Source organism: Tetrao urogallus (genome assembly GCF_951394365.1).
Source record: "Tetrao urogallus genome assembly, chromosome: Z".
Classification (NCBI taxonomy): Eukaryota; Metazoa; Chordata; class Aves; order Galliformes; family Phasianidae; genus Tetrao; species Tetrao urogallus.
Window position 1 is genome coordinate 1,931,501 of NC_136816.1, and position 61,192 is coordinate 1,992,692.

A 61,192-nucleotide genomic window follows, 5' to 3' on the forward strand; every position below is an offset into this window, starting at 1 on the left:
TCAATTTTCAGAAAAAAAAAAATCTTGAAATTAAATTTGTGATAACTCATGCTCGAGATGAAGACTTCAAAAAGTAGAGAATACATATAAGAGATGTACACGTCCAGAGCAAGCTGAATCCCAGGAGGTGTGCAACTCACATTGCTTTTAATAAAAAGGAACTCTTTTGTTCCATACAGCATATACAGAGACAGTACTGCCCAGTCCTCAAGACAATCATGAAGAAGCTTCCCTTCATTTGCAGTAACTGGGAGCTCATCAGCAGAAGAGCTGGCTCTATTCTACAGATAGCACATGCGGTGTTTTTTTTGTTTGTTTTGTTTTTCCCCTGGACCCAAAATGAACATTAGTGAAAAGCTATGCAATTGGACAGCCTCAGTAGCTCTTTCTTCACCCTATTCAACTGCATCACTTTTTCTAAGTGTAAAGTCAAGCAGAAATCCCCAAATTCTTTCTTCTGTGTGTTGGGTTCCACAAAGTCAGTCCATCCATTTTGAAGATCACACCTAAGCAACTCTATTCTTGTGATTCATCCCCATGCCTGGGTTTTGCAATAATGTAGTACAAGCTTGCCATCACTTCCAAAACACTGCAAGAAAAAGAAAACAAAAGCTATAAGATGATTCATGGACCAGCATATGCATAAAGCAAGAAGAAACCATCTAGGTAAATGTGTTGTGGAGTAAAGCCATTCATAACAAAGCTCTCTATCATAACTGGAGGCATGATGTACTCTACGGGAAGGACTGCTTTTCCAAGGATTGTATGAAGTAATGTCTCTTTAATTCTAATACAGACATAAGAATGTCAACTCTGTTACACTAAAGTCGAGATATTACCAGCATCACTAGGAGCAATAACATATTTCAAGTGGCAGAAGTATATTAATAACTCTCTTCAGCATGTTTGGAAAAGATATTTTAAAACAAAAATCACCTCGTAGAGGGTCCCAACTTCCTGGTCTGGAGATGGAGCAAAGGATTGGTTTACATATATAAACTGCAAGAAAAGAAAACAATTGAAGAAACGTTCCTCCTAATTTCTAACCTAAATCTCCCCTTTTTGATTAGATTAGTTCCCCCTTCCATCACTCCCGAGCTGTGTAACAAGTGTAATTTTAATTTTGTATTTCAAATAAAAGCTTAAATGGAAAAGCATAAAGATACTGGAAGTACTGCTAATTGTGAAGTCAGCACAGTCCTGTTCCTGAGTCTGCTGCAACCTTTCTCAGGACACTTGGATTCCAAAAGGAGGAAGGAACGGCAATGTACAGCAGTGCAATGCTGCCCAGCTGCAGACATCCCTGCACAAGCCATCTGGAAAAAGTAATCAGTAGCATTAAACTGCTTGCAAAAGAAACTCTGAAGGGAGCAGCCATCAATATTCACAAAATCAACCCAAAAACTCCAGTTTTTCCCAAGTGTTCCTCCTGTACCCCGTGCTTCTAAGCTACACGAGCACACAAACCTCTCCCTGGAACACACACAGCTGCAATCTGACAGCACAAGGCTAGAAGTGGAGATGGTGCAGATGGCACCTGGTCCATCCAAGCAGGCACCGCTCCCGGGCGCTGCTCCTGCCCAGAGCACGCAGTGGGGAGCACAGTGAGGGACATTACCGCCGCCTCACACCAGGCCTGGTGCTACAGGCTCAGCCCTGCAGGGCAAAGGCTCCGTACCAGCTGCTCAGATGCCATCAGCTTCAGGAATTTCTTGATGAAGTCACACAGGCCCTGGATGGTCCGGGTGCGCTCCACAGCCCACTTCTTGGTCTTCATAATGGGGGTGTCACCCACGGCCTTCAGCAGGACGTCAACTGGCAACGGAACAGCGTTAATGGCGGCTGAGCCAGGCAGTCAGGGGCCACCGCCTCTCGCTCTCGCCGCTGATTGGCTCTCGCTCCCGCCCGTCACCAAGCCGTCCCGCCCCTCACCCGCCCTCCTCTCCCGGCCCGCCGCCCCATTACTTTTCTTCTTGGAGTCACTGGCGGGCTCCTCGTTGCTCGGCGAACCGGCAGGGGAGGCGGCCGGCTCTCCGACGCCCAACGCTGCTCCGCTCTCCGGGGTTCTTTCCGGGGCCTCTTCCCCGGCCCCGCTTCGCCCCTCGCTCTGCGGCGAGGCCAGCGCCCGCTCCTCCGCTTCCGCCATACCTCCTCCCTCCCATAGGCGGAAGCGACGTGAGGCACGGAGCGGCCCCGCCGCCACGCGGCGTTTTGTCCCTCGCGGGACGCCGCCTTCCCGGTCACGTGCCGCCGGGGCCGTTCCGTCGCTCAGGGCTGCGGCTCGCCAGAGCGCCGCTGGCCCCACCATGATCAAAGCCATCCTCATCTTCAACAACCACGGCAAGCCGCGGCTCTCCAAGTTCTACCAGCGCTATGTATGGGCGGGGCGGCACCGGGGGCAGGGGCAGGGGGAGGGAGTCGCGTCTTGAGGCGTTCGCTGTGCGGGGAGGGCCCGTTCCCGGTTCCCCGTTCGCGGGCTGCGAGCGCACAGCCGCGCTGATCGCTCGAGGGTCGCTGCCCGTTGCGGGCGTTCCTTGAGTAACGGCGGCTTTCGGGCCGTTCTGTCCCGTTTTGTTGTCCTTCGCTCTGCAGGTAGCCCTGTGGTGGTCCTGAGGGTGGAACAACGCCTCGCTTGGAGGCAAACTGCGCTCCCACATCTGTAGGGATCCGCAGCCCCAGAGCCTGCGCCTCCTTCTGGCTTTTTACATGGGAGAAGTCGCGGTGAGGCAGCTCTGAGAACGCAGCGTAAGGGCTGGGTCTGAGAGAGAGGAAGCTGCGGACACAGGGAAGCTGAGGAATATGCATAGCAATGTTTGACTGAATTCAGGGACGGGAGCTTTTAAAATGATGCTTTAATCCTGTACAGCTGTTCTTAGTGAACAGGCTAATCCGTGCTTGGATTGACCTTGGGCGTTAAAATCGAAGAAAACAATGCATGCTCCCCAGGGTTGTGTACACAAATAGTTCTTTTTCAGCAGCGCCCCTATTTGTATCTGTGGCCAGTTAGTTGCAATTTTGGCCATTACAAAACCTTTATTTACTCTTATTGGAAAGAATGGTTCTTGCTTTGCACATCTCAGGGTTAAAATGATGGCTATGGCTCTTCAGTTTATACTGCTAGGCTTGTAATTCAAGGCCTGTAACTGATACAGCTCATTACAATGGGTGACTGAATTTAATCTGTCTCCTCAGAGAGTCAGTACTCAGAAATTCTGTTGCATGTCTGTAAACCATTTTCATCTCTCTCAACTATCTTGGGTTACCAAGCTGCCATCTCTGATTTAACATTCCTAATTTTGAAGTTCAAATGTTGATAAGCATTAACCTTGTGTGCATATCTGTGTATTTCTGAGTAACCTTGCAGAACTTCAGGGACTTACTGAAGAAGTCTCACTCCTTACCCCAAACAATCAGTGTAGATGTAATAGTTAAAGTGTATTAATGAAATACCCTGGCAAATTATACAACTCCATCACTGTGAGAAGCAAGTAAATTCCATTCTTGTTTTCCATTGAAATCTAAATATGTTTTTGTCTTTTAATACTGCTGTGAATTTGCAGATTCCTAAGTTGGAGAAGGAGGAGCAGGAGGAAAAGAATATATGACAAGAGAATAACAGATTTCTTGTGTGAATTTCACTTTCCCTCAGCTTCTTTCATAATTGGAATTAGACCAAGTTCTCAATACATAAAGTAGTGTAATACAACTGTGTAAACAGATAACTTTGTAGTTTTGAAAATGAAAATCAGAAGTGAAACGTAAGAAATGATGTCATTACTCCTCTCCAGAATTAGTTGCCTGTTGTTTGCAACTTTGTCTTGATTATCCTTTTGCATGTAGTTGTACATTTCATAATGTATACTTCTGGCCATTTCAAAGTTCAAAATAGGTTTCTGAACAACTTTGAGAATAAGGGTAGTAAACAGAAGTTAATTTCGATGGCTGTCTTTCTTTCTTAAGGAAAGAAGACCCATCCTCTCTTTCCATAGAGGTAAGATAGAAAGCATAGAGAAGGAAACTGAGTACTACAGTGGAAGATGCAGGCACACTTCTGGGAAATGAATCTGCTCAAACAGATGTGCAGCAAAAGCTAATGTGGAGGACTGATGGACAGTTGCAGTGGGGATTCAAGAAGGGTCCAGTGAACTCAAACTTAGAAGTGATGATCAGTAAAAAAAAAAAGAGAGGTGGCAGCCTAAGATTTTGTTCACAAACCCATTCGCAGTATATTTCTGAAAGACTTATATTAATGGGGTTGGTTTTTTTTTGCACCACCCCGGTTCTTTTTTGCCAAATAATGTGTGAAGGTTTTTCAGAAGATGTTTGTATCTGTTCAGCTTACAGTGGAGATAGGAAGATTCCTGAATACTTTAGAGTACATCCTTTTTATTGAATAAACTAATTTGAAATGTTGGTATCTGGAGAATTTTCTTAAAAACAGGCACATTTTTTCACAATAATTTCTTTCACAATAATATATTCTCCTGCAACTTGTATAAAAGTCCTTTTTTTTACCGTAGATGTTGAAATGACAAAAAAAACAGTGTACAGCTTGTTACTTGGCACATTTGAGGTATCAGGAGTGGATAGGTACAGGATACTATGCTTTATGTTCTGCTTATGTGCTGTGGGTTCTGTGATTGTTTGTTAATCCATTTTGCTTGATAGCAAAATGCATTTTCTTTTATAGAGTGAAGATACACAGCAACAAATTATCAGAGAAACCTTCCACTTAGTATCCAAACGTGATGAAAATGTCTGTAATTTTCTAGAAGGAGGCTTGTAAGTATCAGGTTTAAAATAAATGTTCTACACTTGCAAATATTTCTGTTGATAGTAGCATACTTGTTCTTACAATTATAATGTAAATGCCATGTGGCTTGAGATATTTGGCACACTAGTAATAGGATTAGATTGATATCAGATATATTTTTTACTAGTTGGAGTGTACATATGTATTTATTTGTGTGTGTATATATATATATATGTATATGTATGTATCAAAATTGCTTAGGAAATAGAGCATATTTTTTTCTAGAGGAACAGACACAGTGCTTTATCTAGTCTTACAAGTGGTTCAAACACAAGATGTGGAAGAAAAACGCAGATGATATCTAACCAGTTTCCCTGTAATTCACCTAAAGATTTCTGATTTTGTTTGAAGACCTTGGCCAAATCTACTGAGAAAGTGAAAATATTTCAAAGCTGATGCTTAGGCTTGTGCTCCTAGAATCTGAGTGCACAGCTCTAGTTGTAGAATTCCCCAGCTTGCCTGTTAGGGCTCAGGCTTGCTGTATAAACGAGGAAGAAAATGTTTTTGAAATGTGTTACTGAAGCTTTAATCGGGAATTTTTATTACTGTACTGTGGAGAAGGGTTGAGGAAAGCCATACTTGTATCTGCTGTCTTTAGAAGATATGTACAGAACATTCTTTCTTGGATCATGTTGTTGTTTTTTTTTGTTTTCTTTGTTTTTTTTTTTCTTAAAAAAAACACGTGGTCTTACTTTAACTGAGCAGGAGGAATTCTTATGTGGAAAAGTGTTTTGAAATGCTAGTCATCAGGACTGAATAGTTAAATTGCCACCTGCTAGGAAAAGGGGTCATAGTTGAGAGACAAGCTCATGATTTTCAGTATAAACATAGAGACTGTATTAGTCTAAGTGTTCTAATGATGGAAAATTTCTAATTGCTGAAAGCTAGCATGTTAATGCTACTTTATGCAGAGTCACAGTTAAATACTTGGTTGTACTCTGCCAGCTGTGGTTTCTTTGTCCTAGCCTGGATGACCCCTGATGATTTTAATAAAATGCTTTTTTTCATCTGCTCAACTTTTCATGCATTTGATTCTTGGAGATGATTCTAAGCTAGAAATGTGCTGACTTGAAAGCTGTGAGATAAAGAAGCTGCTTGGAGCTTTTTAAAAAAGCTGGGCAACACAAAAATCATAGGCAAAGGATTATTTTTTTTTAATGACAGGGATCACTTTGTAGTTTGTGTTCCGGACAAAGGCCTCATTTTGCTTGCTGAAAATGAAAGAGCTTAGGTAGTTTTGACCTGGTATAAAATTAAGGGAGTATTTTGAGATGCATAGCCGTGTAGGTCCAGGCTACAAAGTACTTCAATTTTATTTTAGCATACTTTCTGTTGCATAGAGTGGATGTTGATGAACTGAAGAATGTCTGTTAATGATGAATGTATCTTCTTCAGGAAGACTATAGCAGAAAAGTGGAAGGAAGTAAGATGTTTAGACATCTTTTCTTTGTGTCTAGTAACTTGATGGTTAGTGAGCCGCAGAAGGAATAATGTTTTTGTGGACTTCAACGTTGCTTCACAAACTATTGACTGTAGTTCTGTCTTATTTTTCATGATATCAGACATCATATACTACATTGATGATTATGTGGTCCATAAACACAGTTTAGGGTTTTTCTGTCGTCCAAATGCCAACTTGCAGTATAGATTTCTTCTAATGCTGCTGCTCTCTTGAGAAAGGTAGGGAATGATTCTTCAGCATGTGTTCTGTTAAGCTATAAAGCACATTTATGTCTGTACAGTGCCTGCTAGGGTGTAATGGAAGTTTGTTTTCGGATGAACCTGCCCAGTCAGTTTGAATTGATTATAATATGGTGGTGTGTGTATCAATGTAATTAATATCCATATGGGTAACAATAATGATGTTTATGTGGAAAATGTAGCTTGGGTTGTCTTGTTGCTTTGTTTTCTTCCATTGTCATTATATTACAGAATGGGTGTTTGATTTTTGAAAAGCTGCAGCCAGTTATTAACAGTAGGCACCCTTTTAACAGAAATGACCGGGGTTTTGCTCAGCATGTCCTTAGAGGCTGAGTTTTGTGTTTTCTTTCCCATTTAGATTAATAGGTGGATCTGATAACAAACTGATTTACCGACACTATGCCACCTTGTATTTTGTGTTTTGCGTGGATTCTTCAGAAAGCGAGCTTGGCATTTTAGACCTGATACAAGTAAGTTTGTTTACTTTTTTTTTTTTTTAAAGTAATTGGATTTCTAAGTCCTTTGGAACTTCAGTGTTTAACCTTGTCTTTCTGTTATAGTATTTGTAATGAAGGAGACTTTCATACTCTGAATATACTCAGTGCAGAGTATTATTTTTGAACATCTGTAATTCTCTGGACTTTCTTTAAATAAGTGATTTCCCAGGTTCATGATACAGTAAAGGGAATAGTTCATTTGGAAGCTACTGAGCAGTCTTCAGTTACTTTTTTGCTGCAGCTTTGCAAGGCCTTGTTTTGTCTGCAAGTCGAGATGATACAGTTCAAACATTTGCCAGGACAATTTTAGAGGATGAGAACTTTGATACATAATGCTGCTCATACATTTATGTGCATGTCTGTGTATTCACTACAGACACGTAACAAATTTAAAACAGCCAGAACCTGTTACAGTGCAACTTTTCAAAAGAACCATCGTGGTTTAGGAGTTTTCATTCAGATATGCCTTAAAAGTTGTTGTAGTGATTTTTCAACATAGAATTTGTTAATAAGTAATTTCACTAATTATCCTTACTGTTATCTGTGGTGTGAACCACAGAATTGTGTCTCACCCTGAAGTAGCATATGTCATCACATAAAATTGGGTGTTGGGTATGTGATTTGTTTTAATGTAGTCTTTTAAAACTTGACTTGGTACTGATAAATTTATTCATGTACTTGAACAATGTATACTTGTGTTTACATCTGCACCGTATAGATGTGTATAGGATATTATAACCTTTAAAAGCTCACGTGTCTAGAAAATTGTTTTATTACTTGATTAAAATCTGTGATATCTTGAGATGTGGGCGTGTATGTGTCATTTATTTTACTGTGAGCCTTGGAGGCCCGTTGGTTCCCTGCAAACCTCTGTTGGAGCTGAATATTTTTTTGTAGTCATCTGCAAGTGTTCAGAACACCTCTTTGGTGTGAAGTTCTCTTCTGGACTGTAAATCCATATAACCTTTCCAAGAGGGCTTGTAGTGAGCAAGAAAAGAAGCTGGTTTTCTAGATTCTTATATAATCTTTACTCACAGAAACATTCTGAATTACGTGAGTTACTGAGTGTCCAAAGTGGCCTTATGCACTTATAGCTGCTTGTCTGCTGATTGCTTTGTGTGACTTCTAAAATATTTATGAACTGAGGAAAGAAGCATGTTAATGTTTTATGTGACTTAGGAAGGTTTTTTCTGATAGAGAGCTTATTTATGAGTGTCTTTTGTTGAATCAGACAGTAAGGACAGGAAAGGCTATGTAAGTCAGTCAGTCTGACATGCTGTGTTTTGCATGTGTTTATGCAGATTTGTTGGTGTTTATGCAGATTCAACTAGCATTTCATTTGTTATAGTATAATAAAAGTGATGGATCAGTAGCTTTCAATAATTTCCGGTTTAATACTGTAACCTAATTTTACTTTAAGGTGCTGAAGCAAGTTTCTGCAGCTTTGTACTACATATATATATAGTACCCTCAAACTCTCTGAATTAAATAGTGCCTAACCTTTAAACTGCGTTACTTCTTATGCCACAAGTTCTTGGATGGGATTCCATAACTTGATATATACATTTCACATTTTTTCCATAAAGATCCAGTGCTGAATTACAAACCAGTGTAACTACTTGAATAAAGCAAAAATAATATAAATAGTACTTCTGTTTATAGCAGTACTTGATTTTTTTTTTAATGCTATGATTTTCTTTTTAAATACAGTCTCACCACAGTATCTGCAGCTGTTCAGTGCTCCTGTTCCTCTAGATCATTATAATTCAGCCATCTGATTGTAGTAGAAAGTATACACAGATTAATTTAACATTTTTAATTTCCATTCTGGCTCACAATCTGTTTAATCCTCTTAGCAATAGCAATCAGAGTTAAACGGATCTTTATCTGGAAAAGCACCTTCAAAAAATGTATGTGTGGTGCAGACTGGCAGCAGTATATACACATACACCTGCATCTACTCAAATAAATTAGCACTGTTTTTGTGTTCAGAAGCGCTGAAGCATTTTCATGTGCCTTTGTTTACTACAGTTCAGAGACAGTACAGATAACAGTAAGCCAGCTTAAACAACCTCAGCTACACTGGCCTTTCTTTAGACGTGCTCCAGTCCTGTAATCATCCTTGTGGCCCTTCTCTGGACCTGCCCCAACAGCTGTATGTCTTTCATTTTCTTGGAGCCCCAGGCTGGGATGCATTACTCCTGATTGGGCGTCACAAGGGCAGAGCAGAAGAGAACAGTTACCACCCTTACTCTGCCGACCACCCCTGTTTTGATGCAGCCCAGATCCAGGCGCAAGCACACGCAGCTGACTCATGTTCAGCTTTTCATCCAGCAGAATCTTCAAGTTCTTTGCAGGGCTGCTTTCAATGAATTCTTCTCCCAGTCTGTAAATATATTGCCCTGACCCAACTGCAGCACTTTGCACTTGGTGTTCTTAAGTCTCATTTTAGGTTCATGTGGGGCCAGTTTTCAAACTTTGGTTGGCACCCCTTATTCTCTTGTGTGAACTACACCACTCAGCTTGATATCATCAGCAAACTTGAGAAAGGTGCACTCGATTCCACTGTCTGTGTCATTGATAAAAGTGTTAAGGAGCACTGGTTGGCAGACTTTGCCTGCTCACCATTACTTTTCAGATACGATAGTGGCTTGGCAGCAGTATCAGCCATTGCCTTCAGGACCCTGTAATTCATTTCATAAGGTGCCCTGAGACTTGTTCTTTGTTTACATTTGGAAGTTTTTTGCTCCCCCAGCCCTTGTGTAAAGGCTGAGGGACATTAGAGACACGGGAAGCCTGAATGCCAGTGAAGACTAAGGCAGAGAACTTGCCGAGAACCTTGGCCTTCTACATGTCTGTTGAAGCCAGTTCTCGCTTCTCGTTTACAAGGGGGTATATTATCCCTGGCCTTTCTATTTTGGCCATTGTATCTAGAATCCCGTCTTACTATTTTTTACATCCCTTGCTAAGGCCAGTTCCATCTGTGCCTTGGTTTTCCTGAGCCCATCTCTACAGACAGAATCCCTGTGTTTTTCCCAGGCCACACATCTCTGCTTCCATTGCCTGTATGTTCCCTTCTTTTCCCTCAGTTTGGCCAGCAGGACCTTGTTGAACCATAACAGTTTCCTGCCTCCTCTGCTTGATTTCTTATGCTAAGGGTGCAGTGCTCTTGTGGTCTCACAAAAGTCCTCAGAGTTTTACCAGCTCTGATCTGCTACTTTGTCCCTAAACCCAGCTTCCCAGCGGATCCCATCCAATTTCCATAAAGAGCCCGAAGTTCAGGGTACTAACTGCTTTTTTCCCAGACTGTGTTTCTCAAGATTGTGAACTCGACCAGGATATGGTTGCTGCAGCCCAGACTGCCTACCTGTTTAATGAGCATCTCTGCATCAGTGAGCACCAAGTACTTCACCTCCTTTTGGTGTAATACCCATGTCAGGAAGTTATCCTCAAAAGATAACTTTGAGTCCTTTTAAACGACTCCAGGAGTCACTTGGAATGTTTAAAGTTTTATGGTGCTTTCTGAGCAGACATCTGAGTGGTTGAAATCCTCCATCAAGGTGAGAGCCTCTGAGCCCAGTAAGTCATGTAGCTGAAGCGAGAAGGCCTTATTCATTGGCTCCTCTTGATCAGGCAGCCTGTAGTAGACCCCAGTCTAGACCCCCAGTAGCCCACCAGACATCCTGTCTCAGTCTTATCTAATGTAACCCACAAGCTCTCAACCTGATCACAGTTTTTTAGAGGTAACTCTTTACAGTCTGTTTATCCCTTAATAGAGGCCAACTCCACAACCCTTCCTGCATGTCTCATCTCAAAAGCATTTAGGCCCCGATTGTGGTGTCCAGTTCTGTGATTCGTCCTGCCATTTTTGCTATGATAGCAGCTAGGTTGTAGTTTTTTAATTGTGTCTTGGTTTCTGTCTCCTGCTGTTTTCCATTGATGTGCATATTGCTGTAGAGGCACTTCATCTGGGCTATTGGCTGCGTTATTTTCAACTCTCAAATTTTTCTGGGACAAAACTGAGGTTTTCCTGTGACAGTGTTCCCTTGCCCTTCTCTGTCACTCCCATTCCCCCATCCAATATAGTTAGAGCTCTATTAATTAGTCTAGACAGATTGCTGCCCAGAACATTGTTGTCTCTCCTAGTCATTTGCATCCCATTCCACGCCAGCATGCCTGATCTTATGGAGAAGCATCGAAGATGATAGCACAGAGCGTGATACCATCTGTGCATCCAGTCATTCATATGATCCATTTTCCTCCTACCTTGGTCTCGGTTTCCAGCTGGGAAGATGGAGAACACTACCTGTACTCCCTTCAATATTCTCCAAATGAGACTTTTACAGATTGTAGCCTGTTACATTCCCAAGGCACCCAGTCTCAGTAAATAGCTAAATCTGTGTGGTCTTGTGTCTCCTGATGGGAGATGCTTTTATGTTAGTAAAGGGAGAGACATATAACTGAGAAGCTTATTATGGTAACAAAATCCAACAAAAACCCAAAAAGCATAACATCAACCAGCCAAAACAAAAATGCAACTAATACTCAGTTAACACTGGTAGTCTGTTTGAGGGTTGAGTAAAAAGGAGAGAGTAGGAGCTAAGAATGAAAAGGGCATGTTGCTTGAGGGTTTTACAAGAATAGCATACTGATAATACAGAAAGTATACTGGTAGATATTCTTGAAAACTAGCTTTTTTTTTCACTAACCAGCATTCTCTGTAGCAGCTATGGATAGCTGTAATTTACATTTATTAAAGGAAAGATAGGACATCAGTGTATGTTTGGGAAAATAGAGTGTCTCCAGGTGCTTGAAGTGACACGTGAATGATGACTTACTACAGATCATCCTCAAAGAAGAAAAGGATGTACAGAGAACTGGCTTTATTGTAGGACTGTTATATTCTAAGCCAATTGGAGTTTCAGGAAGCTTTTGAGCAGGGTAATGCACTTTGTGAGGAAATTACTGTCAAATCCACAGAATTAACTGTATGTTATAGTAAGTATTTAGAAATAAGTGGGATCTTCTTGGTATGGGTTATGCTTATTGATTTTTTTGCATTTTTGCACCTACTGTTTTTTGTTGATGTTTTATATTATCTGGCATCAAATGTATGTAATTAATTGGATATTATACTTTTTCTGCCAGCTTACTTATATTCCAAGTATTAATCTGTGTGTTATTTCTTATTTGCCTGATTGAGAAATGAGGTTGATGTAGTAAAAGCGATCTTTGTTTTGATACATTAATAGGCACAGGGACCTCATTGATTCTGTGGTTCTCCATATAAAAATTCTATTTGTTATTTCAAAAATGAAACTCAAGGGGGAGCTAGCCAGTCATTGTGAATCTACTGGTACACATTCAGTGACCTGCTCTGCGTTTGACATTCATGTATTTTCCAATAATGTCACAAAGTGCATTTGAACTGTTTTTTTTTTCTTTCCCTGGAACAATTGGTGTGTTTTCTCTTCTGATTATTTTGATCTACAGGCCTGCAGTATATGAGATAATTGGCGAATTATTTCTGGCAATGCTTGGTATTGTGTGCAATTCATTTAATTCTCAACTAAAATTGTAATGAAAGTGAACTGGCTCTTATGTTATGTACATCAGTTATTTAAAGGTATCTGAAAAGAGATTGAGAGATGTTAGTGTAAAAAAAACTTAACTTCCCTTGTAGATCAAAGCTAGTAAGTACTAATAATTCATAGTAGATTCATACCTTATCGGTGCTGGCATTATGCCGAATGAACTTTCCAGGGTTTCTTTAACAAGTCCTTAGCTGGTGGAAACAATCTGTGGGTCATATCCAGTGGAAGCTGATTTTCCTTTTGTCAAAAATTATTTAGTGTGTTAATGCATTGCAGGCAGAGATTTGTGAGTTCCTTCACTGCACTGTCACTGTGCAGTGGGTGAATGTGTAAAAGCAATCATTTTAGCTCTGGATCAAGAGTTTCTCATGGGGGAAGCCCAATTAAGCAAAATAAAACCTCAGTATTGCTGACATGTGGGCATACATATTGCTGTTAAATACACATATCTGTGGGGCCTTTAGAGAGTTTTTTCATGTGCAATATTGCTTTTAAGGCAGTAGATGAATGTCAAAGTCAGAATATGTAAATTCATGCTGAAACTTTGTGAAGTTTATGGGGAATGTTCTTTTCAAAAACAGTCTAAAACTTTTGGCTCTTAAAATTAAGTCCTTTTGGTAAAGATTATGTTACTCTGTTTTCAGTCTTTTTCCTGCCACTGATATCAAGCACTGTTCTTGTATCCACATTCTCCTAATGTGCAGGGAAAGTAAGAGAACATCTCTGATCATTTGTTTTGCTGCACTTAGTTATAGAACTGTATAGTTTGTTCTGCTTAATGTATATATTTTTTTATTTGCTTGCCTCCCTTGTTTATAATTCATATAAGAGTTATCATGACAACCAATTAACACTACTTGAAGAAAAAAAATATGCTTTTTTTACCTTCTGTAAAATTGAACATAAACCTATTCACTTTGTTCGTTAACTGTTGTCAGTAATGCTTACTGTCTTGAGTCTGCCTGTAAAAATACTGTGTTCCTAGTTTAAGTTATTCACTGATTATTTGGTACTAAAGAATAATTTTTGTTTAAAATGTATGAAACATCAGTTAGATTTTGTCTCTAATGATGCTAGTAATTAACAATGGCAGAGTGTGCTACTCAAAGTGTAAGCAAGATATGAAACGAAAGGATTGGAAATGAAAAGTAACTTTTATTGTTTTGTAAGGCATACAGCTAGAAATGACCCATGTCAAAGAGCACATTTTCCTGAGTCTATAGACATAAATTTGTATCTGTAAATGCAGACCTTTTATCCACCTTTTGGCAGCAGAATATATCAGCAGAAATTCTCATTTCTTTAGGGCTAAATAATTAGAAACATGGGTCCTCTCCAAGGTGAGATCAATATATCATGTTGAAAAGACAGAGAATCAAAACCAGGAGTTTAATGGCTGCTGTATTCTTTTTGGGTCTGAGCTTAGAATTGCAAAGAAAAAATTGCATGCAGTGACAACTTAAGAAATAATACTAAAGGCATCGTGTGACAAAAAAAACCCCTTGAAATATATAAAACCACATTTACAATTTCGTGGAATTGGGAGTTTATTTACTGCTCACTAATAAATGATGTGTAAATTCCCAGAGGTGGTCTTTCCCATTTTGAAGACCCTAAACTTTCAAGCTCAAGCATGTGCTTCAAATGGAGTTCTTGCCACGTCTCATTTAAATGAACGAGAGTTATCCTTGGCCTAGAGGAATCTGCTTAAATCTCTGTAAGACCTGGCTCTGTCTCTGTCATACACACCGCAGTCACACAGTGAATGACCTGCAGGAGTTCTGGGAGTGCACGTGCAGTCAGTTTTTCATTGTGTGGCCAGGCTGGAGGCTGGAACGATCTTAGTCTTACCTAGCATGCCTACCAGGGATTCTGTTAAGGAGATATCAGAGCAGAGCATCATATGGTCAATATGTAGCAAAGATTGTCAGTGTCTGTACTTGAGCAGCAGCTTGGATTTTTCTGCCCTGCACATGTACATTCTCACTTCAGAGATGAGTTACTTGCCTGGGTAAAACTGCTGAACCTTTCTGAATTCCAGTGGTGGTATTCCTGAAAGGATCTTCAGGTATGATGTCACAACAGCCACCTCTCACCTTGTTCCCTCCTGAATTTAGCAAGTCTGAACAACACTAAAGCTGCTGTATTTTCCCTGAACTGTTCCCAGAAGTCATAATGCTTGACAAACTTACATAATGCTGACACCTTGCATTAGGTATGTGCCTCTGAGTAGGAAGGTTAACTGTAGTCTGCTTGGCTGGGATATGGCCACACTGTGGTCATTGGTAAACATAGTAACAGTTGCATTCCCAGGAAATCTCAAGGAAAATTTGGGATGGTAGCTGAGAAAATTGTAGCATAGAGTGTTACTGTTGTACTTGGCAGGTGGCTGACTACCGCACATCCCCACCTTATCAGAGGGGTGGGGGAGAGAATTGGGGGAAAAAATGAGAAGTAGAACTCGTGGGTTCAGATTGAACTATTTACAAAGACAATTACAAAGAGAAAAGGAAGAGAATAATAGTTATGGCTACATATATATTAATGTATATAATAAGTGGTGCCCAAGCAATTGCTTACCAATCCCTGACCAATGTCAAGCTTGCCTACTGAACAGCAGAAGAGAAAAAAATCATCCCTCCCTCTTCAGAATGCCTTCCAGTTGATTTCATGTAGTATGAAATATCCGTTCAGCCAGTGTAAGCCAGCTGTCCTAATTCTGTTCCTTCTCAGCTCCTTGAGCTATTTGCTGAGAAGATCCTTGGCTTAACAGGCAACTGTAAACATTGGTACCTCATCAGTGTTGCTTTTCTCCTCGAACCAAAGTGTAGTATTGTACCGGATACTCTAAAGAAAGTGTTTCCATGCCAGCTGAAACTAAGACACCAAGATGCAATTATTGTCTAATTTGTGTCTTCTAGCAGAGTTACAACATACACTGACTTTGCATACAATTTTTCCACTGGTGCACAAATAACGTTCTGTTAACAGGGATAACCACCTAATTTCTGTGGATGTTTTTAATGTTTTTAAGTCTATGCAATGTTTATTTGGCATATTTGCTTTCGTAGAACCTTAGAGATAACAACTGCTGAGTTTCTGTTAGAGCTTGACCTCTGACCTTTTTTTTTTTCTTCTTCAGGTATTTGTGGAAACACTAGACAAATGTTTCGAAAATGTCTGTGAGCTGGATTTAATTTTCCATGTAGACAAGGTACAGTGATGAGTTCTTGTGATATTTCTTGCCAAGTAACATGTTTGATTCAACTGATACTCAGTATTAAAATATGCAGTGATTCTGCTTTTATAGTGAAGTCTAGACAGATTCTACAAAGAGGTTATTTTTAAAACTTGAAAGCTGTATGGAGCCTACTTTTCTAAGTTAAAATGTATTTAGGAGCTTTGTGTGGCATTGTTACACACATGATGTTGCAGCTGTGAATATTGTTTTTACTTCTCAAAGTTGGACTTAGAGGATTTGTTCTGGTTTGTTTTTGTTTAGATGTTATATTATTCAGAACTGAACGTGTCTTAGGAGTTTTTCTGTTATGTCTGGTAGTTGCCTTTCAAATGCTGTGTTTTTTTAACTTAAAATCTGTGGATCTTTTTCTGCTAAATCTCGAACAGACATTATGTCCTTTGCTAAGCATTTAAAAACAAACATTTTTTGAGTACTCCCAGCTATCAGGAATGTACCTTATTTGTTAAGCTAGTTTTGAGAAAACTTACAGTAGTTTTTATTTAAAAGGACTTTGTCATCTCTTGATACAAGTAATACTTAAAATTTGAGAATTGAATAAATATTTATTACTTCAGTTACCTTTTGTGCCTACCATTGCTTTCCCTGACTGTGAACACCTTTTTGCTTCAGTGGGAAGACATGAAAGGAAAATAAGACAAATATCACTAAAATTGGTCTAAAAATATTAACAACTATCTGAAATTACTCTCTGAAACTGACTAAATTTGTTTCCAAATAATGGAATTATTTGTTGAAGAAGTAGTTACACCTTGACCAGACACTGAAATGCAAATCGTCTTGAGTAGGTGTTTGAACTAGCTTGTGACAAGTCATTAGGATTTTCAGCCTGGCTGGAATGCTTTGGTTGCTTCCAAAATGATATATTGAAGTTCAAAGGAACTTTTAAAATGAATGCTTTGTGTATTAGCTTTCGAGCTTAAAGGACCCAAGTCATACAATACAGTCATGGCAAGGAGTTTGATCTTTAGTTTTAGCTGCAAAATACAAGGGCTGCTCTGAAAGTGATGTCTCCTGTGTTATTTTGTTGGCCTATGACATCAGAGATGGATGTTGGTGGTACGGCAGCAGAAGGTGAACCTTCACATCAGTATTCTATTGCATGTTGTTGCTGTGTGACAGATGACAGTAGAGGGGCAATCTGACAGAGTAGTGACTGACATGGAAGTGTCACCATGTATGAAGTGAAGGTGTGGAACTGAATTACTTCATGTGGAAAAAATGGCACCCAACTGACACTGACTGGTGTTTGCTGAACATTTATGAAGACCGAGCAGTGGATGTGAGCACAGTGAGGCAGTGGGCATTGTGTTTTAACTGTGACAACTGTTGGAGGAAAGACAAGCCACACTGCAGACAGCCATGCACATGAAATGAAGAGCATCTCAATTAGCTCATCCATGTAAATCAGCTGATTATGACCAGAGAACTGTGCACTGAACTTCAGCTCGGTTGGCTTCAGTGCATGCGAAACAATGTTGGCAGTGTTAGAATATCACAGAACCAGTGGCACATAGGTTTCACAAGTGCTCACACAGGCCAGTTTGGATGGGCCTTTGAGCAGCCTGGTCTAGTGGGAGACCTGCCTATAACAGGAAGGTTGGAACTAGGTGATCCTAAAGGTCCCTTCCAACCCAAACCATTCTGTGGTTCTGTGATTCTGAATGTGATGAGCAGGAAGGAGACAAACAATTGTCTTTCTCTCACATTAGCAGATAGAATTTGCATGAAGTAAGTTTAAAATTAAGAAAACTACATATTTTTCATGATTTATAATTAAATTATGGAGCTCCATTGTCACATTTTTGTCAGGGTTACCTTAGTATTACATAGTACCATGGTACTATGAATAGGTTCAAAGGTGGTTGGAGTTATTACTCAAAGATAAATATGACAAGAACTGTGCAGTACAATAGCACTACAACAAACAGCAATCTGTTTTCAGAAATTCCTAAATTGGAGATATTTAGAAGCAGAATGTATCAGGATAAATAGTTTTAAGATTTTTTTAAAGGTGTCAACTGATGGATGCTTAGAGCTGGGTAACAAGCTGTATAGATTTTGTTTCGGATTAATAATGTTTTTTAAGCATCCTTGAGCAAAAGTAAAATTTTTTTGTTTCTTTCTTTTTTTTTTTTTTTTAAACTGATATCTTGGAATAGTAAATATTACAATCAACATATTCTGTAATGCTGAACACCAGATATGCAACACTGAATCATCTGTTCAGCCATAATTCATGGTACTTTGATAGAGTACTTTCTGAGCACATCATGATAATAAACCAAAAGCATGAAAGCTAAATGAAATAAGTTGTTTCTTTATGACTGTGAAGAATGAGGAAGGTATTGCCTTGATCACAGAAATATAAGTCTTTATCTGCGTACTGGTCTGCTGTGGAAAAAAAATTATATCCCTGCTCTTTTGTCTGCCTGTGATGATAATAGTTTATTCAGACAAACATTACCAACTTGATTATGAGCTTCTTCGTGTATGTGAGAAAGAGAGAACCTATAGTCTTCATTATTCTTCTAATGGCAATATCTATGAAAGGCTGGGTGTTAACGCCAGTCATACAAGTATACTGCTGTTCCTGTGCTAAGCGAGGGTACTCAGTGATGTCTAGTGTCTCTTTCAGACTAAGTAAGTGGTGATGGAAAATGTGAACATTAATTGTTTTCTAAAACTTCTGGAAATTTATTTGGATGCTTGTATATCTGCCAGTGTTATGGAAAGTATTTACTGTGTTGAGAAATAATGTTGGTATGTGATCTGTCCTTTAAGACTGATGCTGATGTGAAACTACTTTATTCAGAGATTCAAATAATTTATCTTTTTTAATTGGTTACCACTATATCTTGTGTTATTCTGTGTTAAAAAATGCATAGCTGATTTTTGAAAAGTTTTCTGGAATACTGTGCTATATTACCTTTTACAAACTCTTGAGATTGTGTTGTGGTGAATGTGTGAGTATCAGGAAATGATGAAAAAATTTTATTTCTTTTTTTTAATTAATTTCTATTATTTTTGAATAAAAATGTCATTTCAATTTCTACTGTGATACACACAGAGCTGAAATGTGCACTTACTGTGGGCTCCTTGAACAGCTGCTACCTTAAGCTGATGTTACCTGGGCCTCTTAGTGACTTCTCTTGAGCATTACCTCTGCATCTTCTAGCAGGCTGTTGAAAATAAAATCTGAGTTTTTAAAGTGTTTTTAAAGTGCTTTTCGTATTGTAGAATTCATTGCCTCATAACTAATACTGAAGGTTACTTGTGGTACAATTAATTTTGCTAACATCTGCCTAACATTTAAATTGTCTGTAATTCCCTGCATCTAACTTCTTCCAGAAATTTGAATTTGTTCCTGGCTCTCCAGCATTTGTTTGTACTAATGAAACTGTTTCCACATCATGTAGTAGCATGCCTGTGCCATAAAATCATAGGATCATTCCAATATGGATGTCAAGAGCAGGCTGCTGTCTGGACCTGCTGCCAGCAGGGTCAGCCCTGGGGTAAGACCAGACCACTAAGGCAGGAGGGAGCCTGCACAGCCCTGGGCAGCCTGTGTCCCCAGACTCCTCCACTCCTGGGGAAAGGTTTCCCCATGTCAGCCCCTTGCCCTCCTGTTGTGTCCCACTGAGAAGGGCTCAGTCCAGCTGCTCACAAACCCTGCGAGAGCACTGGTGTGCTGCTGGGTGCTCCCAGCTCTGGTCCCCCAGCATCTTTGCACACTTTGACTATTCTATCTTGGTAGCCCTGTGCTGAATTGGCTCCAGTTTAGTAATGCCTTTCTTACATTAGTTAGTTCCTGAACTGTACACAGTGTATTAAATATAGTCTAGTACATTTGTTTATTTACTGTGTCAGTGCTGTAGAGGGAAAAAATGATCTTTTTTATTAGTGGTGTTGACAAGGCTGTAATAGCTTACCCTTGTATTTTATAAGTAGCCACCAAAACTGACATGAGGGAATTACACTTATTCTTAAGTGCACCTTTTAATCTACTTATGTTGAACTAGATAACACTGCTTATTCTATTCAGTCATTTTGGAGTAGATTGGAAACGCAGTTCAGTCTGTTGTATCAGAGTTCCAGTATGTTGCATCAGTATGTTAGAAAGAAATTACCTGATAGACTTCTTTGGGGGGAGGGTGAAAGTATCACTCGTTTTTAAATATTATTTTAAGATGGAAATGAACAATCTGAAAAGACCAAGAGCTGCTCTTTTATATGCTCCTGTTCTCTTCTGCTAGGGTTCCATGGCTTGTTCTGTGAAGTTCTCTGCTGGCTAGAGGACAGTAAGAAGGAACTTTAATTGCCTTAAAACTCTGTTCTACAACATCTTTAGTTAGACTGCTTTCAAGTGGGTTGTCTGTATGTCCGCCACCAAGAGCACAGATGTGGTGCTGTCGGAATGGGGTCTGTGATAATGGTTGTTGTTAACTTGTTGGTGTTCTGTGTCAGAAGAAATGGGAATTGATTGAAAGACCAGTTTCTTTTAAAATTAATTATTTCGAATACATTGTAACTTCCATTAGTAATTTATAAAATCATTCTTTGCAAGTTGCTAGCCAAATGCAAACTCACAAGGCTGTGTGCATGCATTGCAGACACTAACTCTTGTTTGTTAAGGGCTGCAAGCCTTTTTCTTCTGTAATGAGTGAAAGTAAGTTTTTAGTAAAAGGAAGTAAATGTTGGTAACACCTTTCAGTGCATTTGGATTGTCAGCATGGAGTGTATTAATGTTAGATTACCATGTTTATACTGTGATGTTAGAAAGCTTTCAATTAACTTCATAACAAGACAGAAGAATTATTTTGCATCACTTTCATATTATGTCCAACCTTTTGGCTTGCTTGGGCCATGTGACATACATATGTAATGTGTATGTCCAAAAGTAATGCCTCATATTTATTTCACTGGAAACTACAACAGATACAAAGAGCACAATAACAGTTTGATAGAGCAGGTTCTCAGCTACAGAACGGTTTTTTAGCAAAGTCACCACCATTAGCTATGCATTTTTGCCACTGACAAAAGAGAGCCTGTATGCCTCTCCTGCTTGTGAAAATCTATACCAGTGGAGGTGACCCATTGTCACTGTCACCACTGCTGAAATGCACCACGCAGTTGTTCACCCATTGCTGAATGCTGATGGGTGCCATTTTTTTCTGCATGGAGAGATTCATTTCCACACCTTTGCTTCATACACACTTCCATGTCAGACAGCATTTTGTCAGACTGCCCTTCTGCTGCCATCTCTTACATAGCAACAACATGGAATGGAATATCGGTGGGAATGTTCAGTCTCTGCTAACATACCATCAGCATCCACTTCTGACATCATGGGCCAACATAATGAAACAAGAGGTGTCACTTCCAGAAAACCCTCATTAAATATTCAATCTAGTTGATGCATATGAAGTAACAAAATTTGTTTTCTTTAATTTTTTTAAATTGAAACATAAAGAGAGCAGCAAAAAAACCAGACAAATAGTAGGATATTTGACCATGTTTTTGTGAAACGAATGTGTCACGTTGGTTTGATGGCAGTGGTTGCAATTCTTAGTCAGTTCTCAAGATGTTCAGTAGAGTTTTGGTAATATTTTGCTCTTTCTATACTTTGTGCTTCAGAATAGTTGTTTGCAAATGTATATAGTATCAAAAGCAATGATTTGAATAAGGTGTGATAGGGAAGTGAGGGATATTTCTCTCTGGTAAGAGAGGTCTTATACAAGTTTGGTAGGGAGACATGATCACATTTTAGATTGCAACTCTATATCTGAAAATTCACAAGTAATATCTGTACACTGATGTTGGGCTGGTGTGGAGGAGCTGGGCTTCCAGGTGGGGCTGAGCTGTGCCCTGATGTCACAGGGCTGGGGACCAGCTGCATTGGAGCTGTGCTGGGCTGTATGGGGCCCACAGGCTGCAGGTTGGATGTGCCTGATTGAAGGATTTACTTCTGTCCTTGATCCACAGGGAAATTGCAAGAATATTTTGAGTAATAGCAGAATTATGCTTTGAAGTATCATAGTGTACAATTTTTTTATTTCATAAAAGTAATTATGTGTACCCTATGTGTCTTCAGAATTATAGTGGGCTTGCAAAATTTTACATTATGTATTTGGTGAAGAGTTTTGGTAAAAAGTATGTAGAAGCATGCATTTTAAGAAAAAGAAAAAGTTGTCAGGTCTGCAAATACAGACACTGACTCAGAGGTTTGTGAACCAAAGCTCGCATTCTAAAACCAGAGTTACAGGGAAAAAGAATTTTAAACTCACCGATTTCATTAACATCATTGTTTGGCTCACTCAATCTTTCAGTTTCAATCCTGACTATCTGTCCCGGTCCTAGATGCTGAAGTCTTCATGTCTGTGGTCAATGGAACAGGGATTGTTTAGTCTGGAGAAGAGGAGGCTCAAGGGAGACCTTATGACTCTCTGCAACTCCTTGACAGGAGGTTGTGGTGAGGTGGGGGTCAGCTTCTTCTCCTGTGTAACTACTGATAGGATGAGAGGGAATGACCTGAAGTTGTGCCGGGGAGGTTTGGGTTGGATGTTAGGGAAAATCTCTGAACAGGGACATGGCTTAGTGGGAAATACCAGTGGTTGGCGGACAGTTGGACTGGATGATCTTGGAGGTCTTTTCCAGCCTTGGTGATTCTATGATTCTGCGATTTTCTATGTTCAGATGTATTACCTCTGCTTCCAAGCCTACCCTTGGTAAATGTGAGTGAATGTCATTGTGCCTCTCATCTTCACAGATTTACAGAACTGCTTCTGAGAAATCTGTTAATATTCTAGAGCTTGCTTCTTTGCTTTACTACTGACAATAAGTACAACTCTTGTTCTAATATCCTTGGGTAGAAAGCATACTAAAAGAAAGATGAAGGACAAAGTTCATTTGGCTAGCATTGATAGGCAAAGTGGTATAGCTGTTGAGATTTGTGATGAAAGAACTATGTGCAAAAAGCATATTGAGGTTGTGAACAGCATGTTATAAGCTTCGTGCCCAGATTGTTTCAAAGAATGTGCTAAGATTAATTGACTGATGGAATGTACGTGCTCTTGGATTGATGAATTTAGACATCATCTGTCCAGCTGTGTATAGGACGTTTTAGAATTTTCTTATGGTCTTCTTTTTAGGTCCATAATATATTGGCTGAAATGGTTATGGGTGGAATGGTCCTGGAGACCAACATGAATGAAATTGTCACTCAGATTGATGCTCAGAATAAACTGGAAAAATCTGAGGTAAGAATAAAGCAGTGCTGTGTAGTGTCTAAACTAAAAACATGATTGTAGTAAATGCATGCTATATAAAACTGCTTATCCTTCAAGCTGCTTGCTTATAAATAGTGATAATTCACAATCTGTCATTAAGTTAGTATACTGTACCTTTTCTGCATATGCAGTAATTGCTTAGAGGAGTTGCTGCTTAGATTTTGCTCTGTGTATCTAGTAGCAGAACATGTTGTTGCTATTGAGATACACCTGTAGTTCTGTGAGTTTCTCTTGCAGAAAGCATTTTATTTCCAGAGTATTTACTGTGTTGGAAATCACTAATCATTACAACAAATGAATTTATATGAAGATCTGAAGTGTGTAGATAACATATTCCTCTCTACTAGTATGCTTCTATCTGCTGAAATAAATGGCAGTATATTTAATGCACAAAAATACTGCAACGTAAAATAATAAATTGGACTTGATAGAAATTACAACCCAATTGTAGGCACTTTAAATTAAATATGAATTCTGTCCTGTTGGTAATATGAACATTTGTTGTTAGTTGAGTGGACTCCAGAGAGAAGGTGAAATTTGCTGTGTGTACATACTAGTCTGAGCAAGGGACAGTTGTGTAACTTGAGGGAATCCCTTTCCTCTTGTCAAGTAGAAAAGATGCACACTTGTGGAGCAGATGACAAGATGTACTTGTAATTCCATGTTAAACTTTGCAGCTTGTGAATCTGGATATTAAAATGCTTGCCTTTTATACTGTTGAATTTGTGTTTAGGAGAGAAATCTAGAATGAGAAGGGATTTCAGAATTATTTTAGTTATGTGACTAAATGCTACTTTTTTAAAACGTTATCAGGCTTGTCATGTTAGCTAAAATATCAACAGTATATCTTAGCTAAGGCTATGAATGATTCTTACTGATCAGAGTAGTTCTACAAAAGAACATATAATCTGATTTTCAGAGTTCATTTTTCAAATTTGAAAGCAAACTGCTGCTTAAATTGGAGACTCTTTCTAAATCTGAGGTCAGCTGAATGGATTGAAGAATCACAGGTGGCATAAATATGAACTAAATGACATTTGAGAGGAAGACACAGAGAACTTTCTAGTTTTGATTTACGAACCAGAAGAGAAGTTAATTTGTCAGACTTTTTCTTTTTTTTTTTTTTGTGTGGTACAATGTATACTGTTCTCCTAGTTCTAGAATCTCACATTGCATCATCTTGAGTCTTTTGATACACTAAGTTGTCTGTTTTACTTCCAAGCTATTTCCAAGAACAGAACAACGCTTTGTAAAAAGCTGTGCATGATACGACATTGTGCCTGGCAACGTATGTGGAGAAAGACTGCATTACAGATTTTGAAGATGTCCAATACATTCATTTTAACATCTGCAAACTTAGAATGACTTGTTGATTACATGGAAATCTAGTAAATTATTGCTATGTTTGAGTAATCTTGAATACATTTATCTTTATTTTTTTGATGCAAGACTAACATGGTATCCCAAAAGCTGAACTTAGTCAAGCAGCTGTGTTCTACCATGTGTTAATGCACATACAAGTTTCAACTAAAAGTGTTTAATTGAAGTGTTTTTCCTTAATTATATTTATTCTGTTACCAAACTGTCTGGAGAGTAGTCTCTCACTAGACCCTGAAATGCATTTACAATATTTTATGTTTTCCATTACCCACCAGTAAGTCATTCTTTCTTTTAAGGTACTTATGGAAGAAAATTAGGCCATAGAAGATAAAAAAAAAAAAAGTACAAAACAAAGCACAAAGCCTAGAAGTCACAGTATGTGCAGGGCAAATAGCAACTTACTCTTTTATGTTCAGCAGTGAATTATAGAAGGCAAAGAAGCAGCAGTGATAAACAGGAACACTTGGTGACGGGAATAGAGTCAGTCCTGCTCACCAGAAATTCATTTTTTTAACTCAGTGACTGTTTCTTTTAAATGTAACAGTTACTGTAATACAGTAATACTTCACAATACCTGATAAATAGTTCCATTAATCATTTGTTGCATGAATCTCATCAGAAATTATCTGGTTGCTATTTCTTTTCCTTTTGCCTTTTTGATCAAGATTGTAAATCTTTCAACATGTCTTTCCTGAACATGTCCTTCCAACAGAGTATCAAATTCAGCTTGTGTAAATAAAAAGTGGTAATAACTCATTAATAATGTTTTTAATGCTTGACACAAAGAAATCAAAACTAGCAGATCCTTTTAGTTTTATTTCTTCAAAAAGAATGAAATATTTTTTAAAAGTCAGATTTTTTCGTTTATTTCGTCCATAGTTCATAGGACTGCCACCTATGCCACAGCACTCACACGTTAGTCTATTCAGCTTCTTCGACCTCAGTTGTGGTTCTTGCATCCATAAAATAGCTGTGTTAAGGTTGAATTGCCTTTATGTTTGTAGCCCAAAGAGATGAATGCTATACAATTGTAAGTGAGCTCCATTTACAGAAATATTCTAAATTTCATAGTGTACCCACCCAACTTTCCACAGTATACAAAATCCAGCCATTTGACATTTGATTAGTTTTACATTGGGTTTCAAAAGAGACTGTCAATTGGAGCTTAGCAAAGGAGTTAAATCATGTTTATTTAATTTACAAATATTTGTAAATATTATCAGCTCAAAGGATTTCTTGATCCTTTCAGCAGAGATTATTTGTTTAAATTACTGTGATGGCATCCATAGCTTTGATTTCTGATTCAGCTCCTAACGTTGCGGGGATGAGCTATGAAGGAAATTGCTTTCTTATTCTGAGAAATGTTGTCTTTACTACATTTCCTTACCTTAAAGTGTTAGTGTTTGTCTGTGAATGGATTTCTGGTCAAGTCTTCTAAAGCCAACTGATCATTGTGATTAAGAGGGGGAATTTTTGGGAGAGGGATCTTTGGGGTTTTATCCAGTGCCTCTGAACTTACTGTAGGTAAATCTGTGCTACCTTTTCTCTATTTGGAGTGTTCAACTATGTGTGATTTAGACTTTTAAGTTGGACCTCATTTTTTTCCGAACATCCTGATCTTTTCTAGCTCTTTCATTCTTCTCTCTTACAGACCTTTATCTTTCAGTCTCCCAGACAGGACAGGTAGACAAAGGTATTGCTGACTTTGAGAAAAAATGTACTTTTAACAAAAAGGGAAAGCAAAATGATGTCAAAGGCAATAAATCATGTAGGCCAGACTCAAAAATTATGTGTAAAAATACCCATACTAGTCTATGTAGCCTACTTTTTGTGCTAGTTTCTTCTTGTAGTTCCCTCATCTTTTTATTGGCTATAGTGTATTTTACTAGCTTTCCATTGACATCATATTTTTTATTTTATTTCTCTTGCTGCATTTTAGAATTTAACTTTTCTTTGTATCATTGTTTAAGAAACAAGGAAACATGAACTTGCATGAATTTTTTAAAAAGCTGCAAAACTGATCTGAATAGAAATTGAATACAAGGATAGCAAAACACAGTGTGACGATACCATCAAAATACCTTTCTGATAGGAAAATCTGAACTGGGAAAGAAGAATTCTCCTCCAAATAAAAGCAAACAACCGGCTTTCAAAGAGAAATTAAGTTTTAGAGTAAATTTCAGGTAAACCAAACTTAAAAAGAAAACTTGCCAATCCAGTTTTATACATGTGAAATGAAATCATCAGTCTGATTTGTAAAGACGATGAAGAAATACCAAGATTCTTCTGTGAATCCTTAAGTGTGTCAAATGTAAAATGGAAAAGGTGGTTGCCATGTGCAGAACTTCAGATGTACATTTGCTGCCCTTATCATCTGAATGGCCAGATTTTGCTTTAAGGTATCTTGGTACCCCTGGTCACTGAATACAACAGGGAAAGGAGGAGAAAAACGTATGTTTGAAGTTCAGTTTTGGTCGTTGTGCCCCTTGTCATTTGCTGTTGAAAACATTTAGTTCAGCTCAATGGTTTGAATGTCAGTCAACATTAGTGGCACTATTTCAAAATTCATTTCCATTCATTTTAAGTATCTATGCATTTGAACTTCAGGTAGTTTAAATATCTGGAGCTTATGCAGACAAAGTTTATTTAATTTATAAATAACTTTGCTCTTGGATTTTACATGATCTTGCCAGGAAAAGCCTTTAAAACTTAGTAAATATACTTCTGTAATTGCTTTTAGTAGCAGTAAATTATAAAGCATTAGCCAAAACCATTTTTGGGTAGTATGAAACTTTTAACCTAAATTTGGAGTATGTTACAGCACATGAAAATCAAAGAATTTTTTTACCTTCTTCTGCCTAATATGTCAACAGCTGAAGCGTATAATCCATGTTTCATTGTAGTGGTAGGGAGCTTGATTTCAGGTTTTATTTTATTTATTTATTTGTGTGTTCTGTGTTCTGCTCACACATGTTCTGTTTTTATTTTTGGGTCTGGCAATGAAAAATAAACAAACAAAAGAAAATCATTCCCATCCATTATTCTTTGTGATTCAAGTGCTTAAAATTTCTAAGAGTACGTCCTTAAGTCTTCTTATCTGTTTGGCCTCATTTTGATATTCCTTCAGACTTCATTTTGTTTTTTCTCTAATTATGTTCATTTATTTAACCTCATAAGCAGAGGACATAATCATTCCTTTATATTATGCATTGCATCCTTTCATTCTTTCATAATCTTGCTGCTTTGAAGTCATACTTGTTCCAGAAAGAAGCACTAGTATGAAACACTAGCAGCAGAGAGGTCCTTGTACCTGCAGCATACATCAGAAAACGATGGCTTATTTTGCAAAGCTTTAGCCTGCATTGTTTTGTTTTCCAGTAGGTTGTATATTTCTAAATGCTTATTCTAGTGATAGCTAGCTCTGTTTGGGGTGAAGTCTGAATTGGTTTTTTTTTCAATGTACATAAGAAATAAATCTGTGATATACAGTGCTTTTCCCAGTTTGATTTATTTTTTTTTATTTTTTTTTATTTTTTTAGTGAAACAGTGTTTCTGGGTTTACTTTCATGTAGTGCTACTAGTGGGGCATTATAAGAAAAGGTGATGATAACAATAAAGAAAATTAATACCCATAATAATAAATAATGACCTAAGCAAACTAGCAACATTTAATATTTCTCACTTTATGTACTAGGACTGTTAGAACAAGATTTGTTATTAAATGTTTCTATTCCAATCTTTAAAATAGCATTATTTTGCATTTATGACATTGTTCTTTTGCTCTAAAAGTGTATAATCATGTTCACAAGCATTTTTTTTTTTGCAGTAACTAAAATAATAATATACAGTATTTCAAGATTCAAGTACAACCTTTGATAAGAAAGGAATTTGAGAATACAGAGCAGCTATGGCAGAAATCTGGTGTATTGGCTATTTGTAATACCAGCTTTATGCAATTTGTACTGTATTTCTGAAATTTCATTAACGTGTCATCAGAAGTTTCATTTTCACTTGCTCAAGTCATTTGCTTGCTGTGACAGACAATCCATCATTCACTGCATGATAAAAGCTTGTGTGTTTTGATTTCTTGTTCAAAGTGAAACAGTTTTCCTTTGCACCTCACCAAGATACCTGCTGAATTATTTCGTAATAAAGGCAGTTGAAACATGTCCAATGCAATGTCACAGAGGTGGCCCTTTTAATCAGGTACCTCTATAAAGCTGCTCAAAAACACAATGGTCTGAAAATCTCTCTGTAGAATCTTTGTGTTTCTAAAATATTTCACTTTCAGTAAAGGGTAAATAAATGAAAGGACTACATAAATGCAGATGTAATCATGTTTGGGATAATGTGTTAGTTATCCAGTTCTGACGTTTAAGTACTTATCAGTATTCTCAGTTTTGTTAGATATTTTTTACAAATTCTTGCTCTCAGAAATACTGTGTGTTATCTTCACACAGTGATGTGTGAATTATATGTAACCTTCATAGAGTTGACATGAATTTTGATGAACAGCATTCTGCTGTGCGTATTTATACACACTGAACGACTTAATATAGACAACAACAGGAGAAAAGACTGCCACTGTGGATAACTAAGGCCTATAAGAAAATCTCCACTGCAGTATATGGCAGTGAAGGACAATCTTGCTTTCCAAAAAAAAGGTGTGATCTGAAATTTGTAGTGCTTTTGTTAGAGATCTCTGTTGATCCCCATCCAAAATGATCCTAAAGGAATGTGACTGTTGGAAGTCTGAGGGGGAGAAAGAGCAATGGTCATGTCAATTGTGGTGTCCTGAATAATTCTCAATTGTGTCTCCGTTGTATCCTATGCCATTGGGGCGGGAGGCAGGGACTGTAAGTCTGTGTAAAGAGGATAGCTGCAGGTAGGTAAAAGTGATGACCAGTTGTACTAAAACTTTTATTTGTTCATTAAGAGTAATTAACTTTCATTAAGTAAGGGTAAAGACTTTCCATCCTACTCACTTAGAAGACATCTCTCTCGAATTGCCAGCCATGCCTGTTTGTGTGGACCATGCCCATAACATAATGATATTTTTCTGGTTTCTCACTGTTTCAGTTACAGATTGTATAATTCATTGCTTTCGTTACTACTTTATTATTATTTTCATCTCCTCTATGGAAAACAGTTTACATTGCCCCATTTTTGTTTCTCCTCAAAGATGTGTTCTAATGCTGTTTCTTTAAGACATTGCAGATTAAAGGTTACAGATTTTGGAGACTTGCATTTCTTAATACTACTAGTGTTAGGTCCGTAGCTGCCCCTTCATGAAGGGATTGAAACTGAAAGCTTTGAATTACATGACCTGAACACTTGGTGATATGAACGGAAACCGAGGAAAAAGAGGCTTTAAAAATATTTCCTTGCACTTTTACAGATTTAGTTAGCCATACAGCTGAAAACTGATCATTGGGATTATGTGAGGGACCAAGTGAGAGCAAACTATTTGGTTATAAGAGATTTAAGATTTCCTGAGCTTTCTCCTCTACCTCCTCATCTTTTTCCCAACGTAGGCACATCTGATATGGGTTTGGCAGGGTGTGTATGCAGCAGGTGACTTGTGGCTTTCTGGTCTGTGTTCCTGGTACTGAGAATCCTCCTGTGACTGACACCTAGGGATTTGTAAGACTCCAGCTTTTCCACATGGGATAAGTGTTTTAGTTCAAAGTCAGAAACTTTAAAATTGATTTTAGTTTAACCCTGGGTTTTATTTTTGAAGGGAGAAGGAGATAGTGTACATATCTGCAGCTGAACTGTAGGTAGGGTTTATAGTGGAAACCTAATGTTGATTTGACCTCACATTCACTTCTTTATTAAGAGAGTAGTAAAAGAATGAAGTAAGAATGAAAAGAAGTAAAAGAAGAAGTATTTATGCACAGTCTTCAGTGTTGTTATCTCAGGAGTGTATGAGGTGCCTGTCACCTTTTGTGTAGCTGTGGAGGTGGGCACCAAAGCATTAGAACTTACTCCACAGTTTCATTACACGCTTGTAATTACAATGAATTTCAATGAAGAATTTGAATCTGGAAAGGTTACACACTGAGCAGTAGTTACCTACAAACATTATTTAATAATTAAAGGTAGAGATAGAAAACTTTTCCAGAAGTTTTTATCCTATTGAAGTGCCAGATTTATTCCTCAGAATTACTTTGTGTCCAAGTGCACTGATTTCTTCAGTCCTTGACACTCTTAAGTAAAATCAAATTTAAAGAAAGACCATCAGTTGACGTTTAGTCTTTCTTAACCAGTTCTTGACATGTTGCTTTGATTCTTGTAGATTGCTCCTTTTTTTACAAGGCCTGCAAGATGCTACAGTGTACAACTGTAGTGGTTCTGAAGATCATTTTTATGGTTGTTATCTTTTGTGAATATTTTTAAGCCTGCTTGTAAAGACCAAAATAAAAATATAAAAAAGAATTATTATTAATAATAAATATATTAAATTTATTAGTAATAATAAAAATGAAATCTGTATCACCTAAATGCAAAGATTTTATCCTTTTCATTTCAGGCCAAGCCACCTTGAATTAGCTCATATTCATATGTAGATAATTATTCATATATGATATGATATCAGATATTCATATGTAGATAAGTAATTTGGTTTAACTGACACTGGGTAACTTGTTACTTTGAGGTTACACGTACTGAGCCTGTAGCCAGCATTAGTCAACTGTGATCAGTGTGAACTCTTAGTATAGATGAGAAACAAAGATAGTACACTGGGCTTTAAGTGTCTCAAGATTGTATCTTCAATAACCTATGCATTACACACTGGTGGATAAGCCTCCTGTTCCTCCCTGCATACATTTCCATCAAGTTGACAGTATATGTTTTACCATAAAAGAAGAACTGTGTGAACTGTTTTCTCTTTCTGGATTAATATATCCAAATAACCCATTTCATTCCAAACACAATTACCATGTGGTCTTTCTAATTGTGTAAAACCATGGAAATACTTGAGAACATCAGTTGTCTGTGTGTACTGCTATTGAATGTTCTTGTACCCAGCTTTTCCTGACTTATGTTTTTCCTCACTTTGTACACAGGCTGGTTTAGCAGGAGCTCCAGCCCGGGCTGTTTCAGCTGTAAAGAATATGAATCTGCCAGAGATCCCAAGAAATATTAATATTGGTGACATCAGTATAAAAGTGCCAAACCTGCCCACTTTTAAATAACATGGCTACTCCAGGTAAAACCAAGGGAAAATGTAATAGACGTTTACCACATACTTGTTTACTAAATAAATGATATGTCTGACTTTTAGTATTTGAGTAAAACTCAAGGTACTGTATAAACATTATTGGAAAAATCAATGTGTGGGGTTGAACATTGCTTTTGTCTTGTTTGTGAAATTAAAGGAAATGGGTAGTTCCTGTGTGATTTCTGAGCTACATTCCTATGCCCTTGTAAGGCATATCACTGTGTTTTGGCTGCTACAGTATTTTGGGAAAGTATGACCTATAATGCTGAGTTTTTTGTATATTCACTAAGGTCTATAAGTAGTGCATTCTTTTACCACTTCTGTTGTTTGTCATGATTATTTAAGTGCAAATATTGCATGAAAACATCAAACTCATTTAAATAAAATCATAGCAGACTGGTCTTCTAAATATGTGTTTGTCTAAAATCTACTCTTTGCAATAAATCACTTCTACTTCCTATTCATTAAGCCAGTTCACTATACATAAATGCTGTTGTAGCAAACATTCATGCTGTATTTCAGTCTTTGAGGGAATTACAGTAGAGTATTGTATTGAGTGCATTGGCTCTTTACATTTCTCACAAAATCTGTTCTTTATTATTCTGAAGGAAATACTGCCCTTACTGAAGGTTTTCTGACTTCTGTTTACATAGAAATGTTGAGAATATACTTACACAATTTGATAGATTTCACCTCATGGTCTGACTTTATTCTTAGAGAAGAGGGGACCCAAATGGATGCCTGCAGTTGCTTGTTTGTGTTGTGGGAACTACAGAATGGGTTGAGATCATTGGGCAGCTCAGAATTGAAAATGTAAATGTGTCAAGTAATGTAATAAAGAAAAGGATTATAGAAAAATGTTAAGAAAGTTACTTTAAAGGGCCTCTGTGCCTGATGAAGTTCATAGTTCTTAACATCAAGAATTAAATATAAGAGTTATTTACCATTGTCATGACCTTGGAAAACCTTAAGTACTGTCACTTTTGTGTAAGTTGCTCAGCTCTTAAACTCTTCTGTGAATTGAAAAGGTAAATAAAGGTAGTGATTGATTTTTATAGTCATGCTCTTAAGCTCTGTGTGATGTACAAAAATGCTCAAATGAATAATAAAAATATCATTGGGATATTTAAGAGTTCCTGTAAAGTTTCTTCTCCAAAACACATATGCAATTGTAAGCTTATATGAAAATACAATAATATTGCATTAAGTACAAGGTATTTCAGGACTGGTCTGATAGGCCCTGTGTTACTTTAGAATCACCTCACTTACCTGCTGGTCGTGTTCTTTTTAATGCACTCCTGGGTACCATTGGCCTTCTTGGCCACAAGGGTGCACTGCTGGCTCATGGTCATCCAGTTGTCCGTCAGGATACCTACATCCTCCTCTGCAGAGCACCTAATCTGTACTGATGTGTGGAGTTATTCTATGTAGGATTTTACACGTGCTTTTGTTAAACCTCATCAGATTCCGTTCTGCCCAGCCCTCCAGCCTGTCCAGGCTTTGCTGAATGGTATTACAGCCTCCTGGCATGTCACCCCTCCCTGCTTTGTGCCATTAGCAAACTTGCTGAGGGTGCACTCTATTTCTTCATCCAGGTCACCGGTGAAGATATTAAAAACCAGTTCCTTTGGGGAACACTGCCAGCTGTAGGACTCCAGCTGAACTCTGTGTTTGTAGTATGTCACAACATTCTACGTGCTGATAGTCTGTCAATTTTCAGTCCACCTCAGTGTCCACTCATCTATTCCTTCCATCACTTCCTAAACTTGCCTATGAGGATGCAGTGGGAGACATTGTCCAAAACCAATGTCAAGCTGAAGTCAGTGTACACTATATCCACTGTTCTTCTGTCGTTTACCCAGCCAGCAGCAGCCTTCATTTTGCTATTAATATTTCTTGTTTCTTGTTCTTGATCTCCCTCACCAGAGGTAGTTCTAAGTGGGCCTCAGCCTTTCTTGCTGCATTTGTGTGTGCCCTGAGAGTGTTCCTATATTCCTCTGCAGTGGACAGACCCTCCTTCCGTATTCCATAAACTTTCTGCTTCCAGATGAGTTTTTCCATTTGCTCATCCCATGTGGTGTCCTGTCACCTTTGCCTGATTTCTTACTCTTAGGTATACACTGATCTTGAGCATGGAAGAAGGCTTGATATTTACCCAGCTCTCTTGGGTTCCCCTTACCCTCCAATGTTCACATGGGATTTAAGAGGTCAAAATTGACTTTCCTGAAACCCAGGGTCACAGTCCTATTTATTGCCCTGTTTCTTCCATGCCAAGTTCATTTTCAGACTCACTAGTTCACATTCTTAAACAAGTAATTCTTTACAGTGAAGTCTTTCCAGGCTTTATTTTAATCAAGCATTTTTAAAAATCCTTACGGAAAATATCTCTGAGAACATGAGAAAAAAACATCTTTGAGGGTGATGGAGCACTGGAACGGGTTGCCCAGGGAGGTCATGGAGTCTCTTTGGAGATATTTGAGACCTGCCTGGACACTTTGCTTTGCAACCTACTCCAGGGAACACGTGTTAGTGTGGGATTGGACTAGGTAGTCTACAGAAATCCCTTCTGTGCCCCGTGATTCTGTGATCATAGTTATTTACAGAATCACAGAGTTGTAGGGGTTGGAAGGTACCTCTGGAGATCATTGAGTCCAACCCCCTGCTAAGGCATTCCCTACAGCAGGCTGCACAGGTAGGTGTCCAGATGGGTCTTGAATGTTTCCAAAGAAGGAGACTCCACAACCTCTCCGTGCAACCTGGTCCAGTGCTCTGTCACCCTCAAAGTAAAGAAGTTCTTCATGTTCCATTGACCCTTGTAGCTTTGTATTGTTGGTACTACTTCTAAATAGCCCTCCTTGATATGTTGAGCACAGAAGTAGTTTTAAAGAGACTGTCACATATATAAATGAATACTTAAGCATTTTTGTGCCTTTCCCTTTCCTTAACTTTCTGTTAAGGCCTTTGTAGAGCAGAGATACTACTTTCTTCTTTCTTGCAAGAGGGATCCTTCTAAACAAACGAAGAAAGGACAGAGAGGGTACAAGTGCCATTAAGGGGTTGAGCATTCTCAGTATACTTGCAGTAGTGCAACAGATTTTAGCCATGAGGTAGGCACACTGAATATTGTTGAAAACCTTTTGGCTATTTTTAAAGAGGAGCATCTTCCATTGGAATTAGCTCAGAAATCTGTTTGCAGTAGTGATATCATAGGCTGTACAGGTTCCGTATCAGTGTACTCCCCTCTTCTCACTGAAATCACAGTTCTGATTATATTTTGTTAAGAGGGAAGATTTTACAACGTTAAAAGTGCACAACAAATTCTTCATCTGAAGTGGATGTTACTGCTCTGATATATTCTGCTTGACAGGACTGGGTGGAGGAGAGGTTCACTTGTTACAAGGGTGAAATGGCTTCAAGCCAGAAACTTGGGCTGGCGTTGCTTTTCTGTGAGCATATTTCATCATCTCTTTCTAATAACACATTACAAAATATGCTAAAATTAATCCTCAGTTTTTGTTAGGCTCATTCTGACAACTGAATTGGACCTTGTTCTAACAGTTAGCTAATTAAAAAAGATCCGTGATTCTGAATTTTAGCATATGCAGGACATAGAATACTGAAGGGAAAATGTTGGAAATAGAACTGTTGTCCATTTATAGTTGTTAAGAAACAGTTTAATTCTTGAGTAAAAATACATTCCTTAACTTCTGTACAGGGCTTTTATAATCTTACTTGAGAGTAAGGTAAGTACCCAAGTGCTATCAAAACCAACAAATAGCAAATAATTTCATTAAAATACTATATTTTTATTACTTATTTTTATCATTATCGTAGCAAAGTTGTAAATCCCTCCTGATGTTTTCATTTAATGAAATGATCTGTGCTGCACCTGAATACCTGAGTATACATGAGTAATTTTCAGCACTTACTGTTTCCCCTGCCTGCTCATACAGCTAAGTTAAAGGTACCATTCCCTTCCATGGGTGGACATACAAAGGCAGGCACACCGCTATCAGAGCTTGGCTCCCAGTGTTCTTGCCTGCCTAAATTTTGGACTTGTTGAGATGTAGGAGTGTTTGACCACGTGGCTCAGCTGGGGAGGAGCCTGAGGTACAGACAGCCGTGCTCTGCTCCAATTGAGCATGCCTGGGCTGAGTGTTGGTGTCATTTGGGTCCATGACCCCTGGAAGCAGGGTGACAAGTATACTTGTGCCATATCCCATTGCTTGTCTGTCCAGTTTCTTGCCAAGAGACTCAGCAGCTAGCACACAAGCAAACTTCTAGTGTCTCTTTTTGGGCTGGCTCTGCTGCTTGGCTTGCCAGCAGGACTGGACAAAGGATGGAGAGAGTTCCCCTCTGGGTTCTATCTGAGCAGAACTATGAATATATCACCAGAGCTGGAACTAAAAGCCGACCTGTAATGATGAGTATGAGCTGCCTAGATAGACTAATATATGATGGCCCACAGCATGAGAGGTGGATGTTGGTGGTATAACAGTAGAAGTTCAAACTTCCCAAAATATTCCATTCTGTTTTGTTGCTGTGTGACAGATGGCAGCAGGAGGGGCAGTCTGACAAACTGGCAACTGACATAGAAATACAGATGAAGCAAGCATGTGGAGTTGAATTCCTCCATGCATAGAAGCTGACACCCATTGACATTCATCAACACTTGCTGAATGTTTATGGTGGCCAAACAGTGGATGTCAGCACAGTGTGGGGTTGGGTGCTGTGTTTCAGCGGTGACGACAGCAACACTGGATCACCTCCACTGGTGCAGATTGTTACGAGCGTGGCATGCAGGCTTTCAATATCAGTGGCAAAAATGCATAGCTGATGGTGGTGACTATGTTGAAAAAGGGTGTCTTATTTCCAGGGGAATGGATAGGAGGCATTACTTTCAGAGTGACCTATGTACTAAGCCTGTTGACAAAGGCTAACATGACTCTGTATTGTAGGATTAGTTGTCTGGCCCCATGTGGTGTGTGGTGTTCGAGTTCTCCTGAAAGATCTGAAATGCAGCTCTCCAGCATGAAATGCTATTTTTGAGATAGTCTTCAGGAACAAGCCCATCAGGCAGGAATAGCCAGAGCATTTCCCAGGTTAGATTCACCCAAAAAATCAGTAGATGGTTAGTGCTCAACCTTTTATTCCTGGCATTGGCGCAACAAGTTCCAGAAGTGTGCAAGTATTACCCCGTTATGTGAGTCCCACTGTCCCTGAAAATTTTAGTTCTTAGGAATCTGTTATAGCACGTGTAAATAGCTTACTGCTACCCTATTATCTTTTTGTTTGTTAGGTTACAATTTATTAAAGTATTCATCTCTAATATAATAATGAGGATGCAGGATGCAGATTGATGGAAAAGGTGGTAGGGGAGTAACTGAAAGCAGCTGGTGGGGGTAAACGTTTCAGGTGCAGGGTAGTAACAGGTTTGTTTCTTAGCCTCCCCTTTTCCCTAGTCCACTCCTGGTGGGACAACCTGCCAAGTAATGGGCAAGCAGGAAGAGAGGAGGTTCGTACTACTTCCACATGTTATTTCAGTGCCAAGAGTCTGAGCTTCCCAATCTTTGTTAGAAAATTTCTCTGCTCTCCACCAAAAGTAGGAAAATTAATCCAAAGTTGATGTTTGCTCGATATCCAGATTTTTGAGCTTCTACATATTAATCAGATAGAAATCTGATCAGAAAGAAATGAAAATCAGAAACATAAAAGCAACCCAATGTTCTTGGTTGAAAACAAAAGTAAAAAAAATTTTTTTTCATACTTAAATGCATTTAGTAATTCAGCTGTTATGTTTTCTTCTCGAAGTTTGACTGTAGTTACATGTGGTGCCTAGACACAGCTCCATGTATACTGTGGTGGCTGTGAGACTTGTTCTTAGAGAGACATGCTCAGACTGTTTCAAATTCCTTTCTTTGTTTTTTCCACTAGAGATTTTAGCAAATAAATAAATAAAATTAAAAGTAGCAATTATCTGTCATTGAATATAAGATAGAAAGGAGTTGGTATCCAGGTTCAATTGCAGATGAGAAGTTTTTAAAATATTGAGACAGTAATTAAATGTCAAATGAACCAAAAGAGTTAGAGAAGGTGTCTACAAGCGTTAGGAGGATTGAGCTGTTGATGGGCAAGCTTGTGTGTAAAACACAGCAAAACCAAATATGCAGTCAGCAGGATATGTTGGGAAGATTGCACCATTTGAAGTGCCAACAGGCAATAATAATAGAGGAGAATGTCTATAACTGAGTTTTCAAAGTGAAAAGACACATCTCCTCCCAGGCGGATTCTGTGGTTTGTTACTTCATTAGCTGGAGATTCACCAATTAGACCCAAACATAGAAGAAGAACTAAGGTAACTGCAGCCTAAAATAAGCAGCCTTATATTCCTTATATTGTATATTCCTTACTGATCAGTCATTCAATTGCCCTTCCTTTTCAGCTTGGAGCTGGACTGCATGCATCCCCACAGCACCAGCACAAGGGCTGAGGCTGTGCTACTGCAGAGCTGGCAACTGTAGAAGACAAAAGCAGAGCTGTCCCTGAACAGCAGTGTGAAGGCTGAGTGTGGCTTGTTCCAAGTCAGGGGAGCAGAAAAGGAGAGAAAGACAGTCTATTGCTGGGAGTTATGCTGCCAGCAGTTTTCCACTTAGTCTTTTCACTACATTTAAACACTGTCCCAAAGGTTTAAGAGTTTCACTGTCTAATGACTAAACCTTAAGGCTTGTTCAGCACACACAGTTTCGGCATGAAGCCAGTCCAAATGTATTACAATGTGATTCTACTTTCTCTCCAAGTTAATTATTACACCATTTCTTTCCTTTACATTAACAAAGTGGCTCTCCCTTACCCTCTGTAGAGTTTCGGGATTCCAGTATAAAATTCCTTCAGCATTTGAGTAGAGATCTTACTCTTTTCTGTAAAGATTTAGTGGATGAGAGTTTCAGGGAGGCAGTTCAAGGGAAGTTTCTTGGTGCTCTAATAGGCAGCAAGGTTTCTCAGCTTTAGACTTTTAGGCAAGTCCATTAAACGGGGCCTTTGACATGGTCCCCCACCACTTCCTTATCTCTAAATTGGAGATGTGGATTTGAAGAATGGTCTATTCAGTGGGTAAATTATTGGTTGGAAGGTTACAGCCAGAGCGTTGTGGCCAAAGGCTTCGTGTCCAGGTGGAGGCCTGTAATGAGCTGTGTCCCCCAGGGGTCCACCTTGGGCCCAGTACTCTTTAACATCTTTGTCAGTGACATAGATGGTGGGATTGAGCACACCCTCAGCGAGTTTGCTGATGACCCCAAGCTGAGCGGTGCGGTTGATACAGCAGAAAAAAGGGCTGCCATCCAGAGGGACCTTGATAAACTTGAAAGGTGGGTCCTCATGAACCTGATGAGATTCAGCAAAGCTAAGTACAAGCTTTTGCACTTGGGCTGAGGTAATCCCAGATATGTATACCAGCTGGGAGAAGAACTCCTTGAGAGTAACTCTGCTAGGAAGGACTGGGATTCTGCAGTCTTCCAGTACTTGAAGGGAGCTTATAAGCAGGAGGTAAAACAACTATTTACATTATCTAATTGTGGCAGGAAGAGAGGAAATAGTTTTAAACTAGAAGAGTGGGATTTAAATTAGATGTTAGGGGGAAAAGGGAAAAATTTTACTCAGTGTGATGAGGCACAGGAGCAGATTGGCCAGAGAAGCTGTGAATGTCCCAGCTCTGGAGACGTTCGAAGCCAGGTTGGATGGGGTGCTGGGCAGCCTGATCTAGTGACTGGCAATTCTGCTCATATCAGGAGGGTTGGATCTAGATGATCTTTAATGTCCCTTCTAACCTAAGCCATTCTATGATTTGTGATTCTTACTCAGAGCTGAGTCTTCAAATCATCACTTTTGGCTTGCTCATTTAGCTTCTTCCTGCTTTGTAGCATCTCTCTGCTTTGCCATGGAGCAAAACAAGAATGTTCTGAGCAAAGCGTGAGAGACCGTTGCAGTTAGATTTAGGGCAGTATGGTTAGGTTGCAGTTAGACTTGAAGATCTTGAAGTTCTTTTCCAACCTGAGCAGTTCTATGATTCTGTGATTCTATGGCAGGCAAAAAGTCAAGGTGCTGGTTTGTGGCTCGTCTGCACAGGGTGAAGTTAACTGCAGGGCTGCAAGAAGCACAAATTGGAAAGGGCTGAGACAGCTAAAGGGCTGTGTGACTAAACATTATAGATCCTATCAAGCCACCGGGGACAACTGCAGGCAAAATTTTCAGACTGCATTGGATTATCTTCTCCAGGTGGACAGACTTTTCCACCATAGATGAAATTCTAATACAAAAAACATGTTTGTTTTGTGTGGAGTAATTGCTCCAGAGTAAAATGATTTTTATTCATGCTAAAGAATTTGCATGACTTACTAGGTGCATTTGCCAAAATATTCAGGTCCAAATGAAGGTTACAGAACTTTTTGGTCTGGAACCGAATGCATTGAAGCATTGTTGTTTTTATTAGTGTATTGCTTTAATGCAACCTTGCAGTTAAATGGTGGTGCATGTTGTATTTAAGGGATGTGCCCTTCTGATTATGGACCTGTCTAGACTAGCAGAGAGAAGAATGTGAATCAGGGAATGGACTGGGGGTTGTTGCTGATGCCTATGGCGCTACATGGGATCTTCTTGGAGTCTGTTAACTTGTGAGAACTCTTGCGTGCTGTGCAGGAGTGAGGTCAGTAGGCACATGAAAGTACAATGATTTTTGTGTTACAGTTTCCCTCAGCTTTTTTTTCTAGTGATGAGAAGGTATTTTGGCAAGCTGTACGCAGCCCTGCTTCGTGGCAGTTTTGCCAAGATGGCTGTTACAGATGGTTGACCATTACACAGCAAATGACGAATGATGACAACTTTGAGAATTAAACTTCACTTAGACTGGTGTTCTGTGGTTTGAAAACAAAAGTCTAGAAAATGCCAAATATCCACACACAGCTTCCAATTCCAATGATTTCTGTTTTCTTTCCTGTACTTTCTTAATGAACAGAATCTAACAAGAGCTCCAAAAGTTAAAGTTGTAGTTCAGTCTTTAAAACACAGTTCTAATCTGAAAACTTACACACCCTAAATCAAGAAGTGTTAACAGTAATAGCCTGTGAAGGATTGATTTGTAAAGCTGTAATCACAATTTTGAAGTTGGAGTTGTTTCAGTGCATTCACTTTTCAATCCCCCTTTTTTATGAGGACAGTCCTGAAAAGCAGACTTTTAAAAGCACTCGTGGTGTTCAAGTGTTCTGTGTAGGTGTGAATAAGAAACTTTTGACTCTGCTGGCTTATCTGTATACTTTTTAAGCTTTACCACACACAGCATTGACACCATTGGCACAGCCAGCAAGGGGCTGCCATTCCCCTCAGTGGGCAGCTTGACTTCTTGCATAGAGCTTCCATGGCTGCAGTATCATTGTCCCTGTATGAAGGATACAGGGGATTCTGACTGGAGCAGCGCTGGGTGGGATGATCACAAATGCTGCTTAGAGATTGACCAGGGAGACAAGTAGAGTGCTGTTTTTCTGGAGCTTTCAAACAGTGTGGTAGTCCTGCTCAGTGCTGGCTCTGGTAGACCATTCTGCACTCTTTAGAAATAAAGAAGCTGACAGGCTTCAAGAACACAGAAGTATGATGTTAATTTACAGCCTGCTGTGACTCACTGATATAATTAGAAGCACGTTGTTTTTTATTTGTACTCCTAAAACCAATGAGCTTAACTACCTCCTCCTTTAGGAACAGGGTGGTACACCCTGTGTTTTAGTGGATCACAAACAGAGGCTAGCATTTTCACACTCATCATTTGGTTATATAAAAAAGGCATATTTCCCTACCACACAGTAATTCCCAAATGCAGTCACTTATAAGTCAATGCAGAACAGCTTGTTCATCTTGGGAGCTGAGCTATCAATTCAAACTCAAACGAAAAAAAAGAAAGAAAAAAAAAAAAGAAAACCAACCAAACAAACCAAGATTGGAAAATGATAATCAGTTGCAACTACAACTCCTAATGAGTGAATCAGAATTTATATGTATTTTGCTGAGACTGTTTACTGCATGCGACTTTTGCTTAAAACCAAGGACTCTCCCAAAGAAGGAGCCCTTGTAGGGGTGCTGATGCTCTGCAGACACACTGCTATCCTATGTCAGACTGAGGAGGGCCTTCAGTTGTGTTTCGCAAGTCTCAGAAATGCTGTGTAGGGTGTTGCTGTCATGAGCAATGTTGTCTTCTCTATACGGTATGTTGAAATAGCTGGCAAAATGTGAGCGTGACACGTGAGACCATGGGAGTGGATAGTTCTGTGGGCTGCAGATGAACAGTCAAAGTTTAGTTATTTGTTCTGGCTGATGTTTTGGTAGCTCTAGCAAGAGTCAGCCAGACAGGACCAGCTTACAGTCTCCATATCCTTTGATAATGACATTCAGCTGGTATAAGAGGGAGCCAGCAGCCAAATTCCCTCCCTATCAGAGTAGAGACCTATATGGTTGATGTTACTGTTTGCTCTGAGTTTCTTGTTCTCTGCTTCTTTGTAGGAAAACTTGAAGGATCTTGGTTTTCTCCCTCTATGGAGCAGGAACAGTTTTCAAAGTTAGTTTCCAGTTTTTATGGTTGAGATTGATTATATTGAATGTCAGTATGTTCCCTACTTTATAATGGTGTGATTTTGAAATGCAATATATTACATGTTTTCTTTAGAGTAATATGACCACAACACCATAAAAACATTTTGTTCCTCCAAATCCAAGCAAACAAAACATGTTCTGTATTTACTTGATGGTTTCAACCACAAGAAATTTGACCTTTGTTGAATTTGCATAGTTTTTCTGCAGCCGAAATGTCCAACACATTAATCTATCCTGTATTGTAACTACTGTAACATATTATTGTTTGGGTACATAGCATCTCAAACAAATCCAGACAAATTATTTTTATTTGATGTGACGTAAACATCTCATACTTTTGAAAGATGAATATTCTCAGTTTCAGGAGGCAGTTAATATCACACAGGTAGAAAAGTGCCTGTGTCTATGGATGCCATTATTTTTTTAGATAAGAACTTATGTCTTTACATCATTCTTTTTATCCCTCTGACTTTATTTAGTATTTGTTGCTTGTAGGGAGAGGCTACAAGCGAGACTCTTTATTGACTTTACTGACCGTCTACACATTTGTTTTTGTTTGCCTTCGGTGGCAGGAAATCTGGAGATGAAAGCACTGACCGTGGAGAATGTGGGTTCCAAAAAATAAGGCTTGTTTTTAAAAAATACAGACTTTCAACATTGCAAACCATTTGGAGGTCTGTGCAGAATCAGCAGGACACATTAGAGAGTGTAGCTGTATGTTGGAAAGGAGAACAACAAAGCTGTAAGCTTTGTAAAAATGCAACTTTTATTAAAAATATTGGAAGCAGGGTAAGGGATTTAGCTCCATGATCAAATGTGTCAATTTTGCTCCGTGCATTTCTGTACTCTTTTGTATTTTTCTGGGATCTCTGTAGTTCTGAAAGTTTCTTACCCGTTACCGTTTGCATAAACTCCAGAGACTGGAGAGATCAGCAAAGACTGTGGCAAAGAGTGCTCCAAACAAAGCTGTCCGCCTCTCCAAGGTTACCCGAAGAGCTTCTTGTTATAACAAGCTCAGCATCATTGTGAAACCATAAGTCATATCAAAATACAAATTGTAATGTTCCTAAGTGATTCAAAATATGACTGTGAGTGCAAAGACAAGAATGTCATGTTTAAAAGGCCGTGTTTAAAAGGCATTTGACCACACAACAACTGTTGCCATAAGCCTCAGTTCATAAGGTTGCTCTGTGCTTCTCATTCTGATGTCATATTTTCTGCTTTAGGTAGCAGCTTCTGACTCCAAACAGTGAAATTCTTGGAGAACTAGCCTCAGTCAAAGCTTTCCCTCCACCAAGGAAAAGTCCCTGCCTGGAAGAGAGGCAAGTTCACTCGTTCACTCTGCTGCAGATAAATGTGCAGAGACTGGAGGCTTTGCCTTAACACAAAGACTTGCAGATCTTCTACCTGCTTACCAGGGTTGGCTTCTGGAGCTTATGAACATAAAACATACTGAAGAAGATTTAAATCAAGAAAAAAGAATGGTTGGAGTATATTCCCACTGCCTGAATTTCAATGCCCAGCTTTTACTCCAGTAGATTTTGATGAAGGCATCTTCATCCAGGTCACTGATGAAGATGTTGAACAAGATCAGACCCAGCACTGACTCGTGGGGTATACCACTAGTACAGGCCTCCAATTGGACTCTGTGCCACTGATTTCAGCTCTGAGCTCTGCCAGTCAGCCAGTTCTCAACCCACCTCACCATCCACTCATCTGCTTGTACTTAGCTTCATTGCAAGGATGCTGTGATATCTACCTTGCTGAAGTCAAGGCACACAACATCCACTGCTCTCTCCCCATCCACCTGGTCAGTGGTGACATCATAGAAGGCTACCATGTTGATCAAGCATAATTTCCTCTTGGTGAATCCATGGTGACTACTCCCAGTAGCCTTCTTCTCTTCAATTGCTTGGAGATGGCATGACTGTATTATTTTGCTGTTTATTTCATTACTCTTGTTTATTTTATACAAGAGCTGCTTCTTATTGTCAGATTTCCTGTTAAGTTCAGGTAAATTAATGACTACAACTGTTTGTTGTTGTTTGTTTTTCTTTACTTTTTTTTTTTTTTTTTTTTTTTTTTTTTTGAGGGTGGAGATGCAATGAAATATTGCAACATGAATATTTTTCCAGTTGAAGCCTTATTTGGAATAGGTAAATGCATTTGCTTGCTCCTTTCCACACAGCTAGATGCATGGGTTGCGTCCTTATTTTGGAACATTCACCCATTCTTATTCAGATAGTGTTAGTCAACCATTATTTTTAAACAGCAGTATCCCAGAACACCTGCATCTAATGCATAACTAGAAAAAGAAATAATATTTTTGAACGGAATTCCTAAACATTTATTCAATTCAGAAGATGCTGTGAAAGTACTTTTATTCCATATACTTGCTGAAACATGGTGAGTAGTCCAGAAGGGCAGAGAATTTATTCCTTATGTAACAGAACTAACAAAGCCCAATTTCCTCAAAATTTGCATGCTCTTTCACTCAATACCTCTCCCCACAGTAAGCCAATTTCCTTCCTCGTCTCTCATGAGATCTGCATCTCAGTAACTTGAGATCTTCCTCTGCTGGCGTATTTCCAGTTCAGCACTTGCCTCTATGTTCCTGCCTTTTTTCCCCTGTGTTTCTGAGATGAAACTCAAAGTAGATCTAGGACTGAGCTGATGAGTAGTGCCACGTGCCCAGGAGTCAGCTGGTACCCATGGGCTGAATGGCCTGCCGCCTGCCGCTGAAGAGAACGCCTGTTTCTCTAGCTTTGCTCTCAGTAAGTATGTCAGTTGTGGGGTTTTTTTAAATACTTCTTGTCAGGATTTAAAAACTCACGTATCAGATATCTTTGAGATACCTGGTTTTGTCACACAAGCTGATATGGATTAACAAGGCTGGAAGTGAAGTGACTGAAAAACTTTATTCTTGGATGGTAGTAAGGATGTCTGCCGTGTGCCATTGATAGGCGTAGCATAAGCTTTTTGAATGTGTGTAATGATTGTGATATAAAAGATCAGATAAATAAATAAAAAAGAGTGAACTACTGGTTGGATAATAGGTTTGAGGTTTGATGTGAAAGCCTAGAGGCTGTGTCCTGTGCCTCTGAGCTGGAGGTTTCATTTCTAGATTAGTAAATGGGTTCATTGTCTACTCGTAGTTCCTTGGTCTTGTCTAATTTATAAAGACCAGAGTTCATGTCCACGTATTTTTTCCTTGAAACAGTTGTCCTCTTCAATAGAGGATCAAGGGATATCTCTAACTTTGTAAGTAAGTTATTGATTTGGTAGGATAACTGTGTTTAAGCTGTTGAAGGTTTTACTTATTTTCCACCAATCAGCCATGCCAACTGTAGTGTACTAAATAAGCACTGATGTATGCAGCCATTCAAGAAAGTCTAATGAATGGAGATAATAAGAGCTATGATGCCATAACTGCACTGCATATGCTCTTGTCAAAAGCTCCTTGCTTACTGAGTGCTTTAGCCCTCACGTGCAAACAAATCAGATCCTTCTTGCACTGATTCATTTCCTTATGCCATTTTTGCTGTCACTGGAATCATTACATGAGAGTATGGTTTCTTTGAAGTGCTTTCTACTTTCCTAACTTTTGAAAATATTTTCTTTCTACTATTCTGTGTTAACATTTAAAATTTGACTCCTTTGTGTTACATAATGTACACCACTGCAAATGGTGCAACTTGATTACTCCCAAGAGATCTTCTGGTGTTGATCACACTGGGAGAGCTTTGTTCGTGTAGCCGCAGCAATTACACTGAAGAGAGATTGTTACACTGAATTGACACTATATGCCTAAAATTTTCTGCCCATTTTCCTTTTGGACCGGATATTTTCTTTTTGGCAAAGGGTCTGATCATCCATGTACATTGTGCCATTTGTGCAGCCTTTAGTAGTTGTTATCGCTGCTCATTACTTCCTTCACTAATGTGCCCAGGGAGAGGTGGCTGGTTGCTCTGTCAAAGGCATGAAGTTGCCCGGTTGCTTCTCTGCTGAGGGCTTGTGCAGTTTCAGAGTTTCTCCTGCCTCCCTCTTTCTTCAGCAGATTCAGTCCTGGCAGCCTGTTAAAAAGAGCAAGAATAAGGCAGGCGTGCTTCAAGAAACCATGGGAATGAAAAGAGGCTCAGGAGAGGAGATGCGGAGAGAGGTGATGTGTAGAAATTGTGAAAGGGTAATTCCAGTACCTTGAGCTGATTCTCAGCTTTTATATGGGATTTCAACCATGCCAGAAGACCCCGTATGATAGCTCTGCTTTTCCGTGACCTCAGAACATTGAAAAGAGTCACTGGCCTGTGAAATACAGCGAGCCATAGGATGTGCTGTATGGCTTAGTTATATTTTGTGGGTTTTGGTTCTTTTGGTTACCAAATGACAATTACAAGAATTTACAAGAATGTAAATCTTAGCCTAAGCTTTCTCACCAAGACCTCTCTTCCCATGATTTCCTGTCTGCAAGAATCTCTTTCTGCCTCCTATCAGAGCCTTATTCTCATCTGTCAAACCCAAATCAATGAACTGTAGGTTCACTGAATCCTAAGGAACCTTTTCTCTTTCCTGAGTTTACAGATGAGTGAATCTAATGATTACGTCAGCCATTCTGATGGAGCAATTTTAGGAATTTTTTTTTTTTTTGAATCCTTACATCTCTCCCATGGCCTGTGTTTTAAGCAAGAATGAACTTATGGATAGAGAGCCAACTGCTGAGCCACATTCCACTGCTCCCATGGCGGTACATGCTGTGTAACTTTTATGATAATTTGAAAGTACTGCTGGCTTAAAGTGTATCTGAGACTAGGGCAGTACTCTCAGTGCTAAAATAGGAAAACGCTGAAAAGAGTGCATCTGGGACCAGGTGTCTGCAAGTTCATGGTGAAGTCAGAGTTGTGGCTCTCCACTGATGTGCTTTTTGTAACCATTTTCCATTCTCTTTTAAACCTGTTTTGGGATAAACTCTTTTATCTTCTAATGACTTGAAGTGAGAAATAAACACACATCCAGGATACCAGTTCTCTTCAGTAGAAAAAAACTCTCCAGAATGTTCTTTAATCTCATTGCCTTTGCACTGGAAATCTAATGACTATGTAAAACTCTTTAGCATAAAATATTCATTGCAGGCTCAACAACAGCAAATAATAATTTAAAAACTGATCATAGCTTATGTTGAGTTTCTGCAGTGCTTCCCAGACTAAGACCTGTTTTACAGGAAACACCTAACTGAGCTTGAAAACTTCTTCTAAGGCAGTGAAAAATGAGTGAGAATACCTAAAGCATAAGTATGGAGATGTGAAGTGACCTGTTGGGATGCTGCTGCAGAAAGGAAACTGAAGTGGCAGAAATATCAGACCTCTAGGCACTGCCCAGTACTTGTCCATGGGACAATACTCCTCAGCCTATAGGTGGAGGACTGTGTTTTTTCTTGTCATTTTCTGGACTCGGGAGAAATAGCAGTATTAATTGGTTCCTCTCTCATCTTCTCCTCCAAGAATGCATTCTTTATTTTATTGCTGTTATAACCAGAAAGTATTTTCAAGGAATTTGGGGCTCGTGTTATTTGACAGTATTCTCATAGACTGTGACAGTGGATCAGTGCAGTAAGTGATGAACATCTGCATGGGGGCAGGAATAAAAAATCGTGACTGAAGGAGGACAGGAAACTTTTAAACCAGTGCTGCCACTGGAGACATTGTAAAATAAAATTGCACTGCCCACAGAGTCAAGATTTGGTAATGTACCAGAAATCATGTGATGACATTCTTGCCTGTGTGTATCACGTCTCCAGAGAGCACAGGGTTGGCTGAAGCAGCCAATCTGGTTCATGAAAAGTTAAGGAGTTTGTACACATTTTTTCATTTCATCTTAGTTTAGGGATTTTTTTTCAATGACTTTTAAATTCCTCACTAGTGACTTAGAACTTTGTAGATATGTTGCTATTCCTTATTTTTATAGAATATATTTTCATCAATTGATCTTAGATTTGTTCCCAAGTGCTTTTTTGTTAGAATTATAACAGACATCTTAATAGGCATATTAAATGGTAATTGCTGCAGTTAGTAAATTACTGAGCTATGTTATTGTTCAGTGTTACATAACTGATATTAAAATAAATAACGCAAAACAATCATCTAAGATTAAAATAAAATTAAAATAAGACAAACAAGAGTAATGAAATCAACGGTGAAATAATACAGTTCTTTTGAAATGCCATCTCCAAGGAATAGGAAGAGAAGAAGTTTATTGGGAATAGTTACATGGATTCACTAAGGGGAAATCATGCTTGACCAATCTGGTGGCCTTCTGTGATGTCATCACTGGCTGGATGGAGACAAGTTGATATTGTTTATCTTGACTTCAGCTAGGTTTTTGACACAGCCTCCCACAGTATCCTTGTAATGAAGCTTAGAAGGTGTGGGATAGATGAGTGGATGGTTGAGAACTGGCTGACTGGCTCAAGAGTTGAGATCAGTGGCACAGAGTCTGATTGGATTGTACTAGTGGAGTACCCCAGGGGTCAGTACTGGGTCTGATCTTGTTCAGCATCTTTAACCATGTGGATGAAGTCCACCCTCAGCAAGTTTGCTGATGACGCAAAGCTGGGAGGATTGGCTGACATGCCAAAGGCTGTGCTGCCATTCGGTGAGAGCTGGGCAGGCTGGAGGTTTGAGTGGAAGGGAATCTGATGAAGTTCAACAAAAGCAAGTGTAGAGTCTGGCACCTGGGGAGGAATAATCACAAGCAACAGTACAGTTTAGGGGATGACCTGCTGGAGAGGACCTCTGTGGACAAGGACCTGGGGTTCCTGGTAGGCAACAGGTTGTCCATGAGCCAGCAGTGTGCTCTTATGGCCAAGAAGGCCAATGGCATCCCGGGTTGTGCAAATATGTGGAAGAACTTCTTTACAGTCAGCACTGGATCAGGTTGCCCAGAGAGGTTGTGGAATCTCCTTTGGAGATATTCAGGACCCATCTGGATGCCCTCCTGTGTGATCCACTGTGGGCAACCTGCTTAAGCGGGGGGTAGGACTCCATGATCTCCGGAGGTTCCTTCCAAACCCTGTGATTCTGTGATTCCGTGATGCAGTAATTCGGTAATTCTGTTTTGCTTCACTGACCTTTCTTTATTAACTCAAAGTGTCATTTTCATGTTTTCTCCAACACTAATGCTTCCTGTTAGCTGCCAAAGATCTCTTTATAACTGTCTGTGTCACTATCTATTTAATCTACGTAGGTTGCTCTTACAACAATGCCTCCAATTTATTTCCGTGCAAACTGCAGCATATATGAAAAGCACAAGAACACTATTTGATACAGAGAATTCTCAGCTGCAAAACACTTTTTTTCAACATAGTTACCACCATTAGCTGTGCATTTTCACTGGCAATGAACAGGATCTTGCATGCTATGCTCATAAAAATCTGTACCAACAGACGTAAGTCACTGTTTCAGACCTAATATAGTTGCTAACAAAATGTTGCCCAGTCAGTCTTTCTTTCATCAGCTCAAACAGGTCGAAGTCAGAAGGTTCCAAAACTAGCTATACAGTGGGCATGATAGGACAGTCCAGCCCAGACTGCCAACATGCTCAGCAGCCTTCAAAGTGACATGGGGCCTGGCATTATTGCTTCACAAGAGAAAGGTTTGAGCCTTCAGCTTAATCAGCATCACGATGTAGTGTTCTGAGTTGATGGTTTGTGTGGGTTCCAGGAAATCCAGAAGGATCTCCATTTTCCCATCCTGAAAGACAGTGCACATCACTTTACCCACTAAAGGCTGTATCTTGAGCTTTTGTTTCAGTGGGAAATTCACATATCGACACTCCATGGGCTGCTCTTTTGACTCTGTCTCATAGTGGTGACACCATACCATCTCACCAGTAACGAAGCAGTCCAGGAAACAGTCACCCTCAGTTGATAGGTCCTGGCAAACTTGCATAGTGTTCTTTCTGTTCCTGCGTCACCATTCTATCTGGCACAAACTTTGCATTATTCCAGTGTTACCGCCATTGTTTCCAACATATTGAAGCTGAGGTGCAGCTCTGTACACAGTTCCCTGGTCATAACCTGCTGATTTGTGCAGATGAGCTGATGGAGACATTCTTCATTTCATGATGTGACAGCTATGCACCTATCTGGAACATGGCTTGTCTTTCACATCGCTGTCACCACTGCTGAAATGTGCCACCCAGCACCTCTCTGTGCTCACATCTACTGTTTGATCTCCATAAACATTCAGAAAGCATCACTGAATATCAATTGGGTGCAAAGTTTTTCAACGTGGAGGAATCCAGTTCCACATCTTTGCTTCAGATGCATTTCCATGTCAGACTGTATTTTGATGGAATGCCCCTCTGCTGCCATTTATTGCACAGAACAACAGAAGAAAAGTAAGTTAAAAAAAAAAAAAAAGAAGAAAAATGTGCAATGCAAGACACCAAATGCAACACCCTTTGTCCTACTGTGCTACCTAAAGGCTAAGCTGAGATGTTTTGTTATTTTTCTGCTTTGCTGGAACCAACCAAACCTTCCATCAGTACAGTTTCTTTTCATTTCACTGGATGGTCTCAACTGATTGAATGGTTAAGATCAGAATGTTGAAGCTACTGGAGAGGGTGGTCATCTCTGAGTGATGTGATAGCTAGATGGTTAAATGTGCACATTTTTGATACTGCAGTCATGTTTGTTGTGGTAATCATTTTTATGCAAAGGAGAAAAGATAAGAGAATTTTGGAAGAAAACAAGAATTTTCTAGGTATTCTAGGAAGTGTGTTTGCATGAAGTTTCCACTAGTTTATTTTTTGTTGTTGTTTCTGCAGCAACAATCTTTAACACCATTCTGCATGAGCAAGCGGATCAGACCAGATGATCTCTGAAAGTCTCTGCCAACCTCAACCATTCTCTGATTCCACGTTAAAATGTGCAGTGTAAATAAGCAAGCAGATGTTCAGAATTCCCCCCTCTCTTTTCCTGTTGAAAATCTACTGTCTTAGTTCTATGATTGTTTGGACCCATTCCTGGAAATCTTTTTAAGTTAAAAATTCCAGTAATGCTGTCTTGCTGCTTGTCATCCTCATTCATTTGCAGCTGGAAACAAAAGTGCCTTGCTGACACTTACAATACAGATTAACAGCGACTTTAAATGCCTGTGACTTCACCTGTACATGTTCACACAAGATGTTTTTAATAGAATGAGTTGGAAGCGAGCTTACATCCATAACACTTCCAGAGACAGCTCTGACAGTCACTATCTCAGCCTGCCCAGGGCCCCATCCAATCTGGCTTTGATCAAATGCTTCCAGGGACAGGACACCCACAGCCCCTCTGGGCAACCTGCACCAGCGCCTCACCACACTGAGTAAAGAATTTCTTCCTAATATCAAGTCTAAATCTTCTTTTAGTTTAAAGCCACTACCCTTGTCTTAGCACTACATGCCTCTCCTTCTTTTTTGTAGACCCATTAGGTACTGGGAGGCTGCAATGAAGTATCCCTGCAGCTTTCTCTTCTCCAGGCTTAACGAGCCCAGCTGCCTCAACCTTTCTTCATAAGAGAGGTGATCAAGCTGCTGACCTTTGCGGCTCTCCTCTGGAGCTGCTCCAACAGCTCCATGTCTTTCTTATGCTGCAGACGCTAGAGCTGAATGCAGCACTCCAGGTATGATCTCACAAGAATGGCATAGAGAATCAACACCCTTGACCTGCTAGTTAGGTTTCTTTTCATGCAGCTCAGGATACAACTGCCTTTCTGGGCTGCAACTGTTCATGTTGTTGTCTCATGTTCAGTTTTTTTGTCCACCAGTACCCTCAAACCTACCTCCTCAAGGCTGCTCTCCACCACTCACTGCCCAGCCTGTATTCATGTGTGGGATTGCCCTGCAATCCAGGTGCAGAGCCTGGTATTTGACCTTACTGAGCTGCATTTGGTGCATTTTGAGAGGGCTCACCTCTCAAGCCTGTCCTTGCCCCATTGGATGGCTCCATTGTCCTTCAATATATTGACTTCGCCACTCAGTGTGGTATTGATCTCAAACTTGCTGAGGCTGCACTCAGTCCCACAGTACATGTCACTGAGAAAGATATTGAAGGAACCAGCCTCAATAATGACCCTTAAGAAACAGCACCACTGGTCTCCTCCTTGATACTGAGCTGTTCCCAATGGTTTGAATGCAGCAGCTCCACCTACCATTTCTCTTAGGACCCTTTGTTGTACGTCATTAAGTCCCACAGATTTGCACACATACAAATTTCTTAGATGACAGTTTTGAATGTGATCTTCTCCTACAGCAGACAGTACTTCGTTCTTCCATTCCATGCATTCAGGTGAATGAATGCATGCTGTGAATTGGGCACTGGTAGTAGTAAGGGAGCCAGCATGGCAACGGAGATGGCAATAACAATAAACACAGTTGTTGGGCAACAGTCAGCTTGGTCCCAATTTCACAGGGATAGACACAATGTTGAAATGAAATCACCATTCCCCCATGGTGAAGTCTTTTTTTCTCGCCTATTATGATCACAGCACTTTATTTTAGGGATGAGACAATGAATTTGGGGAAATTTGAGATAATCCTTGGGATGCAATCCAGTCTTCATTGTTTCTACTACATTCTACCCATGGCAAACAACCACTGAGATATTTGATTGGGTCCAAGATTGTCATTTTATGATGCAATAAAATATGTTGTTGTAATTGAAGCATCTATTGTGTGAGTAAAGGACAAGACAATTAAGTTGTAAAAGTAGCATGGTGACAGAAATGTAGCTCATTTACTTTTATTTTTCTTTTTTAAATGCAACAGTTGTGTTAACTAATCTTTGGAATCATGCCCAGTTTGAGAAGTAAAATTAATCCAAGTGAGCGTACGCTCATACATAGTTGCTCTATTCAGAAATAAAATTCTGTATAGCTGCTTCTGGTCCAACAAATTTGTTTGGGATATTCCCCTAGTATTTTGTTTTTAGAATTACAATTTAAAATTATATAAGCAAATTCTCTATCAACAGTATTGATTCCACAATTGAAAGAGTGCAAATAAAGGCAAGTAACAAACTGAGAATGGAGTAGAACACCTTGACTTGGTGTGCATTCAAACACAGTTATCAAAGTACAACATAATCACAAAGGGGAATTAGAGTGAACTGACCGGAGAGGTTGCTCCTGAAGATGTAAAAAAGGGGGTAAGATGGGGTCAAATGTTTCCTTGAAAGGTGCTCTGCATTGCTTTTCCCATTTAACAATATATTTCTGGTCCAGAGAAGCAGTAGCCAAATTCTGTATACCCAAATAATGCCACATTAATGGCACTGCTGTCAATAGTCATTTCTTGAAGAGGCTGCACCCACTCTGTATCTTATTACATGCTGGCCAGGGATTGCAATGCAGAGACTGGCAGGAAGCTGGTGTGAGATCTCTGTTTTGCCCTGTGTGCTTCCCAAACCAAAATGGAAAGGTGATGATATGTCAAGAAAGGAAATACTTAACAGCCCAAAAAACAAAAATATGGAAAGCAGAAAAAGAACAAGACTGAATAGACTTATGTTTGGTAGAGGGCTTCGCTTGGGGTTATTAATATTTTGCAAAGGCAGCCATCCTGGGATCTGAAGAAACATCTGTAATGGTAAACCCACATCAAATGAGTGTGATGCCAGTAAGCAAACCCAAGGAAAAGAAACGAGGTTTCCAGCTCATGATACTGCATGTTAAACATGATTTGTCAGTTCCACCTATGAGTTTTGTGAATCTTAAAAACATCCATATGGGTGACCATTGAACTACTGCCATTTGGATACAAGTGTCTGCCTTTACTTTGAAATATGTTCTTTCTGCTTTTACCAATGTCCAGAAAATGTTGAGTGTGTCAGTTAAGTATGAGTGATGTTATTCAATGCTCTCTGAAAATATTCTGCCATAAATTGGCCAGCATTGATATCACTTTTCATCAGCCCTGGAATGACTTTCATGCCTTCTGTGGTTCATGCCAAAATCATTCTATGTTTCTGTAATTTCATTTTTCTTGTTACTCATACATCTGCATTTTGAAATGTCTTGATTTATGGAAAGGCTCTACTGAGGCTCAAGGTATGCATGCTCAAGTTCTACAGAAGTTCAGGGTGTTGCTGAGATGTAAAGACACACACACTCTGTGCCAAGCTCAGTCTTTGTGTCACCTACTGCACTGAAATAGCCTTTGCTCTGAGATATCCGCTTGTAACCTATGAGGTGCCATCAGCACAAGGAGAGTATGGAACAGCAGCCATCTTAAAGGGAAGGAGAACACTTTGTTATAGTACAGAAAACAAATATGTCACAGTTCACATTTTTATTTCACCTGATAAGGGGAAAAGTCCTGGAATAAGGGACCGAGGGAATATTAAATGAGTAGATGGACTCATGGGGTGCTTGAAAGGAGTAATCAAAGCAAGAGGATTTGATGCTTCTGAAAAAGAAACACTACAAAGCATAGGCTGTTCTTCCCGGAAATCATTTGGAGTGTCCACAAAATGGGTGTGGGTTGGTAATAAAAGATGATCTTGCTTGTGAAGAATTCAATAGCATCCCACGAGATCCTTAGAACAAAAGTTATTTGAAAATTCCTTTTTGTAAGTAAGCCTACCATAATCCTGTTATAGTTAGGTTGGACATCTGCTTGGGCTTTGAGGATTACCTCTTCCTCAGGGCCAGCTTCAGGGTGTAGAACATGAATCCTGTGGGATGCATATTTTTAGTTTGGGTCGAAGTTGTGGTTATGAGTGCAGGGTCACTTCATTCTCATAAGGAATGACCCCAGAGAAGAAAGTAAGACCCACTCGTAATGTTAGGGTCAGGAACTCTAATTATGGGCACATATGTGATTCTATCCATTATTGTTCTCATGTAAGAGCCCTTTCTTCTGTCACAGCACAGAAGTTTCCCCTGAAGAGGCCTCCATCTGTTCTCTTCTTTCTGCCATGTACTTATGTAGACATAGGTGTTGCAGTGAGGCTGTTCAGATAGAATGTGATTCTTTCCTTTCCCCAGACCAAAAAAAAATATGCAAGATCCATGTACTGGTCCACTCAGAAGCAGGTGTGACTGGCAAAAGGCCAAGAACATTCTGTGATGCTAACAGTAAGTGATAGAAAAACAGGGAGATCTAGCAGTCTTCTGGTATTTAGAGACTGATGCGATGCCGAGTCAGTATGAACACAGCAATGCAGATAACACGGTGGACCAAAGATGTCCACCAGTGTAAGAGTGAATCCCGTCTGTGTCAAAATACACTAAGTGGTGATGTTCTTAAAAGATGCATCGGATGTTCCCTCCAAGTCAGTAAATGGTTTGCCCACCATTTCCATTAGTACCTGGCTGATACTTTAAATAGCAATAACGGAATGCTATTAAGACGAGTGATAAGAGAAGGACGGGCCTTATCTAGTAGGTGGCAATCCTGTCTTCCATCCCGAGACATTCTATGATTCTGTGATTATCCAGTTTGTCATTGAGCAACTTCTCCTTCTCCATGCTGAGCCCAAGGATGCAGATTTTAAGAAGTGGAGCAGCTGGCTGATGGTGTGTGGCTCAGTCATCACAGCAGATCACCCCAATGGCTCACTGGGCAGTGGGTGGGAACATCTCAGGGCTGACCTTCTCCTGAAGAGCTGGCACAGCAACACAGCACTCCACAAAGCCTGGAGCTTTGAATGCTTTTCAAGATTGTGCTTGCTTTTTCCTTGAAAATGGTTTAGGTTTATCTGCCTGTTAGGATTCTCTCTGTTTTCTGTCTCTGCTGGATTTGCTAGTTTTAGAATGAAGAGCTCATTACTGTACTTCACTGACATCATGACTTCTGCCTTCAGAACAGACTGATAACAGATGCTGTATGCATCCAAACTTTCTTAGTACAAACTTGCTTTAATTTTTAAATTAACCTGTCACAGCCTACGGTCACTTCTCATCTTGTGACTTCTGTAGGAACATGAAGAATTTGGGATCATCCTTTCTGTGATTTGTCTTTCTGTCCCTCAGAGAGATTTGGAAATTTGATGCTGTAGATTGTTTATTAAATACGGTTTCCTCATCTTGACTCTGTCTAGTAAGCAGCTGGACTCTGTTCAACCAGAAATCAGAGGAACCCGAAGTGGAAACATTTCAGAAATGAGAGGACACATGCATCCTTGGTCCAATAGTGTTGGTCTAACTCCATGAGCAAGAAGTAACCCACGGTATCTCAGTACATCGGTTCCTCAAATGTTAGCACACCATTCCTCCTAGAGAGATGATAAATCTCACCATATCTACCACTCAGGGATGATAAATCTCACCATATCTACCACTCAGGGGACATATGCCACATTCCTGGTTCTTTTCAGTAAGCTGCCACAAAAATACCAGGCCTGTGATAGCGGGTAAAACACTTAACAAAAAACATATTTGAAAATGCTGCCATTCATCCTATGCAGAAATATCAATCTATTGATATTTATTGCCATGAAAAAAATCCACTTACAAGTGATTTCTGGTCAAATGTTTGCTTGGTCTCACCAAGCAGAAGCTCAGCAATGCTCGCACATCTAGAGAAAAGCTGATACATACTCAGGTTGTTTCTAAATGCACTGACAATCAGAAAATGTTAAACTTTAAAAAAAAACCAACAAAACCTCCCATTTGGAAGAGAGCTTCACACGCTGCAAATAATTCATGTATTCATTCATGCTTTTCTTATGAAATTTATTTTTTTCCCCTCTTGCTAAACAGTTGGTGAGAACATGATGTACCTGTTTCCCGTTTATCCTCCCTTGCAAGACTCGGTTTTGTTGGTCCTACTAATTGCACATAACAACTTAGAAGCCAGATGATAGGTAGAGTTATCAACTATAGAAAGAAATTACTTATAGAAATACAGCCTTCTTAATTCCATCTCGGACAGCCTGTTGTAATTTTCATCTGCTCATACTCTGGGCAGTGGTTTTCACATCTGCTCTGTTTACTTCCTGCTTACTTTCCATATTGTTCTGTGGAGCAGCTTGCGTTCTCCGCATATGTTTCTCTGACCCTCCTCAGGGGATGCAATTCTCACTGGTTTCATTCCTTCAGACAAGGCTACAGGCTTCTTGCATGTTTGGGCATCCTGACTGCTGGAAGGAAGCTACTCCAGCTCAGGGTGCAGCTCTTCCCACTGGACATGATCACTATGTTGACGCTCTGTCTTATGGCTCATCACTATCTCATTTTATCCACACCATCTAGGTGTTATTTATTGTCCTCCACAAGCAGAAGTTTCCAATGAAGTTGTCTTAGAATCATTGAATAATTTGGGCTGGAAAGGACATTAAATACCACCCAGTTCTACTCTCCCTTACAATGAGCAGGGGCACCATCCACTAGATCAGGCTGCCCAGCTAACAACATGTCTTTCAATACCTCAGTTTTCTATTCCCTCATATACCCTTTGAGTAAAGAATTCCTTCCTTATACCTATACCTACCCCTTCTTAATTTTTAAACTGTTACCTCTTGTCTGGTCACTACACTTTCTGAAGGAGTCCTTCTTCCTCTTTCCTGTAGGTTCCTTTTGTGTGTTGGAATGGTTGCAATGAGCTTGCTTCAGAGACTTCACTTCTCAAAGCTAAAATAACCCCAATTCCCTCAGTTCATAGAAGAGGTGCCCAAGCCATCTGATTATCTTTGTGGCCCAGTTTCTTGGTTTTGTTCCACTGCTGAATTTTCTCAGGCAGTGTTTCCCTGGGATTGCTGCTGCTGCATCTTCTTTGCTCTTGGAGATCCAAACCATTCCATGACATAAATCTGAAGTCAGGGAGGCCCTGCCAAAAGATCCACAGCTGGTCCAAGGAAACAAGACCCAAATTTACATACAGTTTTTTGCATGTTTTTTTATTCTGTGTGACAGTCAAAGGATGTTCAGTGTTCTGATAATACCAAGGAACATCTCTTAATCAAAGCATGAGTTAAAAAAATCTTCAATGACAGTAACAGACTTTATTACTAATAATGGCAACCTTTCAAACATCCTTGCCTACACAAAAGTTTTGAATACAGGTGTATGATCTTTATGGTGAAATACTTTTCTTTCACATGCAGTGACTATCATGCAATGACACCTCACTTCAAACCATTAATTAATTTGAGTTTCAGATATCAGAGTTTTTGATGGTACTCCAGTGCTTGGTCAGATTTAACCTTTAGAAAATGGAAGACTGCTCCACATTGCCTTTCTCTACCTAGACTGGTCAGTTAAAACAATCTTGTCAATACAAATAAGGATTTATGCTCAGTTGTGGCTGTGCTGCCTTGTAACTTGAAATCCACCATCAAATTATAGAGCATACTAACTCTTTTTTTCAGAACAGGGGCAATCTGATCTTGATGTTGTTTTCATTTTTTTCCTCCACCTTTCAAGTCTAATTCTAGTTTCTTGATAACTAGTGACACCCATGTCAACTTTGAAATCAAAGACAGTCAGCAGGGGGTTGGAAAAAGATGATCTTAAAGGTCCCTTGCAACCCAAACCATTCTATGATTCTGTGATTCCATGATCTTGTAGGAGGACATAAAGTATTTATCCCAAGCCAATGGGAAAGCTGAGGACTTCTCCAACATGTCAGAAGTTATGGTCATACTTGGATCATTGCACTTTGTCAATGAGCAAAACAGTAGAAGCCTACAGCTTCAGCATGTCCTAAGGAATAGGTTAGATTTTACCAGGCAGTACAGTATATCATCATTGTCAAATTACTGGATCAGCTGAAGAAGGAAAATAACCAAAAATACAATCAGGAAAACAAGCAGCCCAAGTTAAATAACAAGCGGAGATTTTATGGACTGAAGTGCAAGTGGTTCACACGGATCCATCATGCCAAGCAGAAGTGTTGCTCCATGTTCCTAAGCTGGTGTCCTTCAGAGGGGCAGAGCTGTCTGCGTCGTTTCATGGTGGGTGATTTGTTTCTACCTGTAGGTGTGTACTGGAGGTTTCCACAGACTTAAACACAAGTCTCCTGTTTGGAGAGCTACGGCCCAAACAAGAGGCTGTCCTGACAATGGAGTGCCCATCTCCAGATCATGGCCAACAACAGCGTTGGCTTCAGAAAGGTGCTGCTCAGACATCTGAACTCTGCTGGCAGGCTCAGCTGGACAGCAAACTGTGACACCGTGATAGAGGCCGCTCACACACACTGCACTACATAGCAGGTGTTCTCCTATTTCAAGTAAGTGAGTGCATGTGTTACCACCAGGAGGGGAACCCACAGTTCTGGGTTGATAACAGCCCTAACCCATCAATTGCTTCACTGCATAATTTCTAAATTATTTGGGAAGAAGGTGTTAAACAACACATCTTAAAATACGTGCTGTGGGTCACAACTGCATTGCTTTTATTATGTGTTAATTTAGGATAGAGTAGGTTTGAATTCTCAACTGCAAACAACAGAAAATAAAGTTCTATGGAAACATTACAGCAAATCCTGCAGCACTCAGAAGGGCCAACATCCTCTGGGGTCTGTGCTGCCTTATTGCTGAGTGGTTCTGCTTGTGTTTGCAGACATGGAATGAAACAGCTCATGATTTTTATTTCACCTGCACACTGTTTTAGAGGGTAGGTGTATGAGCACATTTTTACTGATCAGTGTTGAAGCTGTGTCTGGACCTTTTTTGGCTTCCTACAGTGCAGAAAAGATTCACTAACAAATCTACATGGTGGAAGAGGAAGAAGGACCCCCTTCCTAAGCACTCGAGAACATTTTCTGTGAAATCCTTTCAGTGATGTGCAGTGGGTGACACATGAGTTAGTCCAGGACCATGTTGTGGCTATGGGCCCAGGGCCCCTGGTCTGCAGCACAATGGATGGAGTGGTTTGTTGGAGCTGGTCCTCAAGCCTTACATCAGCAGCAAAATAATGGATGCTGCCAAAAGTGCTGGGAGTAAAGGGAGAAACTGTTGACGAACCAGATGAAGAACAGAGAGATGTGAAGATGTGAAGGGGAGAAGTATGAGATGGACTGATTGGAAAGAGCACGGTGGCCGGGAATGGAAAAAGAGAAACAGGTCCAATGGTGTGGGTGTGGATGGCTGGGGTAAACAGATGGTAAATGAGAACGATATGGGGAGGGGACACAGGAACAGAAACAAGCAATGCAGTTGTGTGAGAGGAAACAGAAGATAGGCCAGTGTGACAAGCCATCCTGCTGGGAAGCTAATGGGTAACAGCAGTGAGGGCGTGGAGAGGAGGAGAAGGGTGGGAGATCCCATAGCCAGCTGGCAGAGGGACCCCCGGCACTCCAATGATGAAAGGCAGGATATCAGTGTCAGATATTTCTGCTGGGACCAGGGACTTTTCTTGGAGGCTCAGAGTTGTTCCACAGGCCTATAGTGGCCAGCACAAAGAAGGCAATTTCTGCCTCCTGTACATTACCATGGGAAAAGGTCTTCTCGATGAACAAGTGCATTAACAGGGAGATTAGCTTTTGGTTGGGTCTCTGAGGGGAATTCATTCCAGTTATCTCAGCTCCAACAGTGGTAGCAGGACAGACCTCAAGACCCAACTCAACAGCCTCAGTTTTGTGCACAGATCAGTTTGGTATCAGTGGTGGCTGTCGTGCAAACTGCAATCCCAATGAGATTGATTTGAGTTCAGAACATTAGCAGGGAGAAATCTAAAAAGAAAGAGAGAAAGAAAAAAGAGAGAGAGAGAGAGAGAGAGAGAGAGGAGAAGGAAAACCTGCTTCTAATTCAGATTACAAAGTGCCAGTGGTTATGGCACACAAGGACCAGCATTCCTGGCTTCTGCTCTAGCTGATGCAGAGCTCATTGTGC

At 39.6% G+C, this 61,192-nt stretch overlaps 2 protein-coding genes across 9 annotated transcripts; one reads left to right on the forward strand and one right to left on the reverse strand.

Moving 5' to 3' along the window:
• Nucleotides 1–529: 529 nt before the first annotated feature.
• ATG12 (autophagy related 12) lies at nt 530–2,146 on the reverse strand (the record flags this gene model as incomplete). The annotated part of the gene is made up of 4 exons (XM_079548168.1): nt 530–589; nt 937–999; nt 1,679–1,815; nt 1,966–2,146. 4 exons carry the CDS (start codon nt 2,144–2,146, stop codon nt 530–532), a joined length of 441 nt encoding a protein of 146 aa, XP_079404294.1.
• Nucleotides 2,147–2,306: 160 nt separating this feature from the next.
• On the forward strand, nt 2,307–31,732 carry AP3S1 (adaptor related protein complex 3 subunit sigma 1; the record flags this gene model as incomplete). 8 transcript variants are annotated; one of them, XM_079548369.1, is made up of 6 exons in its annotated part: nt 2,307–2,375; nt 4,691–4,782; nt 6,873–6,984; nt 15,748–15,819; nt 23,016–23,142; nt 31,566–31,732. In XM_079548369.1, the coding sequence occupies 6 exons, from the start codon at nt 2,307–2,309 to the stop codon at nt 31,730–31,732; spliced, it is 639 nt and encodes a 212-aa protein (XP_079404495.1). The 8 variants fall into 8 exon arrangements, with proteins under 8 accessions (XP_079404495.1, XP_079404496.1, XP_079404498.1 ...); XM_079548370.1 differs by having other exon boundaries at nt 23,016–23,123; nt 31,604–31,732; XM_079548372.1 differs by lacking the exon at nt 31,566–31,732 and adding an exon at nt 26,185–26,220 and having other exon boundaries at nt 23,016–23,123.
• Between the last annotated feature and the right edge of the window lie 29,460 nt (nt 31,733–61,192).